Here is a 72,089-nt window from a genome sequence, read left to right on the forward strand (position 1 = left end):
AACTAAATCCTAATAATTATTAAAATTTAGCTAATCTGTGTCTTTTTTATGTAAATTTTCGTAATTAACAACATTAATATGTATTCTGAAGGCACACAGCAAAATCTCAAATATATTATTATTTCATGAAAAGTGGAGAAGGTAAATAGGGTGTTGCTTCAAAGTAACGAATGTTGTGGTAGTTTCACAATCAGAATTGGATTGGCTTGATGTTGTTGATAAGCCTAGAGGCAACAGCAATAGTGGGATAACAAATGAAATATTATAAAATTGAAACCTCATTGCAATCATGCATGGTTGTCACTTGTCATTGCAACATTGACGTGGTGGTGGCTGAGCTAATACAGCTCCTCGGGAACTGAAGGACCTACATTTATCTTAGTGGTATGAATGCATACACTTGATTACCCCTTCATCATCATTCATCACACCCCTCAACTCGTGAAAATAAAGTTACAAAATCCTAAATTGCTCCATATTTATTTATTTTAATTTCTCATTTTTCTTTATTAGATTCTTAGCTTTTAAATTTACAAACTGTGAGATAGATCAATTTTTGTTTCTAACCTGTAAAAGTATGAAATAATAAGGACTAACATATGCTCTTTGTAAATTTAGAAAATAATCTAGATCATTTATAAATTTTGGAACTAATTAAGGGATAAATAAAGACTAAAAACTGAATTGTTCACTCAACAAAAAAAAAAAAAGTCTGAAGACCAATTTGAAATTTTTCTACAAGAGTTATTCTCAATTTATAAATTTAAGTACCGAAAAATTCAACTGCATAAGCATAATTGATGATTGATTTTGGAATACGTGTAGCACATACTACATATGATTTAGGAAAAATATTTTAAATTAACACTATTTTTTCGAAAATTTTCGTAATCTAAGTAAATTTTTGAAAAACGACTTAGGTTTAGTTTGGGTTAACAGTTTAATTAAACTCTTTTTGGAAAAATAGCTTAAATAATAAATAATTATATTAAAAGTAGTTTATAAATAAGTTATTTTTTATTTAAATTTTTAATTTTAAAAGTGTTTATTTTATAAAAATGTGATAAAAAGTAGTAGTATTATAAGAGAAGTCATTTTTTAACTTCTGTATAAGATTTTAAATAGCTTCTTAAAAAGCTGCAATTTAATTTTAAAAATTATTCCAAACATTAATACTACTACTTTTCATAAATCAAAAATTCAAAAAAATTATTTTTAAAACTTTCTAAATAGACCCTTAATTATACTAGACATCTTATTAATTTTAAAGAGGTATAGAAAACTAATTTTTAATTAGTTAATATTAGTCAATTTTAATATTTATATTTGTAATTTAAAATTTATAATTTATAATTTAGGATATAAAATTTAAAATAAATAAAATAATTTTAAAAAAAATGACTGATATTAGTTAAAAAAAAGATAGTTAGTTAGCAATATTTATTGTTTTATTATTCAATTTTACTATCTAATGAATTATGATTGTATTTGTTTGAGAATAATTAATTAGGTTTAGTTATAGTAACATACATAGCAGTAATTTTCTTTTTCTTTTTCTTTTTTTTACCTTAACAGATGGGCCACGAGGGTGTACGTGAACAGTAATGATGCTTGTTATCATGGACGAAAGGTAACAGACTAACAGAGGACAAGTACAAAATAGTTGTAAAAATTAATCTTCATATTTTTGGTCAGGATTTGTGCTTGAAATTTTTTTTCCTCATCTTGGATTTGTGCTTGATTATAGTATCAACTGTGCATTCTCTTACAGGAAGTGGGTCTTCCAAGTCAGATTGCCAAGTTTTCCAAGGTAGAATTTTTTTCTCTTTTTTTTTTTGGTAAGAGAAATTTTTTATCTTCTAAGAAGTGCTTACCTTTTTTTTATGTGTTTTGTTTAATGAAGGAAAGATGTTATAACCCGAACATTATTTCGGTTTTCTGCCCATTTATTAGGCCCAAAACAAAATCTAGTTTGTTAATCTTATAAATTACAATTAAAAAAGAAAAATAAAGACTAAGAGTAATAAGTAATAACACAAGTAAATCTGAAAAAACTTGCGAGTAGATTTTAAGGGGAAAAACTATCCAGTTTATGAGAAAATTTTATTCATAAACTTATAAGTCTTCGAAATAAAAAAATATCAAATAAGTTTTTGAAAAAATTGAATACTGGATTTATGGGTTTTAAAAAATTACAATTAAAATACTTGATAACTCTTTTTTTTCCTTAGATAGCTATAAGTGCTTCACAAAATTTTTAAAAATCTAATTGTTTTACTTGAAAAAATAAATTAAAAAATAACTATCAATTAACCTAACAAAATATCCGATTGAGTACTTATAAACCAAATTGGGCCAAGGATATATGATTTTGTTTATTGTTGAAACAGACAATTAGAGCAATATCAGGAGAATCTAGTGATAGAAGCAGTGGATTCTTGAACATGATAGGAATTGGTTCTATCTCATGCAATAATCAGAGGGATCAAGGTCTAAATGTTGAAGTAATCAAAATCAAATGTCTCGAGGCAGCAGATGCTTGTAACATTAGTCTCACAAGTGCTGATGGTGAGTGGATTTGGTTGCTCATTTGGTTCCACTAGCCCTGAGCTTCCTACATTATGTTATATATGTGGGAGGTACATTTTTTCATAATTTTTTCATAGTTTTTGAGATCTCAATTGCACCAACTATGTCTCTAAGATTGGCAACAGTGCACCACGTTAGTCTCTAACCGCGTGATGATTCAGTTGATAGAAAAAGACTTAGAGACTAATATAATATACTTTTGCCATTCTTAGACACGTAAGTTGTACAATTGAGATATCGAAAAAAATTTTTGTGCACGTGGCTTTGGAGTTTAACCCCTTCATTTTCATTCTAAAATAATTGATGATTAATAAGCATTTTCAACTGGCACATGCTGTGATTAAGATGCTTCTCACGATGTTGTTTGGTTTTATTTGATCATCATTATCTTTAAACGAGTTTCTAATAAATAGTACACCCCATTATCATAAATGCGGTCTCAACTATAAAGAAATGTGGCTGAGGAGTTGCTTTGTTCACTATGTTTTGTTCTTTTAAATTCCCCCTTAATTTGTGATTAGTTTATGAATAAGATATTGATTGATGTACAAAATATTTTAAATTGCGGTGGCTTTCATAGGCACCAATAGCTGGATGGGGCCTCCAATTAAAATGTCGCTTCCAAGTTTCAGGTAAGTAAGCTTGAAATATATAGATTTCAGTTTGTCAGAGAAGTCAGAAGTCAGAAGCAATGATAATCACTTTTTGTTCTAAAATTGCAGTGGTGGTACAGAGTATAATCCCAACCTCCTTAAGTACTCTTGCCGGATTGAATGCAGGTTTTCTCTCAAACCTCAAAAGTTGATGAATATTTATTCACTTGTTTAGTATTTAACTTGCAAATGCTACAATTCTGAAATTTTATACAACTTAACATAGAGGTCGTTCACACATAAATTTCACTTGAATACCTTATGCATGCTCTTTAGAACTTCTTCTTTGACCCTATATTTCTAACTTCTAACTTCTAAGTGAATGCTCTATCAATCTTCTTCTTATTTGTCTAAATCACTTGAGATAAGATTCCATCATATTTTTCACAATGGGCACTACTCTAATCATTTCGATCATACTGAAATTATGTTCATATCCATTGTCACATAGCAATTCATTCTGTACAACATAGTTAGTCACTTAGTCTCATGAAACTGCACTAAAATTTATTCTTAAGTTTTAGAGTTAAGATCAATGATACTAGGAACAATTTAAACAAAATTACACTACCTGTAACTTTTTATAAGATGTAAAATTTATTGAATCACCATAACATGTAATGAAGATTATTTATATCAAATTTGATCGAAATTAGACATCAATAGACATGTAATTGAAGAGCCATTTGTTTATATATATATTTTGAATGAATACATTAGTCGATTTTCAAAGAAATAAAAGGTAGGAAATGATTTTGGATTGATATGAAATTTTTTAGCAATGATCTATAACATATATATGTTTTTCAATCCAACGATTGATTTCTTAAAAATTTTCTTTAAGAAAATGTTCTTTAGGTGTAATATTGACTTAAATGGACACCGATGTTATTTGATCCTAACTCTAAATTTAAGCATTTTATAAGTATTTAATTATATGACATTATATTAACAAAAATAGTTACTACTTTGTGAACTTGTTACTTAAACAATAATCTAAACAAACAAATCTTATTGGATATATGCAACATCTAATTAATTCATGAAAAATAAACTCATTAATTTATTTTCTCAAAACATAGCATTTAAATTACGTGTGTTCATTTGATATAGGGTGCAAGCAGTGCAGCCATTGAAGGTTTCAGGGGCAATCCCTTCAACTTCAACAAATGATGAGAGAGAACAACATAATAGTGACGTAGCTGAAAATCATGAGAGTTTCAGCACTTATGTGATGTTATCAAAACCCATTTTAGCACTTAAGTTTAATCAAATGAAGATGCATGTAGAAGCTCCTGTTGTGCTTTCCCAATTCTCAAGTTCCATAGAAACTACTGCCAGTTCTCTTCCATAATGACTTTCTTTTCTTTTCTTTTCTTTATTCCCTCAAGTTCAGGATTTGTATTAAGTGGAGAGAAGCCTATTAGAATCACCAATCACCAAGTCCTCTATCACTGTTGGGCACTGTTTTAACCATATACAATCACCCCGATGTAGGTGTTAGATTCAGAAAGAATACTTCAATTTGTATTCCAATTTTGTATGCAACTCGAAAACATGTATTTAGGTAAATAAAGTTGAATTTGTCGAAAAGTGTAACTCTTTGGTTATAAAGAGTCAAGATAATCAAGAATCAGGGTGATTAGTTATGACAATTGTAGAGAACTAGTCTTAGTTTAAGTGTGCTATATAAGTAGAGAAGTAAAATTCTATTTAGATTTTTTTAGTGACTTATTGTTTTTCTGAACTCAATTCAATGTTGCTATTTTTTAGTTTTCTATTTCCCTTTTTATCTTTTTACTTTTCTGCTATCAAAGCTACCGCTGCAAGAATTCTTTTATGGCATTACGAGCTTCAGGTGTTTGATTCATGGCTTCCCGAATGAAAATTCTGCCAATTCTAATTCCAACAACACTCCTCCCTCCTCTTTTGTTATCAACAATTTTTCCTTAAATTTCTTCAATACGGAACCCTTTTACCCAAACAATGACAAACTTAGTGATAATAATCACAAAACTTGGCAACAACAAGCTCTCTTTGCAATTTGAGAACAAGATCTTGAAGATCATCTCCATCCAACACGAATTTCTCTTCAATTTGATTCCACGGCAAATAAGCAAGTTGGGATTGAATCTCAACAATTCAAACAGTGGAGGCAGGATGACTATAATCTTGGCTCATGGACGCTCGCAGTGACCGATCCAGAAAATTTTATCAGTGGGAGTAAAATATATATAGTATAATAATAATTTTATAATTATACTATAGTATTATAAAATATGATTATTCCTCAAATTATTTAACTAACAAATTAAAACAATAAAATAATTTACAATAGTAAATAATTTAAAATTTCATTCTTCTGAGTTTCATATTTTGAAAAGATTGAATAATCTTTTTATTGTCAATACAATCAAACGTCTCTCTTTCTATATATGTCACTAAACAATCATTTAAAAATTCATCTCCCATACGGTTGCGAAGCCGACTCTTTATGATGTTCATAGCAGAAAAAGTTCTTTCAACTGATGCAGTTGCTACAGGCAAAACTAAAGCTAACTTCAAAAGAAGAAACACTAATGGATAAACAATATTTTTTCGAGTCTCGACCAATTTCTGAGAAAGAGCACCAATCCCATTTAAGTTTGAGAATTGATCATTAGAATGTACATCTAATATGAAATTCTCAAGTTGACTATCAAGTGCCAAAAGTTGAGTAGAAGAAAATTCTAATGGATAGAATTGAGCTAACTAGATCAACTTCTCCTTATCAAATGCAAGAAATGAGTGTCTTGGATTCAGACAAGCTATACAAAGAAGCAATTCAGTATTTACCTCTGTAAAACGATTATTGAGTTCTTGAAGTTATCTATCAACTACTTGATAGAATATCTCAACTTGAAAATGATGCAAATTTGAGATCTTTTGAACTTTGCGTCTTGATCTTCCTTGTGACACAAATATATCATCCATTTTTGGAACGGTAATGTTATGTTTGTCACAAAACAATGAGACTTCATCAAGTAAAAGAGACCAACCATCATCTCTTATAGTTTGCAACCGTTGCTTAGACACTTTAACCAATGCCATAGCATTTACAATGTCTTGATCATTCCTTTGTAACACTTGAGATAATTCATTAGTAACTCCCAAGATATTTTTCATCAAGTGCAAGTTGAAAATGAATTCAAAAGATTGAATGACATTCAATAAATGACATGCTTCAGCTCTTTGTTCTGAATTATTTCCATCTTCTTCAACATATTCAAGAACATTGATCAGGAAGGAAACAAAGAAATTAATCGAAGTATAGTTCCATAGTGTGAACCCCATCTAGTATCTCCAGCTATTTTCAAAGTTATTTCTTGATTCAAACCACGTCCACTAGAAATTTCTCCACTTTGTAATGCTTCAATTGTCTTAGTCATTTGACTATCACAAAGCATATCTCTTCGTTTACACGAAGCTCCAACAACATTGCACAAATTGGTTAACAAATTAAAAACCAAAGCAATTTCAACTTGTTTTTTTACAACCGTTACAAGAGCTAACTGAAGTTGGTGGGCAAAGCAATATACATAGAAAGCATAAGAATTTTCTTTCAATATCAAAGTTTTCAAACCATTAAATTCTCCTTATATATAACTTGCACCATCATATCCTTGGCCACGTACTCTTGATAAACTTAAATTATATGTTTCTAATAATGACTCCAATGCTAATTTTAGAGATAAAGCATTAGTATTAGAAACATGAATAAGACCAAGAAAATGCTCCCTAACTTGCCCTTCTTTATTCACATACCTTAAACAAACTGACATTTGCTCCTTAATAGAAATATCGCGAGCTTCATCAACCAAAACAACAAACAATTCATCCCCAAGATCATTTACAATAGCTTTTGTCGTTTCACTTGCAGCCGCTCTTACAATATCTTTTTGAATTGAGGGAGCTCTTAGTTTAAGATTCCCACGAGCATTTTTAAAAGCATGATCAATCTCTTCATTATGTTGTGTAAGAAAGTTTAGAAGTTCCAAAAAATTTCCTTGATTAACAGAATCATCTGTCTCATCATTACCACGAAAAGGCCAATCCTTGTCGCAAAAGAAATCTAATACAATCAATTGTGGTTGTCAAGTGAATTTGATAATTCTTTTTAGCCTGCTCAGATTATTTTTCAATAGCAGCACTAATGTGTTGTTTTGGCTTCATAAGTGCTTCACATTTTCTCCAAGCTTGATTATGAGCACTATTATGAATCCCAACATGAGTTTGTAATCTGTCCTTTTTTTTTTCCAATTTGAAAAGCCATTGGTTATAAAAGCATCGCCACTTTCATTCTCAAGTTTCATAAGATAATAACAAAGACAAAAAACAGCATCTTTTGATATACTATACTCTAACCAATTGCCATAATCATCAAACCAACTAGGATTAAATCTTCAAAAAGAAGAACCACAAGCAGTTTGCGAAAAATCATGAGTCCTTGGTTGACAAGGACCTTTTTGCAAATATGCACATCTAACTTTGTCTCTGTCATTCGGATAATAACCTGAAATCTTTGGTCATTGTTCTGGATCTGCTATGAGACTCTCTACTTCAAATTCTAAAAACCTCCTCTTGTTAGAAGAGGTCGATGAATTGTTTTGGGATCCAATCTCCAATGATGAAGTTCTTTTGAAATATTTCTCCATTACTAATAGAATAAAATTATAAACCTAAATTAATTAATTAATAAAATTAATTTACAATTCTTCTCAAATTGAGAAGTTCAGTATAAAAATATAAATAAAAAATTGATCCATTAACAACAGTAGCAAGCTAGCAACTAATAATATCCCAAATTTCTAATTCAAAATAATTAACAAAAAATTAATGAAACTAAAGTATCAATTACATCAGAACAAATTCAATCACAAATTCACAATTTCTAAACCAACTATATCAAATTATCATTTATCAAACAATGAAACAAATGAGCAAAAAAATGAATGAAGCAACTAAGTGAATTAAGTATATGAACTATGTGCTAACTATTGATTATTATTTAGTCACATAAAAATACAATACTCCAACAGAACTTGAATCTCAATTAACATAATGAATTTGGTTAGTTGCTCATAATTTCTTGTTTCAACTTAACAAGAAAACCAACAAAATTACACAAAACACAATACCACCTGACCTAAGACCTATTGATTCTTAACTATTGATTCTTATTCAATCACAAACCAATGAAACCATTCCTTTATTCTAAATCCCCATTCGGCCATTCCCCACCCCAAAAGCTTATTTATTTATAATATACATATGCTATAATTAATTGGTTACAAGATAGACTTGAGAATTTTTTGTTGTTTACCACTCTTGATAAGTTGATAGGTTGATTTGGGTTCTCAATCATGTACCAAGAGGCAAACTAAACTCCAAGAGGATGACCCAGTAGCGGTGTGGCACCAGCGGTAACAGAGAAGAGGATTGTAGAATAAAAAACCAGTCAACCAGAACTCCAAAAGTCCAGAAGAAATTGATGTTTGTTGAAGAAGAAGGCAGAACCGTAGAATCAGATGCCAAATTGCTGAGTGCCAAAGGAAGGAACGCAGAAGAGGAACGCAGCGGCAGATCCACACAAATCATAAGCAGTGACGAAAAAGAAAGTAGAACCTGAGAAGTGAGAACCATTAGACGCGGCGTGGCGACGATGCAAGGAGAAACTGACGGAGAACGGAGCCACGCAGGAGAATCACGGTGATACAAGGAGTCGCGGGGAGCAGAAACGTGAAGTGACAGGGAGCTAGTGACACTGCCACACAGCCCACACTGGCGGAGCCACGAAGCGGCAGAAACGCGGAGTAGCAGTCTGGCGGCAGTAATTCTGGGGATTGGAGTTTGGAGGGCAGAGGCTGGAGTAGTTAGGAATTTGGAGAGAAAGGGAGAAGAAGAAGAACAGTTTAGGGATTTGGGGCTTTGGGTTGGGGCTGGGGGCAAAAGTAATTATATAATGGGGGCAATCTTGACATTTCACTAAGAACTACTCTCTATTATTTGAAATTTGACTGGGGGCAGTTGCCCCCACTGGCTTATGCATAAATCCGTCCCTGGATGCTCGCCTCTATGGATTCTGGTTTCAAGAGTAAAATGGTTGGGTGCATCTTTGCTCATGAAATTTGGGGAACGATTGAAGAATATTTCGAGAAATCCATCAAGTATAGGGTCAAACAACTCAAAGCGCAAGTCAAATTGGTCAAGAAACATGATATGTCTGCTCAAGATTATATCCCAAAATTTAAAACCTTTCTAATTCTTTGGCAGCCTTAGGTTACCCTCTTTCGACAGAGGAACATGTAGAAGCTATTCTTGAGGGTTTAAATGAAGACTATCAAAGTCTTTGAATCACAATCAATGCAAAACCTGAAATGCATAGTCTGTGTGAAGTGTAAACTCTGGTATTGACTCATGATGACATAATGAATAAGTTCAGAAAGCCAGATAATGTTCTTATACAAGATAATTTTACTCAAAGTTCTTTTCCTTCTATGCCAAATACTATAAGAGGCAGTCTGATTAGAGGAAGGGGGAGAGGTGGAGGTCGACCTTTTAGAGGTGGCAAGTCTTTTTATCAACAACCAAGACCTCAATGCCAAGTTTGTGCCTGATTTGGACATATTGCTTGGCAATATTTTCATAGATTTGACCAACAGATTCCTCCGCCATCATAAATTCAAGACACTCGAATGAACAACTACAACTCTCTTTCATCGACTGCTTCCACTTCATCACAAGTGAATTCTATTGCATCCACTCCTCCTCCACCTACAAATACCTTTCATAACCCTGCTGCATTTCTTGTTGCACCATCTACTGTCTCTAACCTAGCTTGGTATCTAGATACAGGTGCATCTCATCATGTAACATCGTCTCAATCTAACTTGATTGCATCATCTGAATACACAAGGCCAGAACAACTGCAAATTGATAATGGAATAGGTATTTTTATATCTAATGTTGGACACTCTTTTTTGTATTCTTTATTTTCTAAAAGATGGTTCTCTCTACAAAAGTTAATTCATTATCCTAATATAACCACAAATCTGATCTCGGTATCTAAATTTGCTGAGGATAACTTTATTTATTTTGAATTTCATGTCTTTTATTGTCTTGTTAAATGCCAATCCACCCAGAAGGTTCTATTGCAAGGTTTTAGACAAGGAGGCTTATATCAGTTTTCTAACATTGTTGTCCCTTATCATTCACAAACAGATTCATGTCCTAAAGCTTTTTTTTATCTCTCTTCCTTCTTTTGATTTGTACATAAGAGATTAGGACACACTGCCACCAAGTATTATGTCACATTTATGGATGCATTCTCAAGATATACCTATACTTTCTTACTTTCTCACAAATCTCAAATTTTTATAGCTTTCATTCAATATAAAAAGTTTATAAAGAACTTAACTGATTGCAAATTAAAGGCTTTACAGTCAGATAATGGCGATGAGTACACTTCCAAAGTATTCTCTACCTATCTTGCACAAGAAGGTATTTAACATCGTTTTTCATGTCCACATATCCCCCAACAAAATGGAAGAGCTGAGAGGAAACATAGGAACTTGATAGAAATGAGTTTAGCCATGTTATCCATTGCTCAAATGCCAAAGATTTTTTGGAATGAAGTTGATATTACAGCTACTTATTTGATAAATAGGTTACCAATTCTTATTTTGTCACAAAAATAACTTTTTGAGGTCTTATTTAAACAGAAACCTGGTTATCAATCTCTCAAAGTCTTTGGCAGTGCATGTATTCCTCTTCTTACACTTTATAATAAGAATAAATTAGACTATAAATCACATAAGTGTGTGTTTCTTGGATATGTCCCTAATTACAAAGGTTATAAATGTCTATCAGCTAATGGATGAATATATATCACTAGAAATGTTAAATTTGATGAATCTCAGTTTTCTTATTCTGATATATATATATAATTTTATAACCAAAATGTGCTACATGTCACTTTCTCATTATAATTAGAATCAAATCTTTCCCTCCAAAATTAAGAAATTCTCCCATCCTTCTTACTAATTTTATAACCAAAATGTGCCACATGTCACTCTCTCATTATAATTAAAATTAAATCTTTCCCTCCAAAATTAAAGAATTCTTTCCCTCTCCTTACTAAATTTACAACCAAAATGTGCCACATGTCACTCCCTCATTGCAGTTAAAATCAAATCTTTCCCTCCAAAATTAAAGAGTTATCCCCCCTCCCTCTTCCTTTCTCTATTTCTCTCATTCCTTCAACCACTCTATCTATTTTATATATCATTATCAATATCAATGATTAATTACTAATTTAACAGTTAAAATGTGCAACATGACATTCTTTAATTGCATTAAAATTAAAATTAAAAAATTAAAATTAAAATATACCTATATTATGTATCATATATTACTATCTAATTTAATAATCAAATGTGTCACATGACACTCTCTTATTAAAATTGAAAGAAAATATTTTTCCAAAATTAATAAACTCCCTAAATTCTCTCATCTACCTCTTTCTATTTTTCTATTTCTCTCTACCATTTTTACTCTATATATAATTTATATTTTATATTAATAATTTGACAAATCAAAATATGTCATCCGATATTTTTTTACAATTAAAATAAATTTTTTCTTCTAAAATTAACAAACTTTTACTCTCACTCTCATTTTTCATCTTTATCTTTCTCTCTCTTTTCTCTCATTCTCTATTTTTTCAATCTTTCTGTTCTACAGAAAGCAAAATTAATTAACAAAATAATGTAATTCAAATAAAAAATATTATATATATATATATATATATATATATATATATATACTTTTTAGTTTTTTATTTAGTTTTAAATTTTTACCTTTTATCTATATTTTCATTTCTCTTCTTTCAAATATTTATTACATATAATTTGGAGAGAATACTAATGTTATAATTAAAAGTTAGAATCAAGATTCAATTGTTTTAAAGAAAATTAATTTTAAGTTAATTTTATAACTATTAGTATAATTTTTTTATGCTAATATCTAATTATATTTTTATATTCACAGAGAAAAAATATTATTTTTAAATAGCAAGTATAAAAATTAATTATTTCTATTTGTGCAACAGACTTAACACCTAATTAAATGTAAAAGTATACACGTTAAATTATTTTAAATTTTAGATAACAAATGTTTAAATTAATTATTAATAAAAAATTAGACTTTTTATATAAAAATAATAACTAAAAATCTTATTATTTGATTTTTTATTTGCAAATATCTTGGTCTTCTTAGACAGAGACTTTTGTCAATCTACGACTTTTTTCTGTAAAAGTAGTTTGATTTTATAAATCTTTTATGCCATGCATAATCTATACTGTCAGAAAAAATAGGCCATAATTTAAAAAAAAATTATCTTCCCGTAATATTATTACGAGTAAAAATACTAATTTCTCTCTAAATCTGATACTAACAAGCTTGACTTAACTAAGACAGATGCATATAGTTCTTTTTATTTTTCAAAGTACCATATTCCTACTATTGTTCCAAATGTAACTTCAGCCACTCATCAAAATTCATGCACCTTAAATGAACAAGACACTCTGATTAGTTCACACATAATTAAAGGTGTTCCTTCGGTCACAACTAATGACTATCCAAGCCATCAATTAGAGGATACTTCTGATCCTAGCCACAATCCTACTCCAACACAACACCAAGGCCTTATGCACTCCACTTTTGACATAGACATGGTTCTTCCCCCTATAGAATTTTTTAACACTCAACCCTCTACAACATCACACCATTCACAACACATTATTCATCACAATACTCATGCTATGATGACAAGGTCAAAAACAATTTCGTCTAAACCAAAAGTATTTTTTTCTTCTGTTTTGTCTAAAGCTAGTGATGAACAACCTCCTAAAATAGCTCATGTTTCTCTAAGTATTTTTTTTGGGAAGAGGCAATGATAGAAGAGTTTAAATCTCTACAAAGAACCAATACTTGGTCTTTAGTGCCTAAGCCAGAAAATGCAAAAGTTATAGGTTGCGAATGTGTTTTTACCATTAAAAGACATCCTAATGGATCTATTCACAAATATAAAGCTAGGTTAGTGGTTCAAGATTTTCACCAAGAAGAAGGTTTTGACTTTGAATAAATATTTAGTCCAGTAATTAGACCTACAACAATTAGGCTGATCTTAAACTTAGCTCTTTCTCGAAATTGGGTGATAAGACAATTTGATTTCAACAATGCCTTTTTGAATGGGGATTTACATCAAATAATCTACATGTCACAACCAATTGACTTTGAAGAGAAGTCTGATAGACATGTTTGTAAGTTGAACAAATCTCTCTAGGACTTTTCATTAAGCTAAGCGCTACTTTGTACTCTTTCGATTTCAATAATGCCAAGTCTGATAATTCTTTATTTATCAAGAAACATACCAATTCTATTATTTATATTCTTTGCTATGTGGATGACATAATTCACATTGTGTGGCTGACATGATTAAGAAATTGGACACTATTTTCTCACTAAAAGATTTAGCTTACTTAAGCTATTTTTTGGGGATTGAGATTCACAAAACTAAAAATAAAAAATTGCATCTCTCACAAACCAAATATATTATAGATTTATTGTTAAAATTGGGGATGGCTCAAGCTAGCTCTATGCCAACCCCTATGATTTCTTCGTTATAATTGTTGTCTGCAGGTTCAGAGAGTTTTGAAGATCCAAAACTTTATCGAACTATTATAGGATCTCTACAATATTTATGCGTCACAAGACTAGATATCTCTTTTGCTGTAGCAAAAATTAGTCAGTTTATGCACTCTTTTCTCTTGGCTCATTGGAAGGTAGCAAAGCGGGCATGGAGATATTTGAGAGGCACACAGTATCATGGTTTAGTCCTGCACAGAAGCTATGATATGAGATTATATGAATTTGCAGACTTTGAATTGGGCTGCAGATTTAGAAGATAGAAAGTCTGTGTCAGGGTATTATGTGTATTTGGGGGCTAACTTAATTTCTTGGATGTGCAAGAAACAAACAACTATAAGTCGTTCCTCTACAAAAGCAGAATTTAGGAGTGCAGTAGCTTGTGAATCTGAGGTACAATAGCTCAAGCATTTGTTAGAAAAACTGGATATCAAGCTTCAAACTGCTCCAGCTATATATTGTGATAACTTAAGCATTGTTTTGTTAATAGCAAATCCTGTGTTACATGACAAGACTAAATATTTCCAACTTGAAGTACAATTAATCAAAGACAAGATAAGTCAGAAACAGTTACATGTTATGCATATTCCAGGGACAGACCAGGTTGCTAATCTTCTTACTAAACCTTTGACAGCCTCCACATTTGAGAGGCTGAGGTTCAACCTGCGAGTTGTTCCAAGGCCAAGCTTGAATTTGGGGGAAGGGGTGTCGAGTAGTGTAACTCTTTGGTTATAAAAAGTTAAGATAATCAAGAATCAGGATTATTAGTTATGACAATTGTAGAGAACTAGTCTTGATTTAAGTGTGCTATATAAATAGAGACGAAGTAGAATTCTATTTAGGTTTTTTTAGTGATTCATTATTTTTCTGAACTCAATTCAATATGCTATTATTTAGTTTTCTATTTTTCTTTCTTCCTTTTACTTTTCTGCTATCAAGTTACTGTACAAGAATTCTTTTAGAATTAACTTATTTTAAGATTTAAAATTTTTATTTATTTAATTTTATAAAAATTTGCTTAATGTATGTGCTATTTGATTTGCAGCTGTTTGTGTGCGTGAAATAGGTTAAAATGCTAAATGTCAAATTTTAATTTAAGAATAATTAATTTTTTATTTTATCACTTTAATAACCTCCTCGATTTAAGAGTTTAATACAAAAAAATATTAGATCAAAAGCTAACAGTATCCCCAATTTCAGACATATCATTTCGACTGTTCGGACTTCTAACATCAAACCACTATAAGAAACATCGTTAAAATCGACGGCTAGGCCGTCGATAATATTAAAAATCGACGGTAAAATAGACGACGGAGGTGGTCGCTATTAGACTTGTCGATTTTTTAAAATTCTAGTAAAATCGACGGCTTGCCTATCCGTCGATAATAATTTAATAAAATCGACAATATTTCCGTCTATAATGAGTTTGAGAATTTTACTTCTTACTAAAATCGATAACGTTGCCCTCGATATTATTATACAAAATCGACGGCTTTTTTTGTCGATATTTGATTCAATAAAATCGACAATATTTTCGTCTATAATATGAGTTTGTAAATTTTACCTGCTTAATAAAATCGACAACATTGTCGTCGATATTATTATATAAAATCGACAACGTTTTTGTCGATATTTAATTCAATAAAATCAACATAATAGCCGTCGATTTAATTTTTTAGGTACCGACAAATTCTTCGTCTGTATTTTATTTTGTTTGTCTATTTTAAATTTTAAAAGCGACATTACAGCCGTCGATTTTAATAGCTATATCTTTTTAATTATTTTTTTATTTAAAAAATAATAAGCAAATAAACTTTTAAATATAAACTTTTAGATAACAAGGCAAAATACATCTATTTTTTCGTCTACTATGCCATGGAGTAAGTATTCTAGAGCAAGGTATCTGTGTCACCCATACCTAAGTTATTATGAGGTTACAAAAAATGATTAAATATAGATTATAGAGGATTAATTTATTTATTTCTTAATGTTACAAACCCAAATGTCCCTTCAAATCTTGTAACACTGTGGTGATTCCAATTCTCTGGTAGCCATTTTGCTAGCCCAAAATCACAAATCTGAAACAAAAACATAAAATTCAAATACATGGAAAGAGACAAGTTTCATAATTTCATAGCTAACAAAAACCAAGAATCTTCGAAAAAGAATATTTGTCTTTAGTGTCTTTTGAATCACAGAATCCAAAGTAAGATATAGCTGTATAGTGTATATACCTGAGGCTTAAAGTCATCAGTGAGTAAGATATTTGCAGCTTTTATATTTCTATGTATAATTCTTCTTTGACAACCTTCATGAAGATATAATATTCCCTCTGCTGTTCCTAATGCAATTCTCTGCCTAATAGACTACGGAAGCTTCTCCTTGGACCCTAATAACAATCACAAGAAATTAGAAACACATGAAAATTTTGAAAAGGTTAAACAATTAATCCTGCATTACCATAAAGAACTGAAGCTAGGCTTCCTTTTTCAGACAATTCAAGAACCAGATGCATTCCACCTTCCACACCATAACCAACCAATTTAGCAGTGTTGGTGTGGCTTACATGAGCCATGATTCCAAGTTCTGATAAGAAGTCACACCTATAGTTTCATCAGCTGTTCCTCTTGTTAGTCTTTTAACTGCTACTAACTGATGATTTGGCAAACGCCCTTTGTAAACCTCAGCATAACCACCCTTCCCAATCAAATTCTCTACACGAAAATAATGTACAATGCATTATTATAACAAAGTAAACTTGAACATAATACTAGTTTTAGATGTTTATGCATTTTGCACAGAACAATTATAATAGTGCAGACTGTAGTACAAAAAGCTAAAATCATAAAATTTTACAACCTTTGAAAAACTAAAGTCACATTGTCATAAGTAACAAAATGTAGCATGAAACTGAAAATTTAAAACCAAATATGTAATAACTAAATACTGACCCAAAAAGTAAATATTCTGAAAGCTAGATATTGAGCTAACAGCCCAACTCTTGAGATTCACTTCCAATTCATCCCCTGGTGTTTTTAAATTATTTGTAACTGCATCTATAGTGGGCCTTGGGAATTGCCCATTAATCAAGATCCCCTACAAAATTGAAAGAAAGAAATCAAGAACTGCAATGAGCTAAAACTTGTTCATATCAAAACACTATATTTGGACAAAATAGTAGAGCCTGTAAACTGAATTTTGTCATTAGGTTTTAGGACAAAATAGAAAACCTTGTGTTTCCTTAGGAATCAGAGTTATGAACTAGTTCACAATTTCCACATCAGCTATTTGTCAAAATTTCATCTAGCATAAATTCTCGTCATAACGAAATATACGATGAGTGATTTGTATAGGTAATATATTCTCAGCAAAGGAAAATATTTAAAATACCTGCAATTTAGATTCGAAATCCTCTGGTGACCAGTGCATCAAATTGCATTCATGATTCAGTTCAAGCTCTCCAGCCACAACCTGTAAGCAACGAGAAAGGTCATCAACATGTCAACATGCCAATCTAGAATCTACAATAATATGAGCAAAACATAGCACTCTAAATATAGCAAGCATCGTACCCCTCGAGTGCCAGCAGTCATTGCAAGAGCAATGAGAACACTAGCTTTCTTTAGAAAGCTTCATGAATCAGATCCTGATATGCAGTATATTGGGAGGCAATGGCTTGAGAACAAATTCCTGCAGTGTGAACCAAACTACCATGATTGTATAGTTAGTCATGTTCTCCAAGTGATCAATGCACAACAGCAAACAGTTCACAGCAGAGTCAACTACACATTTTCCAACCAAAGCAAAAGAGAATGAGATTGGGAAAGAAGCCAGAAGAAAAAATTACAATTGAAGTTTCGTTGCTTCATCCTGATTGGCAAAACAGAGGTCTATATTGCCAGACTCCAATAACTTCATAAGTGGTGGCTTAAATTTCCTCACCATCTTGTCAAAGAAAAGAAGTATTAGAAAACAGTTAGCTTCATTAATTTTTCCATGGAAGAGAATAATAAAAGCAGAAGAAAAACAAATTGTGGTGGTTAGTACCTCAAAATTGGCCAAATCCAAAGAAACAAAGAAGACCTTCCTGTTTGGCCAAAGAGATTGCTGCTTGAATAACTTCCAAATTGAGAATTGCATACCTCAAAACCAGCCACAAGTGCTACAAAGAAGAAATAAATGTGATTGCTTCTTTATAATACAGAGACATTTTAGGAAACCTATGTAGAGAATCAGTGAAAACTTACTCTTGAGAAACTTCGATGCATTTGGAAATGTCTTCAATAGCTGAGAAGTTTCAGAAATAAATATATGAAAAGGATTGATCACATTTAATAAAAAATCATGCTTTGTAAGAAGACACTGATGTAACAAATAATTTTAGTAGAAGAACCTCGGGTATCTTCTTTTCTTCTACAAAAGCAATTGAGATCTCTGCATGGCATATAATAAACTCCACTGCTCCAGCACCTGAGCATACACATACATATGAATGCTAATAAAAGTCAAACTTTGAAAAAAAAATTAAAATACTAATACAGAAGATATTCTTGGTATGAAAAGAACCTAGGAACAAAAGTTATAAACACTAAGGCTTCTGATATAGTATATCTATTATCAATGAGATTCTGTGTTCTTTAAACTTGGGACAATGAATTCAAACTTAAAAGAATCTTTTAAATGATTAGTCATGCTAAAGAAGTTAAGGACTCACCTAATGTATCATACAAAGGAACACAATAAAGTCCATGACCATTACAGGCCTGTAGTTATGTTGCGCTTAGTCAACAAGAAATATTGAGAGGATGACGAAACAAAATGTGAAAGCGAAGAAATGAAAATGAACCTCCATGCTTATTATCCACCCAGGGCAATTGGCACCATAGATACCGCATTTCACTCCCTGAAAATTGGCATCATATTGATTAATCTCAGACTGCAAGAGATGATTCTTCCCTAAGAAAAATAAAATAACTAAATGATCATTTCTAAGCTCTTCATGAAAAAGCGTTGCAAGACACTGAAGTTCTTTACAGATTTCTTCAGCATAAAATGAGGTTACATATAGTTGATCATTGAATCTAACTTAATAAAAAATTAGAGAACTAACACCGAAAATAGAGAAGAATCCTATAAATCCATGTCAGTCATGAAGAAAGAATACAAAATTGCAGGATAACACAGAAAAATAAACAAAAGTAGTGATAACACCCACAATACCTTTCTTCCTTCATCAATCTTTGAATTGAAGACCTATATCATTGAGAAAAGTAGTGAATCATCTACAAATGCTGAGCAAATTTTTTATTGATGAAAAAATCAATTGAAGAACGAAAGAGAGAGAGAGAGTAACTGATTTTGATTGAGCACGATCAATTGAAGGCAGCAGCAACAACGGCACAGAGAGACGAAGCGATTGATGAAATATGATGAATTGATTATGCTAACTAGGTTTCAGTGATGCGATTGTTATTAACAAATGCAAATTCAGAATTTCATTATGAAAATAGTAGATACAACAACTGCAAAAATAAGTATAATAATCAGAGAGACTGAGAGGAATTTACATGAACAGGATGGCGCGGTGGCGGGCTCGGCAGAGGAGGAGAAGAAGAAGAAGAAGCTCTGCTCTCCGATAGAGGACGGCGGGTTTTCTCAATCGTCGGAGAAGAAGAAGCTCTACTGATCTACTCTCTGCCTCTCTCCGTGACGGTGACTCCGTCTCTGGTCTCTACTCTCAAGCGTTGGAGAAGAAGAAGCAGCAGCAGCTTCACTCTGAACTTTGAGTCTCTGGAGGTTTGGGGTTAATATTTGGGAAATTGATTGAAACGAAGGACGCAGGTAATAAACGCGGCCATAATTTTTTGTTGATAAAAATCGACAGCAAGTTCGTCGATTTTAGTTAAATTAAAAATTAACATATTAACCGTCAATTTTATATAATAAATTTATAGCGTCCATCCTATTTTAAAAGAAGATCTCCATCGTTAAAATTTATCGACGACAAAAATTGTCGATATTATAATTATTAAAATAGACAACAGATCCGTCGATTTTAAAGAAAAATAATTATCACCCATTGTAAGATCCGGTTAATTAACGGCTAATTAACCCATAAATGAGAATTTATTCTAGAAAGCCAAAAATGTTATTTTTATGGCTTAATATGATAGAGGAAATTGAGACGAGAATTTCGATACCAATTTTATAGAAATCGGACCAAGATTGGACCGAACGGGCCAAACCGGGCCAACCGGACCCAAAGTGGGCCCTTGGCCCAACTAAACTAAACCAAAACCCTAGTTTTCAGCACTCTCTCTCCTCATTTGAGACACTAAACACGCTGAAATGGAGGCCATGGAGGGAAGAACACTCTCTCAAGTTCTATCTCTCACTTGATCTTCAAACCACCATAACTTTTGATCTAGAGCTCCGATTGCCGCTCCGTTTGCGGCCACGCGTTCACCGCGGAGAGCTCTACAAAACCCATACAATTAATCTTGAGGTAAGCCACGTTTTACTGTTCGAAATTCCAGCCCTTGATTTCGAGTTTTATGAGTAAAAATGTTGAGATTTTGGGTTCTTTGATGTTATAGGACCCAACTCTCTTGAAGGAGAAGGTTAATCTTGTCTCTTTGGACCTTGGGTGTGGTAAGATTCTCAACCCTAGTGTAATTTGTTGTTCTATGAGGTTTGGGCATTGAGATGTTGTGTATGGGTATGATGATTGTGGCTTAGGTTGTGTATATGTGAATATTGGAGCTTGATTGGTGATTTTGGAAAGCTTGGAAGAGGGTTTTGTGTGATAAAATCTGTTCTTGGAGGTGTTGATACCTTGAGAGCTTGTGGACAAGTGGTCTGGAAGTGCTCCGGTTGAGCTTGGGAAATTGGCTAAGGTATGGTTTCGGTTTCCCGTATCTAATATGTAATGTGGTAGGAAATACTTAGGCTAGAGGCCCTAAGATAGGCATTGAATTGATGATGTTGTGGAATGGTTGAGATATATGATGTGATCATATGTGTGATTATGAATATTGATGCCTTGATTGTGTGATATGTGAGAAAATGCATGTTGTGATATATGCTTGATGAATGATTGAGGTTGAATTGATGGGTGGTGCCATATTGTTGGTGAGTATGATGATTATGTATAATGATGGTTGATTGGAAATTGATATTGTTAGAAATTGGGATGAGAAGGATGTATGACATAATATTGTGTTTATCCTTTGGCCTTTTGATTGAGAAGTGTTAAAATGGTTGGAGGTAGTTTTGAGAATTTTGGTAAAATGTCAATGCGTGAGTTGAGGATGGCTTGTTGTTGAATTTGGTACACTTTGATTGATTTCAAAGAAAAGGGATGAAATTGGCATGTTTTAATTGATTTTGAAAAGAGTTGAAAGTAGCTTGTTTTGAAAATGACACTTTGTGGTTTTGAATGAAAATATGGTTTTTGGGCATACTTTGACGGGACATAACTTGGACTACGGATCTTTGATTTGTGCCAATTCTGTTTAGAAATGAAATTGGATCCGGGATGTCCATGCCGTTCGAAGAACGGGTGAAAAATGATTTAAAATGAGAGAGTTATGACCGTCGGAAGATTGGGGGTTGAATCTGTGAATTCTGCAGCTTTTAACTTAGAAAATTTTTAGCAGAATGACCCCTCGCGCATAGGCGCACTTGGCGCGTATGCGCCGTTCTTCGAGAAAGCATCATCCACGCGTGCGCGTGGAGTGCGCGTACGCGTGGCCCTGTTTTCATCCCAAAGTTGATTTTTGAGTTTTAAAAGCCAAACTTCATACTTCTAAGCCTCCAATCTCACCACTTATGTCTTAAATCATTATGATATGCCTAGCATAAGGAAAAAGGGCTAGTGAATGTGGTAACTTGCGAGTGAAGCAAGGGAAAAATGAATGATCCATGAGGATCAAAGATGATTATGTGAGATGTGGAGGATGGCGGTGGAAGTGCTTGTTATGCCATGGGCCGAATGGCCGTAATTGTTAATGAATTGGCTGGTTATGGATTTAACCGTGAGCCGGATGGCTGGATTATGCCGTGTGGCGGCGGAGCCATGTTTATGGCTAAGTATAAATGCATATATGTTGTTGAATGAATTGTGAATGTTGGCACTTCCACCATTGGAGATGAGGGTTTCCCTGGGTAGTAGCAATGGCTAGCCACCATGTGCTCCAGGTTGAGACTCGAAGCTCTGTTAACCCAATGTCGTAAGTGTGGCCGGGCACTGTGAAAGGCCCGGATGAGCTCGCCCCCATAAATATTCACCAGTGATGGTGATGGATAAATATTCACCAGTGAGGGTGATGGATATGGATCATGATTATGATCAAGTTTATGATGAGTATAACTCGAGTTGGGGATGCACGACAGAGGGACAGTCCAATGGCTAGCTACCAGGACTTGTCGGGTTGGCTCTATAACCGACAGATGATATCATCAGCCACTAGGGACAGGCATGCATCATAAGCATACTACATGAATTGTTTGAGATTGCCTATTTGACTGCATATTACTTGCTAATTGCCTAAATGCCTTATCTGTTCCTATTTGTAAAATCTCTTGTCTGATATAACTGTGTTTGCTATATTATACTCCTGCTGGTGGTTGGGAGGTCTGAAGGAATTGGAAAGGGAAGTATTAGTTAGACTGAAGAATCTTTAGTCAGTTGCCACTTACGGTTTAGCTTGTTTATAAGCTTTGATATTATCTGAAGGAAGTTCTAGGATTGCCTTCGGCTTTCCTCTATTATTATGTATTATATATGTGGAAGCTGTTACCGTGCTGGGGACCTCTGGTTCTCACCCATGCGGATTTTGTGGTTTTCAGATGCAGGACGCGAGGCTTCTCGTTGAGGCATGCTGGAGACTTCTGGATTAGCGAAGATCCTTTGTTCTCGGGACTCTGTTTTGGGTTATATATCTTGTTTAGATACTTTTATCTCCATTAAATAATACAAACTGTGATGACTCCTTCTAGAGGGGATTTTTGGAGAATAGGTTTTCTGTATTTGTGTCCCTTTGGGTTTCCTTTGGGGTTTCCTTATTTTATCATATGTATATATTGCTATGCTCGGACCGGTTCTCTTCGCAGCCGGGTTTTGAGTCTTGATATTCTTGTTTTTAACACTCTTTATATATATGATCTCGCGTTAGCTTATCCCGGTTCGTTACGTTGTCGATCGGAGTGTTGCCCGTTCGAGTTACGGTTTTTGTTTACCCCCTTTTTCTACAAAGGCTCCTAGTTATAATCAATTATTCATACTACTATACGTACTAAATTTTTGTTTTAGAGGTCGTAATACCTTGCCATCTCTGAATTATGACTTAAGCATAAGACTTTGTATGGTAGGGTGTTACATTATGGTATCAGAGCAGTTCGTTCCTGTAGAGCCTGAGGAATGGACTGACTATGCTTCTGTGCATTCTCTGTATGTGTGTTATGTGCTGTTAGTATATCTGCTTGATATAATTGGCATAAACGTTCATGAGCATGCATTTGGGACTTTGAAGCACTAGACTTCCAATATTGAGACTGATCAACTTAATATCGATTGTTTGGTGTGTATAGGGAGCAGATGGCACCTCGTGGACGCGGTAGAGGCCGTGGGAGAGGACATACGAATGCTCGTACGCCGGAGACTAATCCTAATGACCCGGTGAACTTTATGACTGCGTTGGAGAACATGGCTGCTGCTATGCAAGCCACTGCTAAGGCTCTTGGTCAACAGATGAACAACCATGGTAATGACGGAGGTGGAGTTCAGGGTCCGATGACACTGGCGAACTTTTTGAAGGTTAATCCCTCGAAGTTCAAGGGAACTACTAGCCCGACTGAGGCCGATACATGGTTTCAGGCTATGGAACGAGCACTACAAGTGCAGGTGGTGCCTGAAGGACAGCGTGTTGAGTTTGCTACCTATTTGCTCACTGGTGAAGCGTCGCATTGGTGGCAGGGTATCTGACGCCTCTTGCAGCAGGGTGATGACTATATCACCTGGGATGTCTTCCAAGAGGAGTTCTATAACAAGTACTTTTCGACTTCTGTTAGGACGGCCAAGGAGCTTGAATTGTTGCAGCTGAAGCAGGGTACTATGTCCGTATCTGAGTATACTGACAAGTTTGAGGAGCTGTTCAGATTCTCTCGTATGTGTCAAGGGACTCCGGTAGGATATGAGGAATGGAAGTGTGTTAAGTACGAAGGAGGACTCCGGAGTGATATTTTCGGTTCAGTGGGGCCAATGGAGATTAGGACTTTTTCCGAATTGGTGAACAAGTGTAGGGTTGCTGAAGAGTGCGTGAAGAGGGCAGCCGTTGAGAAAGGAAGTCACAAAGGATCATTCCCACAGAACCGAGGGAAGAGCTTTGCACCTAGAGGTCCACCCTTCAAGAGGGGAGGTTCTTTTAGGAGGCCCAACAACAACAACTCCCAAGGGAAAAGGTTTGGGAAGCAGCCTCAGAATGATCAAGCTTGTACTAGGTATGGAAGTCACCATCCGGGAGTACCATGCAAGGCCGGATGGGGTTTGTGCTACAATTGTGGAAAGGCGGGGCATAAAGCCGCAAGTTGTCCGGAGAAGCAAAAGCAAGGTGCTGGGAAAGCACAACAGACTGGTCGGGTGTTCACCACCTCAGCTGTGGGTGCAGAGGGATCCGAGACACTCATTCGAGGTAACTGTGAAATGGCTGGTCAAACTTTAAATGCTTTATTTGATTCGGGAGCATCGCATTCATTTATTGCATTTGAGAAAGCCCATGAGTTAGGATTGAAGATCGTAACCTTAGGTTATGACTTAAAAGTGTATAATGCTACCCATGAAGCCATGGTAACTAGACTAGGATGCCCGAAAGTTTCGTTTAGGTTCAAGCAGCGTGATTTTGTCCATAATTTAATCTGCTTACCGATGATCGGTCTTGATCTTATCTTGGGATTGGACTGGTTATCTGAGAACCATGTCCTGCTTGATTGTTCTACAAAGTCGGTGTACTTTATGCCGGAGGATACAGAAGGGCCGGTTGTGGTGAATAATTATTACTTGAATTCGATGATGGTGAACTGTTCTGGAATCGAATGTCAGGGTATCCTGTTGTTAACCGCGGGTGTTTCGGGTGATGATCAAAGGTTGGATCAGATTCCGGTAGTGTGTGAGTTTCCGGAAGTGTTTCCCGATGATATTGAGGAATTTCCACCTAACCGAGAGGTCGAGTTTGCTATTGAATTGGTGCCTGGGGCGGGACCAATCTCAAGTGCTCCTTATAGGATGTCACCGTTAGAGATGGCCGAGCTAAAGTCTCAGTTAGAGGAATTGTTGGGTAAGAACTTTATCCGACCAAGTGTTTCCCCGTGGGGTGCTCCAGTGTTACTGGTAAAGAAGAAAGATGGAAGTATGCGGCTCTGTGTGGATTACAGGCAGCTGAACAAGGTCACCATAAAGAATAAATACCCATTGCCGAGAATTGATGATCTCATGGACCAGTTACAAGGAGCTGAGGTTTTCTCTAAGATCGATTTGCGATCCGGTTATCACCAGATAAGGGTGAGGGGTGAGGATATCCCTAAGACCGCTTTCAGGACTCGTTATGGTCATTACGAGTATACTGTAATGTCCTTTGGGTTGACGAACGCTCCTGCAGTATTCATGGATTACATGAATAGAGTATTCCGTCCGTTTCTGGATAAATTCGTTGTTGTCTTCATTGACGATATACTAATTTACTCCAAGACTGAGGAAGAGCATGCGGAACACTTGCGGACCGTGTTGCAGATTTTAAAGGAGAAGAAACTCTATGCGAAACTGTCTAAGTGTGAATTCTGGAAGAGTGAGGTAAAGTTTTTGGGTCACGTGGTGAGTAAGAAGGGAATAGCCGTAGATCCAACCAAGGTAGAAGCTGTGATGGATTGGAAGCAACCAACCACAGTAACTGAGATAAGGAGTTTTCTGGGTTTAGCTGGCTATTACCGAAGGTTCATCAAAGGCTTTTCGCAATTAGCTTTGCCGTTGACAAAGTTAACTCGCAAAGACACTCCGTTTGTTTGGACTCCTGAGTGCGAGGAGAGCTTTCAGACATTGAAGAAAAAGTTGACCACTGCACCTGTGTTAGTGTTACCTGAGCCGAACGAGCCTTTTGAGGTGTACTGTGATGCATCGTTAAAGGGCCTAGGGTGCGTGCTGATGCAGCATCATAATGTGGTGGCGTATGCCTCACGACAGTTGAGACCTCACGAAGTTAGTTATCCTACGCACGATTTGGAACTCGCTGCGGTTGTGTTTGCCTTGAAGGTGTGGAGGCATTATCTCTATGGGGTTAAGTTCCAAGTCTTCTCCGATCACAAGAGCTTGAAATACCTCTTTGATCAGAAAGAGCTTAATATGAGGCAAAGGAGGTGGATGGAATTGTTGAAAGACTATGACTTTGAGTTAAATTACCATCCTGGAAAGGCGAATATAGTGGCGGATGCGTTAAGTCGAAAGTCGTTATATGCGTCTTGGATGATGCTTCAAGAGGAGAAGTTGCTCAAGGGATTCGAGAGTCTAAAAATTGGTGCTCGAGAAGTATCTGGAACCTTGTGTTTGAGCCGATTAGAAATCTCGAGTGACTTTAAGTCCGAACTCCTAAAGGCTCATGAAAATGATGAAGCGTTATGGAAGGTGTTACCGGCTATCGAGCAAGGAAAACAGTGGAGAGTGTCGGAAGAAAAAGATAGGTTATGGAGATTCAAGGGTAGGATCATTGTGCCGGATGTTGGCACTTTGAGGCAAGATATATTAAAGGAGGCACACAAAAGCGGATTCTCCATTCACCCGGGGAGTACTAAGATGTACCATGATTTAAAGGCGATGTTTTGGTGGCCGGGTATGAAGAATGATGTGGCGAAATATGTTTCAAAGTGCTTAACTTGTCAAAAGGTAAAGATTGAACATCAAAGACCTTCCGGGATGTTGCAACCCTTAGAGGTTCCGCAATGGAAGTGGGAAAGTATTGCAATGGACTTTGTGTCGGGATTGCCAAGGACTAGGACTGGTTTTGATGCTATCTGGGTGATCGTGGACCGACTGACGAAGTCAGCTCACTTTTTACCCGTTCGGATGACTTACACCCTTGAGGATCTAGCTCGGTTATACATAAAGGAGATTAAGCTTTTGGAACCCGATTAAGCTTGAGTACAGCTTACCATCCTCAAATAGATGGTCAATCCGAGAGGACGATCCAAACACTAGAGGATATGTTGAGAGCTTGTGTTTTGGACCAATCGGCGAGTTGGGATCGGTATATGCCGTTAGTAGAGTTTGCATACAATAATAGTTACCATGCGAGCATCGGAATGGCTCCGTATGAGGCTTTGTATGGGAGAAAATGTCAATCTCCACTATGTTGGTATGAAGCTGGAGAGAAAGGCTTGTTGGGGCCGGAAATGATAACTGAGACCACTGAACAAGTCAAGAAAATTCGAGATAGGATGCTTACGGCGCAGAGTCATCAAAAGAGTTACGCCGATCAAAGGCGGAAGCCCTTAGAATTTGAGGCAGGAGATCATGTTTTCCTGAAAGTTACTCCGACCACAGGAGTAGGTAGAGCGATTAAAGCAAAGAAGTTGAATCCTCGATACATTGGTCCATTTCAGATCTTGGAGAGGATTGGGCCGGTGGCGTATCGGGTGGCTCTACCACCCCATCTTTCAAACCTGCACGACGTATTTCACGTGTCGCAGCTTCGAAAGTACACTCCTGATGCTAGCCATGTGTTAGAACCCGAATCGGTTCAGTTAAGAGAAGATTTGACGCTTCCAGTGGCTCCAGTCAGAATTGATGATACTAGTATCAAACGGTTGCGTGGAAAAGAGGTTTCATTAGTCAAAGTGGCTTGGAGTCGAGGCGGTGTTGAGGAACACACTTGGGAACTTGAGTCGGAGATGTGAACGGATTATCCGCACTTATTCTCAGGTAATTGAATTTGAATTTGAATTTTGTGGGCAAAATTCCCAATTAGGTGGGTAGAATGTAAGATCCGGTTAATTAACGGCTAATTAACCCATAAATAAGAATTTATTCTAGAAAGCCAAAAATGTTATTTTTATGGCTTAATATGATAGAGGAAATTGAGACGAGAATTTCGATACCAATTTTATAGAAATCGGACCAAGATTGGACCGAACGGGCCAAACCGGGCCAACCGGACCCAAAGTGGGCCCTTGGCCCAACTAAACTAAACCAAAACCCTAGTTTTCAGCACTCTCTCTCCTCATTTGAGACACTAAACACGCTGAAATGGAGGCCATGGAGGGAAGAACACTCTCTCAAGTTCTATCTCTCACTTGATCTTCAAACCACCATAACTTTTGATCTAGAGCTCCGATTGCCGCTCCGTTTGCGGCCACGCGTTCACCGCGGAGAGCTCTACAAAACCCATACAATTAATCTTGAGGTAAGCCACGTTTTACTGTTCGAAATTCCAGCCCTTGATTTCGAGTTTTATGAGTAAAAATGTTGAGATTTTGGGTTCTTTGATGTTATAGGACCCAACTCTCTTGAAGGAGAAGGTTAATCTTGTCTCTTTGGACCTTGGGTGTGGTAAGATTCTCAACCCTAGTGTAATTTGTTGTTCTATGAGGTTTGGGCATTGAGATGTTGTGTATGGGTATGATGATTGTGGCTTAGGTTGTGTATATGTGAATATTGGAGCTTGATTGGTGATTTTGGAAAGCTTGGAAGAGGGTTTTGTGTGATAAAATCTGTTCTTGGAGGTGTTGATACCTTGAGAGCTTGTGGACAAGTGGTCTGGAAGTGCTCCGGTTGAGCTTGGGAAATTGGCTAAGGTATGGTTTCGGTTTCCCGTATCTAATATGTAATGTGGTAGGAAATACTTAGGCTAGAGGCCCTAAGATAGGCATTGAATTGATGATGTTGTGGAATGGTTGAGATATATGATGTGATCATATGTGTGATTATGAATATTGATGCCTTGATTGTGTGATATGTGAGAAAATGCATGTTGTGATATATGCTTGATGAATGATTGAGGTTGAATTGATGGGTGGTGCCATATTGTTGGTGAGTATGATGATTATGTATAATGATGGTTGATTGGAAATTGATATTGTTAGAAATTGGGATGAGAAGGATGTATGACATAATATTGTGTTTATCCTTTGGCCTTTTGATTGAGAAGTGTTAAAATGGTTGGAGGTAGTTTTGAGAATTTTGGTAAAATGTCAATGCGTGAGTTGAGGATGGCTTGTTGTTGAATTTGGTACACTTTGATTGATTTCAAAGAAAAGGGATGAAATTGGCATGTTTTAATTGATTTTGAAAAGAGTTGAAAGTGGCTTGTTTTGAAAATGGCACTTTGTGGTTTTGAATGAAAATATGGTTTTTGGGCATACTTTGACGGGACATAACTTGGACTACGGATCTTTGATTTGTGCCAATTCTGTTTAGAAATGAAATTGGATCCGGGATGTCCATGCCGTTCGAAGAACGGGTGAAAAATGATTTAAAATGAGAGAGTTATGACCGTCGGAAGATTGGGGGTTGAATCTGTGAATTCTGCAGCTTTTAACTTAGAAAATTTTTAGCAGAATGACCCCTCGCGCGTAGGCGCACTTGGCGCGTATGCGCCGTTCTTCGAGAAAGCATCATCCACGCGTGCGCGTGGAGTGCGCGTACGCGTGGCCCTGTTTTCATCCCAAAGTTGATTTTTGAGTTTTAAAAGCCAAACTTCATACTTCTAAGCCTCCAATCTCACCACTTATGTCTTAAATCATTATGATATGCCTAGCATAAGGAAAAAGGGCTAGTGAATGTGGTAACTTGCGAGTGAAGCAAGGGAAAAATGAATGATCCATGAGGATCAAAGATGATTATGTGAGATGTGGAGGATGGCGGTGGAAGTGCTTGTTATGCCATGGGCCGAATGGCCGTAATTGTTAATGAATTGGCTGGTTATGGATTTAACCGTGAGCCGGATGGCTGGATTATGCCGTGTGGCGGCGGAGCCATGTTTATGGCTAAGTATAAATGCATATATGTTGTTGAATGAATTGTGAATGTTGGCACTTCCACCATTGGAGATGAGGGTTTCCCTGGGTAGTAGCAATGGCTAGCCACCATGTGCTCCAGGTTGAGACTCGAAGCTCTGTTAACCCAATGTCGTAAGTGTGGCCGGACACTGTGAAAGGCCCGGATGAGCTCGCCCCCATAAATATTCACCAGTGATGGTGATGGATAAATATTCACCAGTGAGGGTGATGGATATGGATCATGATTATGATCAAGTTTATGATGAGTATAACTCGAGTTGGGGATGCACGACAGAGGGACAGTCCAATGGCTAGCTACCAGGACTTGTCGGGTTGGCTCTATAACCGACAGATGATATCATCAGCCACTAGGGACAGGCATGCATCATAAGCATACTACATGAATTGTTTGAGATTGCCTATTTGACTGCATATTACTTGCTAATTGCCTAAATGCCTTATCTGTTCCTATTTGTAAAATCTCTTGTCTGATATAACTGTGTTTGCTATATTATACTCCTGCTGGTGGTTGGGAGGTCTGAAGGAATTGGAAAGGGAAGTATTAGTTAGACTGAAGAATCTTTAGTCAGTTGCCACTTACGGTTTAGCTTGTTTATAACCTTTGATATTATCTGAAGGAAGTTCTAGGATTGCCTTCGGCTTTCCTCTATTATTATGTATTATATATGTGGAAGCTGTTACCGTGCTGGGGACCTCTGGTTCTCACCCATGCGGATTTTGTGGTTTTCAGATGCAGGACGCGAGGCTTCTCGTTGAGGCATGCTGGAGACTTCTGGATTAGCGAAGATCCTTTGTTCTCGGGACTCTGTTTTGGGTTATATATCTTGTTTAGATACTTTTATCTCCATTAAATAATACAAACTGTGATGACTCCTTCTAGAGGGGATTTTTGGAGAATAGGTTTTCTGTATTTGTGTCCCTTTGGGTTTCCTTTGGGGTTTCCTTATTTTATCATATGTATATATTGCTATGCTCGGACCGGTTCTCTTCGCAGCCGGGTTTTGAGTCTTGATATTCTTGTTTTTGACACTCTTTATATATATGATCTCGCGTTAGCTTATCCCGGTTCATTACGTTGTCGATCGGAGTGTTGCCTGTTCGAGTTACGGTTTTTGTTTACCCCCTTTTTCTACAAAGGCTCCTAGTTATAATCAATTATTCATACTACTATACGTACTAAATTTTTGTTTTAGAGGTCGTAATACCTTGCCATCTCTGAATTATGACTTAAGCATAAGACTTTGTATGGTAGGGTGTTACACCCATTCCTTTGTCGGCAATGTGGCTATAGGAGAAAGTTGTTGAAAGTTGCTAAAATAATAGACAGCATTGTCGTCGATTTTAATATTTTATTTTTAATAATTAATTTCTTTATTTTATTGACGTCAAGTCGTCGAAAAATATCGACGAAAAGTTTGGCCGTTGATTTTTGGCGTCGATAATTATATTATTTCTTGTAGTGAGATCGACACTGTTTCTGTCTATAATATGAGTTTGAGAATTTTACATTGTTACTAAAATTGACAACATTTTCGTCGATATTATTATATAAAATCGACGCCATTTATGTCGATTTTAATTTGAAAAAAAGCAACGCCTTTAGCGTCTATTTTATACATTAAATCCACACCATTCATTTTATTTAAGAAAGCAATCTGAACTGTTTAAATTTATCGACAGAAAGGTTGTCGATATTTTAAATATAAAAATAGACGCCATGTCCGTCGATTTTAAAATAAAAGTATTTTCGTCTTCCGGTTCGTCGACAATATGACGATAGTTAATAGGGATTTAATGCATCATAAAAAAATTGACGAACAGGCCGTCGATTTTATTATTTTATTTTTATTTATTTTTTAAAAAAATATCGACAGCAAGCCGTCGAAAAATATTAACGGGAGAGATAGCCGTCGATTTTTTGCGTCGATAAATACGCTTTTTCTTGTAGTGAACTCACATAAGTTTTTGAGTTGATGCCGCCATTACCTAATCATTACAATTTCGGAAGCACATGGCACCGCTGCCCGCACCCGTTGCTAAGCATCTTTAACATTAATATTGAGCTTGTACCTTTTTTTTTTTAATAAAAATATTCAACACATTAAGGCGAAGCATCGATAAAAAAGTACTAGACAGATAAAATAAATTAATTCCTAATCATTTTTGACAATGTCATCAATAACCCAAAAGATCAAATATCACTCTATTTTTTGTAACTTCTAATCGACCTATTGACTACTTCCACAACACCTGTTTTCCTCATCTTTTAAATCTGAATCATGCACTGCTTCATCCCTCATCAAACATATACCAACATGCTGCTTACCACTCCTATCCAAATTAGCGTGAATCTCATTAATTGCACTTTGTGAAATATTTCCTTTCGGTGTGCTGTTCAGACAATTGTACCTGTCTGGTGATAGGACAATTCATTTGCTACTAATAGAGAAAAAGAAAAATTAAGAATGACATTTTTTTGTTTTCTATGGTATTTTTAATTCGAAGGGCCAATAATTATTTTGTCGTGGACCTGAGCTCAATTAAAGGATTTAAATGAGTTGTTGCATGTATAAGATAGAATTTTTAAATCTTAGACACTTGTTTAAGTAGACGAGACATCAGCTGATCACCGAACTAACCAAATTAGTTATTAAAAATGATATTTTATTTAGTATATTCTATTGAAGTTATGATGTTTGTTTAAGTGTTTGATCAAACATCATATTTGAAAAGGATAAATATGTGAAAACAATAAAAAAAATAGTCATTCAATAATTATGAATTTTGAATGTGTATTTGACTTTTTTTAATGTAAAAATTTGTCGAAATTACAATTATGATGACAATTTTTAAAATGCCATGAGAAATTTAGGGTTATTAGGATATTAAGTTCCTTAAATTAAATTTATTGTAAAATTAAAATTTATAAACAAAGTTATTTTATATTGATATTAAATATTTTGTGTCACTAAAACTAACATTAGTTAAAATGATAATTTTTGAATTAATAATTTTTAAGAATACTTGTAATTTTAATTATAAAAGTATTGTTTAACGAATATAAATATTATCACCATAACTGCAATTATCTTATATTTACTCATATATCATCATCATAAGTACCCTAAAAACTAAAATCCTCTTATTATTTACTTCATATGTTTCTGTACGGTACTCTTTTTTTTATCGATTATTTGTTTAAATTTCCTAGACATATGGCTCTTAAAAATATGAGCCAAATTTGTTTGGACAGACGGACAATTTATTTATCTGAGTTAAACGGACATGTTCTTATATCTAAAATTAGATCCGTAAAAATGAAAAATTAGATGAGATAAATCCGATTAGTTCACAAACTATCAAATTAAATGGGCCAGTCCACAGCTAAATAGCTAAATAAGTAGTTTGTTTAATTTTTTTTCCCTTTGCATTTCAATACAAATTTAACACGATTCTGATTTTTCCTGTAAATCAACCTAAAGATTTGACCCACCACAAAAAGAAATTGTTTAAGATTTTTTTTTTTTGGGTGTATATATAAGTGATTTAATTTTTGTCATAAAGCTTTTCTTTTCTATCGAGAAAACTGTTTTTGTGAGACTAAAACATGTTATTTTAAATAAACTCTTTTGTTTTTCAAAAAACAAAAAATAAATAAATCAGCCTATATAATTCATCAAATTGATCGTAAATAATCTATATCTTAAAAATTAAGACCCATAAATACATAAGAATTAAACAGGCCAACTTGCCAATAAGCTATTATTCAAATATTAATTTTTAATGTGTAATCTTCTAATTGAGTTTTAAGTCATAAAAGTTTAGAGCAATAAGCAGTCGCGGATATATATTCAGCTTCAGCCGTAAATAGAGTGACAGTGGCTCACTACTTGCTTGACCACATGTTTAGTGAGCTTCCAAAGAAGCAACACATTTCGGAAGTGCTTCTTCTATCCACTCGATCTCCCGCATAATCTGCATCACAAAACTCCACTGCATAAAACTCATTAGATTTAGGATACCATAAGCCAAGGTCACATGTGCCTTTAATATATCAAATGATTCTTTTAACGGCCGAAAGATGGGATTCTTTTGGGTGAGATTGAAATCTAGAACACACCCACACTTTGAACAATATCAGGCTTAGAGGATGTAAGATACATAAGTGATCCTATCATTCCTCTATACCTTGTTTATCCACATCTTTGCTATTTTCATTCTTGTCAAGTTTAGTGTCTGAATGCATAGGGGTTCTCATTGGTTTGGAATTTTCTAAACTAAATTTCTTGATTAACTCTTTGGCATATTTTTCTTGGTGAATAAATATACCCCTAGGAGTTTGTTTGATTTGAAGACCAAGAAAGAAAGTTAATTCTCCCATTAAACTCATTTCAAACTCACTAGTCATTAGTTTTTCAAACTCTTCACACAAGGATTCATTGGCCAATCCAAACACAATGTCATCCACATAAACTTGAAAAAGTAAGATATCATCATTAGATAATTTTATAAACAAAGTAGTATTGGTGGTATCCCTTTGAAAATTATTTTCCTACAAGAAGGCACTAAACATTTCATACCAAGCTCTAAATGCTTGCTTAAGGCCATAAAGGGCCTTTGAAAGTTTAAAAACATTATTTGAAAAATCTTTGCTTTCAAAACCAGGGGGTTGAGCCACAAATACTTTCCTATCTATAAAGCTATTAAGAAAGGCACATTTGACATCTATTTGAAACATTTTAAATCCTTTGTGGGCAGCATAGGCAAGAAGCAACCTAATTGCTTCCATTCTTGCTACCGGAGCAAATGACTCATCAAAGTCAATGCCTTCCTCTTGATCGTAACCTTGAGCCACTAGTCTAACCTTGTTATGAATAACACTACCATCCTCACCCAATTTATTTTTGAAAATCCATTTTGTACCGGTTACCTTTTTACCATTTGAATTCGATACAAGGGTCCAAACCTCATTCTTTTCAAATTGTGATAGCTCTTCTTCCATGACTTTAACCCATGAGGGGTCTTCAAGAGCTTGCTTCACATTGAGGGGTTCTAATTGGGACAAGAAGGCAACGTTTCTTGCATCCGCTTGCTTCTTTCTTGAGGATCTTGTAGTTATGCCTTGTGAAGGATCACCAATGATGAATTCATGAGGGTAATCCTTAAAAAATTTCCATTCACGTGGCCTTTGAGGAATGGTTTTTCTTTGAGTAGTTTCAGTTGGCAACTCTGCTCTGGATTCTTTGGCTTGTTCAGGATACAAAACAGAAATGTCTCCTCCATTCTGAAGAGATATTTCTGGATAGATAGATTCAACAGTTAGGACAAATTTGGAATTTTCTTGATTGGCTTGATGGTTCACATCAGTTTCACTACCTGCATCATCATCTAAAAGAGCGTTGGGAATGGAGTTAGAATCACAAAAAGACACATGTATGGATTCCTCAATAGTTCTATGTTCTTTGAGGTAAACCCTAAATGCTTTGCTAGTGGTGGAGTATCCAACAAACATTCCTTCATAAGATTTTGGATCAAATTTTTCAAGATTTTCTTTATTATTAAGTACAAAACATTTGCATCCAAAAATATGGAAATACTTAAGATTAGGTGGGGTTCCTTTCCAAAACTCATATGGAGTTTTCTTTAAACCTTTTCTAATGATGGTCCTATTTAGAATATAAAAAGCTGTGTTTACAGCTTCAGCCCACAAAAACTTTAGAACATCATTTTCACAAAGCATTGCTCGAGTCATTTTTTGAAGGCTTCTATTCCTTCTTTCAACAAGCCCATTTTGTTGAGGTGTTCTTGGGCATGAAAAGTTATGTGCTATTCCAAATTCATCACAAAAATGTTCAAAATCTTGATTTTCAAACTCCTTTCTATGATCACTTCTTAAGTGGGCAATTTTTAAATCTTTTTCATTTTGGATATTTTTGCAAAGAGAAGAGAAAGCATAGAACGCATCAGTTTTGTGAGCTAAGAAAAGAACCCAACCAAATCTAAAGTAATCATCCACCACTACCAAACCATAATGTTTTCCTCCTAAACTTTGAGTTTTAGTAGGACCAAAAAGATCAATATGTAACATTTCCAATGGCCTTTTAGTAGAGATTCCATCTTTGGATTTAAAAGATGATCTTACTTCACTACAAAAAAAGGGTTTAAAATGACATTAATAATATGGCGGTTTTATAGATCCACCATAATATTCAGATACTATGGCGTATTATGTTATTGCCGTAATTAGTTTGCGTAAAATGGCGGTTTTTGATGATTTTGGCGGTTTAAAACCGCCATTATCTGGGTCCATGATTTAAAAAAACCCACGCACTCTATTTGATTCCAACCCTAATTGCGAAACTAATGCACTGTTTCTCTGTAAGGTAATGACATTACCACTGGGATCTACTCTGCGTGCGATCTGCTCCAGCAACAACTTTCTTCAGCAAGGATCTCCTCAGTGGCATTCTCCGACTAGAATCTCTTCGCCGTTCACCGCCATTGTTCATCTCCTCACCGCTGCTTTCAATGAGCTTCTACGATCTTGTTCTAGCTTCGATCTAAAGGTTAGCCATTGCCTCTCATCCCCTTGTTGCTCGTTTATCACCTCGCTGCCGCAACAACATTGTTGTTGCCTTTAGTGAGCTTCTACAATTTGGTTCCGCTTTTTCTTCACTTTTGTGTTGACGTCCTTGCTCTCACCGTCGAGAACTTCCTCGAGCGCCACCTTCAGACTCTCCTCTTCAAGGCCGGCATGGCCAAGTCAATCCACCATGCCAAGGTCCTGATCCGCCAGTGCCACATTAGGTCTTCCTTTCTTTTTTTACTTTTTTTCTAAAATTTATGGTTTTTAAATTCCTAATTTAATATCAATTGTTGTTTGCTTTTGCTTACTGTCAAATTAAAAATCTAATTTCCTTGATTTCTAGGCTTTTGATAAAATTTTATAACGTCAAATTAACCTCTCTGTATAATTGCTCTTAGATATATAATATCAATATTACTGAAGGTATAGGATCATCACAATTATATAGAGTGGTTTAGTTTAATCAAAGTAGATAAAAAAAATCACTCAAAAATCTAACCGGAATGCCTTATTAGCTTAAAAATATTATGAAAATATTATTAAATTTTGTGATTATAGAACATCTGATGTTCAATATAAAATTAGACGGATAATTCCTTCTGAGTATTTTTGTTTGCTGAAATAGGAGATCTTATGTTATGTTTTGATATTTGATTTGGTAATTGAAAGTTGAAACACTTGCCTGATTTGCTTTCTATATGCATGTATGTACTATAATATAATTGCAAGAATATAATTGGATCTTATGGAAAATCAATTCTACATAGCTTTTGGTGCACTTGTTCATGTTAATTTTTGGTATTTGGTCTTGCCTTGAATAACTGAGTTCACCAACATGTTCCATGTTACTGTAAGTGAACTAGATTCCTTGTCATCATAAGTAATTTGAGTTCATCTTAACATCTGTGTAAATTGCATGCTCAGAAAAATAAAAATAAAAAATTTAATTGTCATTGGTATACGTCCTTTTAGATGAAAATCTCTTGGAGCAATCCAGCAGGTTTTAAATTCCTTTCCCTTTTCATTATTTTACTAGAGAAGGTGAATGCAGCAATCAATGACATGGCATCCTAAGCTAAAGCAAATGCATCATAGTCTCGAAAAGGTAGGTTAACAATCAATTTTTTTTTTAGATGTAAATTGTAAAGTACATTCTTTAAATTCTTGATAATTTGTTCTATAATGTTCATGAAGTTGGCAGAAAATTTATGGGAGAAAGTCCTGGTGAGTGAAGCATCAATTTTCATCTTAATTTGATATTCTTTGTTTCATTTATGGTGACACTAACTGTGAGTATTCTTGTCTATCCGTCTCAAATTTGCTTTATTTCTTCCAAACAAAGAAAAGAAAAAGTGAATCCATGATTATTGATTTGTTTCCATTCTTATATTATAAATGTTCTGTTTTGCTATTCAACGATTCACTTCTGATAATGATTATGTCCTTTTTCTTTTATTTCATTTGATTTGATATAATTTGGTACTTCTAAAGTTGCTTGTAATTTTCAATTTTTTATTGATTCTTAATATGAAAGCTCATGCTTTATATCTTACTATGTGGTAGATTGTTTTATTGAAAGCATTAAATTTTTTTTGCTTTAAAATTCATTTTTATTTTACTAGCACATAACCTGCTCGATAAAATGCTTCAACTAAATTCTGTCCTTATCAATGCTTTTATTACAGAACTGGAACCTGATTCTCCGGTTATCCAGGTGATAACTATGGATTCGGATCCTCTAAAGTTTGAATTTTACTTTAGAGAGTAAAGTGTGATTTCTCACCATTAATTTCATAGGTGGGACAAATAATAAATATAAAAGAGAAACTATTCAAAGATACAAAATCACACTTTACTTTCTAAAGTGAATTCAAACTTTAGAGGATCCAAATCCGATAACTATGATCTTCTTAAGAGGTTATTTTGGTTATTTAAAAGTTTACTTTATGTTATCAACTAATATTTTTCCATTGCAGTGTGATTATGATCCTCTTCAATTGTCAACTATTTCATTAATGGAGTATAAATTTTGATTCCACTTACATATTATGGAGTTTAGCCTCTCATGAAAGTATTTTATCAGTTTAGCTTTAATTGATGACCAATGTTAATTTTGAAAAGAATGATACAATTTTATTTTATTTGGAAGAACCAGTATTTCTTATTTGATCTCTAATTTGTGGAGCATTGAAATGTACGTTTTAGATAGTATTTCTTGGGAGTTTAGAGAGTGAGGAGTAACCTTTATTTTTTCTTCAATCCTTCTGATATGGTGTTTAATTGGTATGTGATACATGCTGCAGTTGACTTGCCGCCATGGTTCTCTGTGCTGTCTATAGCATTGAACTCAAATGTGGACCTTATAAGTATATTCACTTTATACTTCTTTGTTGGTAGGAATGATGATTGTTAATTGAATTCATTTCATGTTATTCTATTTTGATGTCTTGTCTTATGATGCCTCATATTGTATTGGTTAAAGTTAAAATGAAATAGCGCTCTGATTATCGTAGCTCTCTAAGACATCATCTTATTGTGTGATCGGTGGGCTCGTGAATATTTTTTGCTTCTTTCATTTGTTCGTATGCACACTATTTCAGGATGTCTCAAGAATTGAAACAGCTCCACAGAGTATGTTGCCAATCATATGCTTTAGAGATGGAAGTCCTCCACTGCCAGATGCCTTATCAATGACGAATTTAGCAATCTCAGGTAGGCAACAAATTTGTTACACTTTTTCTTAAAACCATAGTTCTAAAATACAACTTCCATCTTAATTTCTCTCTACTCTGAACTTGTATACTTATTTTTAATAATTTTTAATAGTTCACTTTTTTTCGTTCCTTTTTTTTTCAGGGATAAATGGTCTTGATATAGGCTGTGTTTTCTAATGCAGAAAAATATCCCCATGACATTGACAAACAATCAGGTATTTTTGTAGCTCCATTTTACTTTATAGCAATATCTTTGATCATAGTCATAGATGCTTATGATGATATCAAATTTCAAATGCCGAGGGGTTTTGCTCCTAAAAGCTTAAGTTGTTAAGGCACATCATTGGTTTTAAATCAAGTTTCCTGCATGCTCCTCAAAATTGACTTTGTTTGGCTTGAGGAATGGATAATTTGACTTTCATAAAGAAGTGGAGTAGGAATACTTAGCCTCTGAATTACAGTTATATAGACACTTTAACTGTTAGATGAAGGCATAAGATTATTTTTATATCTATAACACCATTTTATTAGTGAATAAGGGTTAGTTTGTAGGATTATTTGGTGGCGAAGAGAATTGATGATGGTGAGCTCATCAAGAAATTCCATGTAATGACTGAGATATTGTATCTTATGCATTTGTTCTCCAACTTACTAAGGAATTTACCATTCTACTTGTTTATTTTCTTGACTCAGCTTCTGCTCTTGTGATCGAAACCATGGAGGCTTTGACTATAGCATTAAAATTGTAACTCAACAAGGTACTTGCTTACCAATTCCCAAATGTATTGATAGAATAATAGAATATATAGCCATAGGAAGATTATAAATAGGAGCAGATGAAGAATCTAAATTTGTCAATTAATTCAACTATCAGAGTGAATAACTACTACTATTTGCACTTTTTATTTTAAGCAGATGGAAAAATTAGATATATACGCAAGTCCAGATATTTTGATAATTTCATTAGACAAATTAATGACGGTAAAAACTACCTGGGGAAAAAAGAGGTAAATAAGCTTAGTTCATAAATAATTATATTACAATTTTATACACTTTTTATCAATATCATTAGAAAAAGAGGCAAGGCTAAATAAACAGGCGATGAATAATGATTAATGATCTGGCAGGTACTTCTTGGGGACATGGGAGTAGGGAAGACAAGTTTGGTTCTTAGATTTGTGAAAGGCCAATTTTCTGAGTACCAAGTTACTCTTAGTTATTGCATTTTCTTAATATATTATATGGCTATTAGTGTTGGGAATGGATTAACCTTATTCTATGTGGAAGGATGCAGGAATCAACAATTGGGGCAGCATTCTTCACTCAGGTTTTGTCTTTGAACGAAGCCACTATCAAATTTGATATATGGGACACAGCAGGGCAGGAACGTTACCATAGTTTAGCCCCTATGTACTATCGTAGTGCTGCTGCTGTCATTGTTGTCTATGACATTATAAGCATGGTACTAACTACTAACTCTATTAATCATCTCATCACTAATCACTTGTTTCAATATTCGCTTATATCATTCCATTGTTTATTACCCAAATGATCCTTAAATGAACCTCTTGAATTCATTTCTATATAAGTAAACTTTACAGTTGTTTCATATCTATATAATTTTTAAGTGTTTTTATATGTTAGAATAAAAATAGAACATTTTTGTAGAAAACTAGTCTTCACATTTAAAAGCTGAGGTTCATGGAAATTAGATGAAGCAAAAACATCCACATTGTTTTTAGGGGGGGGAAAAAAGTAAAGTCCATACATGAGAAGCAGTGCACGAAAAATAAAACAAACGTGATGATTGATTTGTAAGTGATGCATTGTGTAACCAGGAATCTTTTGCGCGAGCAAAGAAGTGGGTTCAAAAAATGCAACGACATGGTAAGTTTGTCTATATCTCATAAATAAGTAGCGAGTAACTAGGATTCTAACTCAATTTATTTGATAAACCATGTGATCAGCAAATCCGAGTTTGATAATGTTTTTGGTGGCTAACAAGGCTAATTTGGGAGCGGAGAGAAAGGTTACAAATGAGGTATTTCTTTTTGATATATATGCTTACATTACAGTGCAAATTTAATGAAAGAATTAGGTTTTGGGTGGTGAAACAGTGATGCTTGTTTCTTGTATATGCAGGAGGGTGAAGAATATGCGAAAGAAAATGAATTATCTTTTCTTGAAACTTCAGCAAAAACTGCACAGAATGTGAATGAGCTCTTCTATGAAATAGGTAGGCGGTGTTAATCTCTAACTTTACCATCAAATAAACCTGAATGAATGATCGAATGTGTGTGTTTCTTTCCTTTTCTTTTTGCAGAAAAGGGATTGGCAAAAGCAAACCCTTCACACCAAACCGGAATCAAGCTGCATATCATACCTCAAGAAACCAGAAGAAGAAGCTTGTTTTGCTGTGTTTAGTTAATGTTATTATCAATATAAGTTGAATCTGCATTTCATTTGTATTCCAGAAGCTTCTAACTTGGTATTTTCCTACTTTTAAGATGGATGAATAAAGAAACAAACCTGCAAAGTAACCCCAAACCGCATGCAATAATTTATTCATCACCTGATTATTCAGGCTTGCCTCTTTTTAAACCATATTAACCATATTTGCACTTATTAACCATTAAAATATGGTTTTTAGCTTTATTTTGCTAATGAAAAAAATTATTTGTTTAACACGGTAAAAACGACGGTTAAAACTACCTTTCTAAACTAAAAAAATGTCACTTTTACCCGGTCAAAATGGCGGCTTATAATTTTCATTTTAAACAACATGAAATGCCATTTTAACATGGTAAAAATGATGGTTTCAAATACCATTTTAACCAATAAAAATGCTACTATCAGGGTAAAAACGGCGGTTTAAAATGTCGTTTTAACCAACAAAAATGCCGTTTTAATCTGGTAAAAACGGCAGTTTCAAATGCCATTTTAACCAACCAAAAATGCCACTCTGTCAAGGTAAAAATGGCGGTTCATAAATGCCGTTTTAACTAACAAAAAATGTCGTTCTACCCTGGAAATAACGGTGGTTTGAACTGCCGTTTTAACAAAAAAATGTCATTTTATCTGGAAATAACGGCGGTTTGAACCGCCGTTTTAACCTAACTCAAAAACTGCCATTTTAACTAGGTAATTGTGGCGGTTTTTCAAAAACCGCCGTAATAACCAAATAGCGCTTAAAATTATGGCGGTTTTTCTTGAGCGCTATTCAAGGTAATAATGGCGGTTCAAACTGCCGTAATAACTCTAAAAAACCGCCGTAATTACCAAGTTTTTTTGTAGTGCTTGTTTGCCTAGTTGACAAGCATCACAAGTAATATCTTTATCTAATTTGATATTTGGAATTCTTCTAACTAAATTCTTTTTAACAAGCTTAGAAATTTGGTACATGATTGCATGTCCCAATTTCTTATGTCAAAGCCATTTTTCAGATTCAAGAGAGGTAAAACAAGTTACTTTTTGATCCTTTAAATCCTCTAGAGTTAATCTATACACATTATTGTACCTTTTTTCTTCAAATAAAATATCACCGGATTTTTCACAAATAACCAAGCAATCCAATTTTCTAAAAATAACCAAATATCCAAGATCATACAATTGGCTAATGCTTACTAGATTGTGATTCAGTCCATCAACAAGCAAAACATCGTTGATGAAAGAAGAGAAGTTCTTACCCACTTTTCCAATGGCCACTATTTTTCCCTTTCCATTGTCATATGCCTAGAGCATCCACTATCCATATACTACATGTTGTCTTTTCTCTTGGATGCTAGGCAAACCTACAAAAATCTTAAGTGACCTTAGGTATCCAAATCTTTTTGGATCCTTTTATGTTAAACCATCTTCTTTGCCCCAAGTCATTATAGTTACCAACAATCTTATAAATTTTATCACCAATCATTCTTTCACTTATGAAGCATTGAATGGGAAAGTGACCATTCCGATTGCATAATCTACAAAACTTTTTAGGTTGCTATTTGTTTAGATTGGTTGGGTTTTGAAATCTTATGTCATCTGAAGTGGAAGCCATATTATCAAAAGGAGATTTTTCAAAAACAATTTTTGAACTTTTATGAAAACCCAAACCAGCCTTGTCATAGAAAGGTTTTTGACTAGCTAAGAGTTGATTCAACTTTTCAGAACTTTGAGCAAAATTAGCTAGGTCTTCTTTTAGTCTTTTTACCTCTTTATGCAACCTTTCATTTTCCTCAAAATAATTTATATTTGCAATCACAAAATGATGGTATTCACAGCTCTTAATTTCAACCTTTAACTACTTATTTTCTTCAACAAGATCAATAGCAGTTTCAACTTCCCTTAATTTATCTTTGAAAAAATCATTTTCTGCTTTTAAAATGGTAACGTGAGATTCAAGTTCACAGTTTTCATTTAAGAAGCATTTGATTTTCTCATTGAGATGATCTATCATAAGATGAAGATCTTCAGTTGAGGGTTCAGGAAATATTACCTCATTGACTATGTCGGCTATGAGACAAGTTTGGAACTTGGTTTCTATTTCATCTTCTTCATTCGAATCATTCTTCAAGTCTTCCCATGATGCCATGAGTCTTTTCCTCTTTTATTTTTTCAGTTTGTCCTCCTTCTTCAGTTTTGGACAATCAGACTTGAAGTGTCCAGTTTCTTTACAGTTGTAGCAAATCACCTTGCTTAAATCCCTCTTTGGTTTCCGTGAACTGCCTCATTTGTTCCGTTCTTTAAACCCCGTAAATTAGCGACTAATTAGTCAATAAATTAATTTTAATAAAAGAAAATTAGAAATGAAAATTTAATAGTAAAATAGTATAGATCTAATTAAAACGAGAATTTTGACACCAATTTTAAAAGATTTGGCCAAAGATTGGGCCGAACGGACCGAACCGATCGAACCAGGCCCATAATGGGCCCAAGGCCCAACCCACTCAGCCCAAACATACTTAAGGAAGCTCTCCTTCCTTCCTCTTTCAGCATGCACGCTGGAAACAATTAGAAATAAGGGAAGAACACTCTCAATAACCAAACCCTCACTCAAATCTTTGATTCCACCTAACTTTTGATCCGGAGCTCTGATCGCCGCACCGTTTGCGGCCACGCGTCCGCAGAGACAAGCTCTACAAAGGCTAATACCTTTCAAGGTGAGGAAATCAAAATCCCAGCTCCTATTCTCTCTTCTTCAATTCGGGAATATTAAGGTTGTTGGATGTTAAGATTTTGGTTAAATTGATGATTATAGGATCAAATTGAGTTGAGGAATGAGTGGGCTTTGGTTCCATTGAGGCACATACAAGGTAAGGTTCATAAACCCTAGCCAATTTTGATTCTAGTATGTTAAATGTGAATTTTGAGTATGTATGGTGATATATGTGAAATTAGGTGTAAAAGTGTATATGTTGGAGGTTTGGTGGTGATTGAAACTAAGATTTTGGGTGGTTTCTAAAAGCTTGAGGGGCTGTGTTGTGACTTGGGTGGCTGCCTTGGACTAAATATATTGATCGGTCAAGGTATGGTTTAGGTTTCGCGCATTTAATATGTAATGCCCTGTGAAAATTTAGGCTAGATAACCATATGATAAGCTGGAATGTTTGTTTATGTTAATGATAGTGGCCTTGATGAAACTTGATAAATTGTGATGACTTATTATGGACAATTGTGTATTGTTGAATGTTTGATGTTGGGTTATTGAGAGTAGAAAGTGAATTAAATTGTGAAGGCTGATTGCTAAAGTTGAAGCGTGATGTGTATATATATATATATATATATAGTGAGCTAAGCGTATGTTGATTGGGATGCAGAAGTTTGACTTGATTAAGAAGGTTGAGGTAAGGGTTAGAATTACGAATAATGGACAATTGTTAGATGTAATTTCTGATTGAAGGTGATAAGTTAATAAGATTGTTGTTGTTGTTGAAATTCTGTTGATTGGTTGATTTATTATTGTTAAAAGAAGTGCAGAATTTTAATGCTTTAAAGTGAGCTTGTATGATATAAATCATGGTGATTTCTGATAGGTACATAGAACTGAGATTTTGGGATAGGGTTGGGATATAATTTAAGTAGTTAAAGTGATGAATAAGAGGAATGGTGGATTGGTATAAGTTGGAAACCCAGAGGACTAAATTTGGTTAGTGAAATTAAGAACTCTTGCTGCAGAAATTCCTAATCTGTTTGGATAGCAATTTAAAAAGAAAACTGGGAATAATCTGGACATGATTTTCGAATTAATATATTTTTCTAACAAATTTCTATAAGTCAAGATTATTCCAAAAATATTTCAGGAAATTTGGCCAAGTGGTTTGGAAGATATGATTTTTTGAAGTTTAGTAGTTGCTGCAGATTTTTCTGGTTTTCTGGTTCTGCAGTACCAACTTTCAGATGCTATAACTTTGGATTTAAACGAAATTTTGAGTTGCCTCCAAAAAGGATTTAAAGATTTATCAGTCTATTTTAAGTGAGAATAAGTTTGAGGTCCATATCTATTTTTTAGACTTAGATAAGTCATTTGGAAGATGGGTTGTTTGCTGGTAATTCTGAATTGATTCATAAAAATGGGGAACCTCTTCCAATTGATAGTTAATTACTCAAACGAAGTGATATGAACCTGAAACTTATGGGTTTTTAAACTTGAGAATGTTGACTGTAATCCCATCAAAATTTAGAGGCAACGGATTAGAATTAGAATTATTGTGAAATTTATAAAAATACTGATGTTGTCTATTTTTCTGGAATTTTGTAAATACAGTAGCAGAATTCTAAATTTTGTAAAAAATTCAATTCTAATCCAAGTTCAGCAAAACCTAACTTAAATTGAAGATTAGGATCTCTAGAGTTACCTTACCAAGAAAAATAGGTTGTGCATAAGTATTTATAGCACAACAAGGTTTTAGAATAAACAAGCTTAGGAAATGAAAAGAAATATAAGTTGCCCCTAGGAAGGGTTAAAGCTAAAGACAATGATATTGAGAGAAAAAGAGAAGAAAGAAGAATGAGGAACAAAGAAGGAAATAAAAGTTGAGAGTTGATGTTGATAATCAATCAAGAATAATAAAATGTATGAGCAATGAGTTAAGAAAAGTTGAGAATGATGAGATGAGATATGAATTGGTATTGAGAATGAAAATGATAAATTGTAAGAAATGATTGAATAACTTGAGCTTGGGGCGTTGTCTCCATGTCAGTCGGGATTTTTTTTCCCATGGTTATTATTGAGCTTGGGGTATTATGTTCCCCATGTCAGCTTGGGGTGTTGTCTCTTCTCCCAATGTCAGCTTGGGATTCGTCCCATGGATATTTTTGAGCTTGGGGGCGTTCTCTCCTCCCCATGTCAGCTTGGGGATTCTCCCCATGGTGTAGTTTGAGCTTGAGAACATGTCAGGATGGCTACGTAACCGACAGTTGATATCAACAGCCGTAGGACAGGCATGCATCATGTGCACATTGTTTGAATTGCTTGTTTTTGAACTATTTGGGAATGCCTACGTGATTATAACATGCTATTTGTTGTAATTGTTATCTGTATTACTTGTAAGTTACTTGTGCTTGTCTTGTGTGCTTATTTGTCTGTGTAAATTAATTGGTGATGGAGGAGCGGAGGAAGGGTGGACTGGTTTGGAGTTAATGTTAGGTTTAAAGTATGTAAGGTTAGGATTCTTTAGGTAACCTACCCCTTTTATGGCTTCTGCTTAGAGATTAACTTTTATAATTACATGACGGAGTTCTAGGATTGCCTCTGGCATTCCCAGGACCTTGTTTATTATATGCGTGGCACCTTTACCATGCTGAGAACCTCTGGTTCTCATTCCATACTGTGTTGCTATTTTCAAATGCAGGTCGAGAGGCTCCTCGCTAGGTGTATGGATCTTGAAGCAGAGTAGTTCCTGGGTTATTTTGGGTTTTATGATTGTATATATATGTATCTATGTACCTAGCTTGCTCTCCAAGAAACTTGTTTATTTTGTTCTTCATAGAGGTTACAGGAGAGTTAGGACTTTGTCTCTGTATTTTGAGTATTTTGGGATACTTGTATATATATGTAAATATTCTCCGGCCAGCCTTGGCTTCGCAGGCTGAGTCAGGAGCTAGTTTCACTGTATTCTTGGCTCTCTTTCCGTTCTTTTGCTTATTTATGTCTAATTGTCTATAACCTTTAGGTTTCTTAGCACGCAAGTAATCCTTTTTCCTGAGCGTTGCACTTTTTATTTTACGATTTTGATTTACCCGTTTTTCAAGGCTCCTAGTTAAGTATCTCTTTTTCTATATATATATATATATATATATATATATATATATATATATATTTCTATTTTTAGAGGTCGTAATACCTTACTATCTGAGTCTTATGACTTAAGCATAAGATTAAGTATGGTAGGGTGTTACACGTTCCTTCAGCTTCATCATTTTTCTGAATTTCTTAGCAAACAAAACAAAGTCATTGTCCGATAAATTATCGCTGGATTCATCATCCAGAGATTCAGTGACAGATTTGAGAGCAACTCCTTTTTTTGTATCTTTTTTCAAATAAGTGTTTTCAAAAGTAAGTAAGTTTCCTCTCAGATCAGCATAAGTCATTTCATCAATGGCACCACTTTCAGCTATCACTATAGCCTTGGTTTCCCACTCTTTAGTGAGACATCTCAAGATTTTTCTCACAAGCACAGATTCTGAATGTCTGATTCCCATAGCATCCAAGACAATGATGATAATGTTGAATCTTTCAAACATTTCATCAATTGTTTCTCCTTCCTTCATTGAAAATATTTCGTATTCTCTGTTCAGCATGTCTATTCTGGATCTTTTGATTTGGGTTGTGCCTTCATGAGTAACTTGAAGCTTGTCCCAGATATTCTTTTCTGTTGTGCATCTTGATACCTGACGGTATTTCTTGAAGCTGACCGCACAGTTTAGCAGGTTGACAGCCTTGGCGTTGAGCTCTATTTTTTTCTGTCATCTTCATTCCAATCGGCCTCAGCTTTGGGAACAACCACACCATCAGCTCCTGTTGTGGTTGAAAATTGTAGACCTTCCAGGATTATCTTCCAAAGTCTGTAATCTACAGACTGAACAAAAATCTTCATTCTTTCTTTCCAGTAGCTGTGGTTTTTCTCATTGAAGAATGGGGGTCTGTTGCTTGATTGCCCTTCTGTCAGAGTGTAGGCCACCAGATTAGAACCACTGTTGATCTCTATCAGGATCTTTTCTCCAAGCTGCAAAGCTTGATCTCTTTGAGACCAAGCTCTGATACCAATTGATGATAATTAGTGGCTAAGAGAAGGGAGGGTTGAATCTTAACCCCTTTTTGCTGAATTCCAGTATCTGATTTTTCAACTAAACTTTAGGAGATATTTCTGCTTTTGTCTTGTGTCGAGTTGAGAGACATTTTTGTTTTGTCTCCTGATTAATAGAAACAAAGAAAGGAGTAGAGAAGAAGAATTAACACCAGATATATCCTGGTTCAGCCACTAGGTGCAATGTGGCCTACAACCAGTCTCCATCACAACAATGATGGAATTTTACTATGTTATCACAACATTTCAAATACCAATTTCTTCCTAGGAACTACCCATTCCTATATGGGACAAATCCAGATTCTACACCCAATCTGAATTTGACTAGGACTCAAAACCTAGTTTTCAACCGCAAAGTGCTAACCCAACTCGCAAGGAAATCCCTACAGGATCATGAAACACAACAGATAGATGTACAAAGAAATCTGAGCATCTATGGCTTTTTCTCTAATATTGCTCACATCCTTTTACCTCTCACTGGCTTTTTCTTACAAACCTCACCATGTTTGCCTTTTACCATGAGTCTCAGACAGACAATATTAAGAAAAAGAAAACAAAATGAACAACATTGAAGGAGAAGAACTCAAGAAGCTTGGGTAGCTATGAGAACTCTGTGCTTTACACTTTCTCTCCTTGATCTCACCCTTTGGCCGTTCACCCTTAATATAGAAGGGGAAGCTTCCAAAGTTGAAACCCTAACCCAACAACTTCTTCTCCTACCAACGAGTAGCAACGGCTTCACCAGAGAGAGATGAGAGAACTGAGGCTGATGCATGCAAGCTTACCTCATCTTTCTAAACCTTTTTCATCAAGCTCCTTTAATCTGAACCCTTGATCTTGTCTTTGGCTCCAAGAAAGGATTCGGACCCTTGATGAGCTCCTGACCCAGGACAGCGTCTTGCCTTCCATTTTTGCTTCTTCCTACGTGTAGCACAGCGGCTATCTTTCTTCTTTGATGAACAAAAATGGAACTAAACTTTTTTAACTTAGATTTGCTTCTTCACCGAGGAAGATTATTTCTTTTTTTGGCATCAAAATCTTGAAGCCATCTTCCAAAATCTTTTCTTCTGAAGTAAAGATCCTCCTTAGCCTTTCTTTTTCATAGCCTTTTTGTTCTGATAGCTTCTTCTATCTTCTTCTCTGATGGATTGACATGACCAAAAAATAAGAGAGAGGAGAGAGAAGAGAGAAGCTTTCAATGCACAATAAACTTAATTTAATTTTGAGTTTCGGTTATCAAGGAGTGCATTTAACAAAATTAAATTTTCACTTTCAGTTACTAAGGCATGAACTAATTAATTGAGTTAAAATTTGAAATCCATTAGCCATGGGAGCAAGTAACCGAAGCATACTTGAAGACTTGAGTCAATTGCTTCTTTCTTAATTTATGATGAGCCTAGATGGTTTTGGGCCAGTTTAGTTTTTCTTCAACCACTTGAATTGAACATGTGATGAACTTATACTTGTTTGGAAACCAAAAACAAACTTCTATTTGCTAGCCCATTAGAAAATTAATTTTTTTTTTCTGCACACTAACAAACTCATTAACTAAACAATTAGAAGTAATTTAAAAGTATTGATAATTTTCTAAATTTATATATAATAATGTTTGATCATCATTTTAATTAGATACAAGTTTACCAAACTCAATAAAGTCTAGTTGATCCATTTGACAGGTCTATTGTCGTTCAATTTTTTTCTTTATTTTGTTTTCTTTTTTAGTAATTATTTATATAAAAAATACTATTTGTACACTGAAATTAATCATTAAAACTAATCATCATATATTTGTATATACAATTATACATATATATTATATTTTAATATATAATTTATATTAGTACCTGTAGTTGTTACATTGTGGGGCCGCAGTTGTTCAATGATTCATTCTTTCCCGCTTCTAGAATATAGTAGAAAAATTTTGATTACAAATATCGTGTTGAAAGTTGAATACCTGAATAGGTCCAAAAAAAAAAAAAGAAATGACATGTTGAATCATTGATGTCTTGACTCTTGATGACTACCCTCTTCTTTGTAGACTGTTGAGTAAACATGTTAAATAGAAAGGATCTAGGTGCTATTATTACTACATTTTTATTTTAACCGGAGAGTTTTAATTGTTTATTTATGTTATCTATTTTTTAATATGTGAAATAATGATAAATATGAGATTAATCAAGATGATAAATTATTTAATTTAATAAATAATAGTTTTGGATTAATATTTTAGAAATAAAATTTATTTTTAAAGAAAAGAGAACAAAATAACAAAGCACATTATAAAAAAATGGTTGGTAATAACCACTCCTTTATTTTTATTTTTAGACAATGAGTAGTGTTTTAAAATCTTAACTTTATGCATTTTATATCGAAAAATTTCACCACGTCGTTAAACCACTTTTGGGTGTGGCTTTAATTTAATTTGGAGTGTAATTTCTATGATGGCAACGAATATCTTTGAAACTGAATAAAAATAACTTTTCCTTTCTTATTATTTTTTTAGGTTATTTTTTTTAGATATGAAAAAAGATTGTGTGTAATTTATGGTAATGATTAATTGGTGTATTTTTTTATATGAATTGATTTTTTTAATTTTAAATAATAAATCAGACTCTCAAATTTAAAAAATAATAAAATTTGTAGAGAAATATGAAAATTGGATTTCTTAATTTTACAAACTGGAGGGTTTAATTTGTGTTAAAATAATTTTTTACTGAAAAATAAATTAAAGAGTCTAATTTACATTTTTTAAAAAGTTTTTAATACTAAAATGCAAATCTAATGGTTAGATTTGTATATTTAAAAGAAGTTAAAATAAAAAAATAAATTTGACCCTCAAATTTACATGTTCAAAAAAAATAAATAATAAAAGTCACAAAGATGACCTTTAAATATGTGTTTTTCACATGAAAAAAAAACACATTAATTCTCCATATTATTTAAAATAGTTAAGTACATTTTTTGTTTCTATGTCTTAGGTCAAAATTCAAATTATTCCCGACCTTTTTTTTTATTAATATCATCCTTAACGTTACAAAATGTTATAAAATCATCATTTTTCTAATTCTTGAACCAAATATCCTTCATCATCATCATCCTCCTCTTCACCTTCCTCACCTACACCATATCCACTGCCACCTACATTATCACAACTTCATCTGCTGTTGCCCCTAATTCAGGGAGGGAGGGAGGGAGGGAGGGAGGAAGGGAGAGAGAGAGAGGTTGCTGTTGCTGGGTCGCCACTACTGCTCGCGATGCCCTTTCTTGCTGGCGAAGCTTTTTTCTTCCTCTTCTTCTTTCTCGCCGGCAATATAGGTGGCAGTGGATGTGGTGGAAGTGGTGTGGGTGAGGAAGGCGAAAAGAGGAGGATGATGAAAGGTATTTTGGTCTAAGAATTAAAAAATGATGATTTTACAACGTTTTTGTAACGTTGAGGATGATATTAATAAAAAAAATAGTCGAAAACAATTTTAATTTTGATCCAAGATATTTTGAACGAAAAAAAAGTACTTAACCCTATTAGAAATCACCATTCTAAGCCCCGCGCAAAAAATAAAAAGCGATTTTTTGAAGCTTGAACATTATCAATCTTTTTCTTTGCTTTTAGGGGTGACAACACTACTAGAACTCGTGTGTACTCACTCTACCCTTATCCGTTTGCAATGGGTTTTTAATAGGGCGGATTTTTTGGACGAGACAGGAAAGAGTCAGATTTAGGTTAAACCCACCCCTACTCGCCTCGATATATATATATATATATATATATATATATATATATATATATATATATATATATATATATATATATATATATATATTAATAAAATAATTAATAATATTATATTATATTTAAATTTTTATATTAATTTATATTATATATATAATGATGGTAGTATAAATTTTAAAATTTAATTTTATTTATTGAAGTTTAATAATTATAAAAGCAGATAAAAACAAATACCTGCAAGAATAAGTTAAAATTTAACTTTTTACTATCCATAAATAAAAATGGAACAAATTCAATACAAATTCTTGTAAGATGAAATAGAATCCAATAGAACAAAAATCCTTCTCTATCCACCTCGTTACCATCCCTACTTGCTCCCTATTTTTAGCTCTACTTATAATAATAACTACCTTTTGGTCACATTGTGATAGATGGACAAATAATATATATTTATACAATTTTCTTTCTAGAATAACCGATGAATTTAGTAATGATACTGATTTAATCATTTAACTCATTTAAGACTAGGCAATCACCTAGTGCTCCAGCCTCCATGCCCACTAGTATTATTTAAGCCTTTCACCGCACTAATGTGGAATCAAAATCCAAAAAAAATAATATTATACATCCAAAATTTTTTATTAATTAAATTTAATTAAATTGATTTAATATAATAAAAATTAATTATAATTAATATTATTCTAATTTTTATTATTTAACTCCATTCGACTTGATTTATAAAAAAAATTTGAGTATGTAATATTATTCATCTAAATATAATTGAAAAGTTATAGAACACAACATTTTCATAAAAAACAGAAAATCTTTCCAAATGCAAATCTATCATTGAATAAATATCATTAATTTAAAAATTTATGAATGACCGGATTGAATGCAACTTTCTAAAACTTTATAGATGTGAGTAATACATAACATACGTATTCACAGGTAATATTCCCAGGTACTCGTTTCGATGGGTTTCTTTTGCCTTCCTTATAATGATACAAAGAAATCTAAACACCAAGTTGAAAAAAAAAAAGAAAAAAGAAAATTATTAAACAAAAAGACAAAATAAGTTAACATTTATGGTGCAATGGTTCCGTAGCATGCAGTAAAGCTTGACTGTTTGTCATCCAGGAAAAATAAATTTCTCGATTAGGTTCCTATCATTGTACAAAAATTTCTCTTCAAGTTGTATTTCTCTTCAAATGAGTTTTTTTTATTTAAATTAAATAAATATATTATTTATCGAAATCTGTAAAACACACGATATTTATGGCGAAAGCTAGTGCACTCCAGACAAAGTAGGGAGTGTAGCACTCTTTAAAAGTTAATCTACTATCAAAAGTAATCAAGTAAATTAAATTTATTTATTATTGTTATTATTTTTTCTTTTTGCATTGTCATGGGCTGAACAAACAAACTGGCACTAACAAAAAAAACTAAAAATACTCAGAAAAATTTGATCGAATTCCTCCATTACTCTGTTATTGTTGATGTGATGTCTTCAAGCATTTTCACTGTTTTGCTTGCTAACAGGTGCTTCCACTATTGTTCTGTCTAGTTACAGATGAACCCACCCATTCCACTTCTACCATAAATGGACATTCAAAACCCGAAAATTTACTGCCATAGAAAAGGAAGACGCTGTCTGTCGCCGCTGCTGGTTGGCAAACTCTAAACATAAAACTGATTCTGTAGAAGAACTCGGTCTCCATGAAGGCGTCATGATTCTCAGATGACGACGCAGTCACAGTACAAAATACATGAAAGTTACAACAAGTTAATTATCTTTTATTTCAAATTATCCTAAACGTGCACGTAATAGAATGAAAAATTAAAATACAATTATATTTAAACAATTATTTATATTATTTTTTATTAATTTATTCAAAAAATAATTAGATTTTAAAGCTAATTGGTATAAAATATTACAGATATAAAACTAAGAAAAATTTTTATTTGTATAAGAATGAGCCTAATAAATAATTATTCTATTTAATATATAATTAAGAGTATTTCTTTCTTTGTCAATGAGTTATAGTTCAAATGACATAGTCTCTATATTTACCTAAAAGTTGGTAAAAAAAATAGAATACTTTTTTTTTTTATTAACTTTTTTAAACATTAATTATTTATTTTACATACAATATAGAAATAAATGAATATAATATGTATTGAGTAGACGCAGTTACGTAAAATTTTTTTATTATCATAGTATTTGAACCAAAGAAAAGAAAGTATTATTTTAAGAAAAACTAATAACATATTTTTAACAATATTCTTAATATAAAATAATAAATTTTAAATATTTTTTTAAATAATATATATTAACTAAAATAATATAATTATCCCAAATAATATATTATAAATATAGTAAAATGACATATTTCAATAAAAAAATTGTTAATAAAAATTATATAAATTTTTGTTTCGCACAAAATAAAATTATTATATGTTTGTTTATTTTTTACGTTGCATATATGTTTTTTTTAATTAAATTAATATAATATAAAATCTTTTATCATTCTGTTCATATTTAATGTTTTAATTTTGTTTCTCACAAAATAAAATTATATATATATATATATATATATAACACAAAATTTTTTATTATTGTGTTTATATTTAATATTATAATTTTATTTCACATAAAACAAAATTTATTTAAATTTTGATATTATATACATAATATATATAATATAAAATTTTTTATCATTGTGTTTATATTTAATATTATAATTTTATTTCACACACAAAAAATTTTATTTAAATTTTAATATTATATACATAATATATATTTAATATTATTTTTTTTTAAGATTCTAATATATCTTTTTTTTTTAGATTTAGTACATGAATTTTCAACTTATTTTTTATGTATTATTATTTTAATTCTAAAGTCTAATAACTTTTTTTTTTATACAGACATGTTGTTTTTAATATTTATATACTATTTTTTTATTTCGAACTTCAGCCCAATATTTGAGATTTACAAAAAAAAACTAAAACTTGTAAAAAAATGATTAACCTTGTTAATAGGTTACCTTTTTAAATGTAGACCATTCAAATAAAATATAATAAATGAAGAGTTCAGATTTAATGAATTCACAAGGTGTGCAACACTCCATACTTAGCAAGGAGCGTTTAAGGAGGAGCCAATATTTATTGATGTACGTAGTTAGTCACATTTTGATATTGTGATTCGAATTTAACTAAAATCATATTTCAGCGATTGAGTATCGAAAATATATGATAGAACAAGATTTAAATGTATTCCGGATGCACCTAGAATATGGCATAAAAAAATCAAATACTTAATACCCGAGATACGTGCACATAAGAAATGGAGTCACAGTACAAAAATATGTGTGTAGTGAAAAATAAGATCATAGTACTTGGCATACTTACGAAGAGTATCCGGATCTATCCCAAATGAAATGTATGAATCCCTGTTCTTAGCCAAGTCATTTTTAAACCAAAAACCTACATTCTATCCTTTGGTTGTGGTGGCGGTTTGTTGCAGAACAAATCCTTAACCTACTGTCATGTGGGGTGACTACAAAAAAAACATTGAGCACCATCGAATTTAGCGTCAGAAGTTAACTGCCAGTTTTCCATCGAATTTACTGTCGAATTTGGCTATAAATTCATAACCCTAACATATTATCGTCGGAATTGAGGTTCCGACGATAATATTTTGAGGAAAAAAAAAAGAAATTATGGCTATCGTCGGATTTACCAGCAGGTAAATCCGACGGTAACCTTGTTTAGTGAAACGTTGCAGTTTTCGGCACACGGAACGTTACCGTCAGATTTTTTCGACGGTAAACGTGCCCTAAATGAAAGCGCGAACCCTCGTCTCCCTCATTTCAAATTTCTCCTTCTCTCTCTTCATCACCACCCCTCTCTCATCACCGCCTCCACCTCCGTTCTCTGCCCCTTCCCGTCGCTGCCGCTGCCGCTGCCGCTCCACTGATCTCGGCGAGCCAGAACCTCCCCCGCCGGCCGCGCTCAACGCTCCACATATATTTGGGGAAGCAAAATCTCCACTGCGAGCCACGTCTCCGCAACCGCGACATCCACCGCTCTCTCCATCGAGGCGCACTCTGGCGAGTCACCTCAACTGCCGCAACCTCCACCTCCACCGTTGCTCCACTCTTCTTGCTTTGAGGTTGATTTTAGGATTTTGTCAATTTTACTATTAATCTTCTCTATTTTAAATTCATTATGATTTAATTAGATTTTAATTTTTCATTAGTAATTCGATTTAGTTAAACTATTTGCTGTTAGGTCAATTTAGAGTAAAATTAAATTTTTTTATTAGGATTTCTCTTGGTTCATAGGTAATTAAGCATGCCATTGTGATTCTTGGGTTTGTAATTTAAATTTGTTTAGGGTTCATTGACTGATCTTCTGCTGAACACTGTAATATACTGTTGAATTTTGTGAGATCCATCATTTTGTAATTTTGAATATTAGTTTTACCATTTAATTAAATTTTTAACACCGCTATTTAATCAACACCATACAATTTAATCACACATGGGTTGCATTTTTTACCCAAATTCCACTAGTATTTTAATGGTTTATTCTCATTTTTCTTACATATGCTTTATACCACTTTATACCACTCCATATGTCAAAGATATACCTTATTTGGTTTATAGAAATAGTTTATTGTTCATTTGTTGTTTTGAATTTTTGTTAATTGGTATGCTATTTGCAAACATGACGACCGATAAAGGTGTTTTGATCAGGCTGTTGGTCGTGGTCGGGATAGAGGGAGGGTTTCTTTCAGTACCTCAGGGACTTCTGGATCCTCTCCTTCTACTCTGACTACCCCGGTGACGTCACAGGTTGCGGGTTTAGCGGACCAGCCATTCATCATGATCCCTAACCCTAACTACGTGCCTCCGTCTACGGCGCCGCCACCGCCTCCTACCGCTTAGCAGCCTGCTGCCACGGCGATGCCACCTCCAGCGATGGAAGCCGCGGCCCCGGAGTCCTCTCACAGAAGTGAGGCAGCTGATGTCCCTCCATCACCTCCCATCGTACGGTTGACCATTTGGCCTGATGGCAGCATTGGATAAGTATCACTTTGAGTCTTATATATTTTTTTATTATGTTATTGCTAAAAGTGCTTGAAAATTGATTCTAGTTTAGTGGATTTAGGTTTATTTGGTTGCATGTTTAGTGTTTCCTGTTTACTAGTTATGGTTATTACTGAAAGTTCTTGAAAATTGATTCCTGTTTAGTTGATATAGGTTTATTTGGTTGCCTGGTTATGGTTTCCTGTTTACTGATTATGGTTATTACTGAAAGTTCCTGAAAATTGATTCCTATTTAGTGGATTTAGGTTTATTTGGTTGCCTGATTATGGTTTCTTATTTACTAATTATGGTTATTGCTGAAAGTTTATATAAATTGATTCCTCTTTAGTGGATTTAGCTTTATTTAGTTGTTTGGTTATGGAATTCCTGTTTACTTATTATGATTATAGCTAAAAGTTCCTGAAAATTGATTCATATTTAGTGGATTTAGGTTTATTTGGTTGCCTAGTTATAGAATTGCCATATTGTTACATTTGTGGGTTGTTGTTAGTTTTGCGCCAAACAACAACGCCTATACTCAGGAGATGATCAATGTCATCAAGCCGATGTATAGCCATCCCTGACCTAGCTACAAGGAGATCCCCACTGAGATCAGGAAGCGATCGTTTCAGAAATGGGCGGTAATAACTTCTTTTTTAGTTTCAAACCTTGTTAACTAGTTTATATCTTCTATCTTACTTAACTAATTTTAAAGTTTCTTTGTTACATCTGCACTTTAGATGGGATGCTGAGCACGATCTTATCATCAGGAAGATATTCGACCATAGAATGGTTCGGCGGCTCCAATAGATGCTGGATGATGTTCGTCACGGGCACGACCACCTGACGACCTGGCTCTGACCGGATATAAAGAAGGTTGTGTTAGTTCATTGGGAGACCAATAAGGGGTTCAGGCATCGATGTCTCACCAACAGAGCTAACAGGGTATCGGCCAGGTCATCCAAATATATTGGCGGCTTAGCGACCTTCATGAAGACTAAGGATAGGCTGGTACGTAGTGACTTTAATTTTGTTAATAACCTAGTTATATTCTTAGGCATATCATTACTAGGCATACTAATCATATTGTTTCAATACAACATGTGTAGTCGAAGTCGTTAGATCGCGAAGAGACATTAGTGGAGACGTTTAAGTACACTCACACGCTAAAGGAGAACAAAGAGAGATTTGCTGATTATCGGTCTCAGGACCATTATATGAGTAAACATACATCTAATTATCTTCTTCTATAAAATTATTAGAGATTAGTTGTATATCTATTGTACTAGTCATAATAACCTGTGTTGATTACCCAGGAGTCCTACACACAGAGACTAGAGGCTGAAACTCAACAGTCTCAGCAAAGTGGAGAGGACACCGCCAATGGCTCTGCAACTTCAGTCGTCGATCCCGATGCAGTTTGGCGCGAGACTGCCTCAGTACCGTATAAGAACTGCGTATACGGGCTGGGGTCATTCTTCGCCACCAGCATCTGCACCTCCACGTTGAGGTTTTCGTCAGGCTCTATCACCAGTTGAGCCATCGAGCTCGAGAACGGCATGGATTAGAGGCTGTAAGTGTAGGAGCTCCAACGTAGCCTTCACCAGCAGGCTCAGGAGTAGCTGAACGATTATCGGGAGAGGTACCAGGAGATCCTAACCCATGTGACGTCTATGGATGAGCTCAGACTAGAGTGAAGGGAGTCACTGCAGCGGCTTTAGCGTATGGAGGCTCAGATAAAGGTGTACTAGGACCAGATGCGCATTGCTGATCGACCCTGCTGGTGGCAACGCCACTACTGGTGGCAGCGGTCCTACTGGTAACACACGGATATCACCGATTTCTGTGCCGCCGACTCAGGGGCACGGGACCGACGACAACGATGATGACGAGGACTACCTGGATCTGTAGTTATTTCTGTTTCATTTTATTGTTTCATTATATTTATTTGATGTACTTAACTTTTAAATTATTTGAACATTTTATTATTTATTTTAAATAATAGGTTTTCATTATTTATGAATTGAACATTAATTGTGTGAAAAATAAATTTAAATTAAAATTGACCATTTATTTTAAATTTAAAAAAATTGACATTACAGTCGGATTTACCGTAGGAATAATCCGACGGTAATAGTGTGTGAAACAACATTTTTTGGCGTCAACAATACCGTCAAAAAAATTCACCGGTAACCAATTGATTTTTTGTGGTGGTAATCCGTCACAGAATTCGACGGTAATTACCATCGGATGAAAAAATTCTGACGGTAAACATTTATTGGCGAGATTTATACCGTCTGATTGTTTCCGAAGGTAATTAATTTACCGTCGAATTTTTTCATTTTTTTTACAGTAAATCTGATGGTACTCAATGTTTTTCTTGTTGTGGGTATCCATGGTACTACTAGAAGTCTCTAGTAAAATCCCCGATTGGCTCACCATCAATGTGCAAACTAAGATGGTAAGTAACATCTTAGAGCGTAATGGTGACTTCACCCCACGGAAGGTGAAAACTGTGGATCTTAAGCCTCCACCACTCCACAAATGCAGAGAGCATGACATTGTCAAATATAAAATTTGTTAGCTCTACTGTAACACTCTATCATCTAGGCTTTAACTCATGCTGTAAAACAAAGGATAACAAAGTGTCACGACAGTTCTAAAGCTCGTACAATAATATGTATGGAAAAAAGTAATAATACTAGAAGCCTGATGAAGAAACGTGAAGCGTTACACACAATAACTAAAGAGTAAAGATGAGAAAAGGTTCATAGATACAAGATAAACAAGAGTATACACACACACACATACACACACACACACACACACACACACACCCCAAAGAAAACTAGACACAGCCTGCGGAGTTTAGGCCGGCTAGCTTAAACAGAATACAACAGAGTTTTTGAAATAAAATAGCACCATCCTGTCTCTCAAAGTAAGCCTCTAAGACAACAAGTATCAAATACAAAAGTAAGAGAATGCTACACCAAAATAGATAAAAGATAAGGATAAAAGTGATCCTCCGTTCTGTCACCATCCCACAAACTCACCGAGGTGCGTTGCGACCTGCATTTGGAAAATAACAACAACATATGATATGAGAATTGGAGGTTCTCAATATGGTAACAGTGCCCAATAGATAAAATATAAGGTTCCGGGACGCCAAAGGCAATCCTAGAACTTCCTGCATGCATAAGATTCAAACTTAAAGTAACTTAAACCATAAAAAGGTTATCTATCTTGAGGGATTTCTAACTAACATAAACACCGTTGTCCAACAACCTTCACCAGCCTAACCTCCATGCGATGCCATCACCACCGCCTACCGAACCTCCTCAATCCAAGCAGAAAACACAGATAAATGCAATATAGTAAAACACAGGTAATATACATTTACAGCAAGTAATTTAGGAAGCAAGTAAGCTTGTTATACATTTAGGCATTGAATGCAAGAAAACAAAGCAAGCAAACACATAGAAGATGCACATCATGAATGCCTGTTCTATTGGCTGTGATAGCACTTGTCGGTTCAACTGCCAACCCGACACATCCCCTTGGGATGTCGCCTTTCAGTCACGAATAATTGGTACCCCATGGATATAGTTCCTGGCCCACTATCCAGGAATATAGTGCCCAACCCACTCTTGCGACTCAAAAGGATGTGAGCGGGATCATCAGGCTCAGACCTCACATCTCAACGTAAGCGGGATTAACCACCATCCTTACGCCGGCGCCGTAACCTCGACAAGCAAGATTAATCACCATCCTTGCTAAGCGCATAGCGACTCATCAATCTCAAAATATCAGTAGTATACGATCAATCTCAGTGATCACTGATCATATAGTACAAGTCCATTAATACTTATCTCATCAACCATAATAATTCGTTTGTCTCAATACATCAACATCTCAACACTCCACCAATCCACTCAAGTCATTCCATCCATAGTTCATCCTAAGCCTAGGTCACCGTCTTTAACTCATAACAGAAAATACCTATTTAAATTTACTTATTGTATTCTCCCTTATTTCAAAGCCTAAATACAAGCTAGGAGATCTTAAACATGTGTTACGGAAGTTTACAAGCTTGCTGGGAAGGTAAAATAGTTAAAAATAGAGTTTTTATTAAAAAACAGGACTTGTGCGTACGCATGGTAGTGTGCGTAAGCACGCAATAGAATGTCTTTTCCAGCCTATGCGTACGCACAACTTGTAATTTTCTCAGGGTTGTTATAACACCCGCTCTGTTCCGTGCATGCGCACGGAATGTGTGCGTGGGCATACACCAGAGTTCCAGAAATTCTACAACATCACAGAATTCAGATTTTTTATCCTAACTTCCAACGTCTATAACTTTCTCTACAAAATTCTAATTTCACTCATCCTTATACCGTTTTAAAGATCTCTTGATTATCTTTAATTTAAACTAAAGTTCACTTGAATCTAAACTTCGAGGGCCAAATTATAACCCACTGAAATTGGTTCAAAACATGGTTTTACCAAATTTTACAAATTTTCAAGTTTTCCAAACTCACAAGTCTCATTTCATTCTAGCCATACCCAATTCCAATTCTATACATTCATACACATTACCATTTACACTTCAATCATTGCCCAACCATACAACAACCAACCAATTTGTTTCAAATCACTAACTCTTACCATAATTTCCACTCAAAATCACCATCCTCATCATTATTAACCCAAACATAATTTACATCACATTTGCACCATTCTAAACCATCATAATCATTAATCATCAATTTATCACTATCAATTCTCATCATTTCTCCTCAACATCAATAACCATCATCAACATCATCATAAATCATCAATTTTCAACAACATCATAAATCATCAATCATTAACAATCATCAATAATCATCATCATCAATTGAATCCTATCTTAAGGTACACTAGCCTATATTTCACCAAACATTACATATTGACTAAAGAAAACTGAAACCATACTTTGACTGATTTTTAACACGCACAAAACACTAAAACTTGATTCCAAACAAGCTTCAACCTCCAATGCCAATCCAAATGCCAACACCAATTTCAATAATCACCAAATTCAAGCTATACACATTTAATTTGCCATAAATTAATCCTAGGGTTCACCAAATTACTAATCCATAAGAATTTTTGAAGTGACTTACCTTATTCGACGGTATTAGGGGCAAAAATCAACAATAGCCCAATCTTAGATACCACATAATCAACCAAAAATACAAAATCTACTCAATACTCAAATCTAAATTTTGAAATTTGTTGGGATTGAAGAAAAGAATATGAATTTTGAGTTCTTACCAGCAATACTTACCTAGAAATGACAGGCTCGGCGATAGTTTTGCGTGACCGCAAACGGCACGCGAATCGAAGCAGTGAAGCTCAAGTTATAGGCAATTAAAGAGAATAGTGAATAGTGTTCTCTTCTCCCTTTTCACTCTCAATCTCAGCTGCAACTCTCACTCGTTGTTATGAATGTGGCTAAAATGGCCACTTACAAGCTCATATATATATGTTGGACTTGGGTCCGGTCCAATTGCTTAGCGTTTTGGTTTTTTTGGCCCAATTTTGGGCCAAAACCTTTAAAATTAGCGCCCGATTTTCAATTTTAAATGTTTTTCTAAGTTTTTCTACATCTTTCATCACTCTTACACAGTACGCCGGCTAATTTACCAGTACGCATTTTTACACAATTTTTTGCAGAAAATTATATTTTTCTACTCGAAAAAATTCACTAAATCTAAATCACCTTTAAATTTCCAAATTAAGATTTTTAAATTTTCAAACATATTTTAAGCAATCAAATTATTATTTTATTTTAATTAAATAATTAACAATCTCTAGTTCTTGTATCTACTGCATGTCCAAATCTAACTTTCCTAATGTATGGCAATAAGATGTCAGGCAGGAGATGAACAAGGTCTCAGTTAGAAATAACAACCAAGACCTTTGCAAAAGTAGTAACATTTAGTCTTGTAAATTAATCTTATCTAACTCATAGATATCTCTAATATTTATTGTAATTAAATATTCTAAACTTAGTACATAAATAATTTTATTAATAAAATATTCCATTTTATGAATAACATATTCATATAACTACATTAATATTAAGAGTTAATACTCAAATTCGTCCCTGAAAGATATCTCGATCTCCATATTAGTCCCCGAATGATAAAGTTAATTAAAAGAGTCCTTGAAAGATACACGACTAAAAGAGGTTCGTCCTTCCGTCAATTCGCTTGATGACATGGCTAACGTCTGCTCACGTGGGACGTTAACTGCCACGCTGGCAGAGAAGAAAAACGACGCTGTTTTGAGTGACTGTCCTGATAGACATGATTCGGCGTCGTTTTGTAGGCAGAGTGGATTCAAAACGTTGTAGACTCTTACCCCATTCCATAACAAGTATCTCCATGTTTGGCTCCAAAATGTTTCGTCTCCCTTAAGCCATGCCTTAACCCCTTCACCTTGCATTCGAATGTCGCCATCCACGTTTCTTATTGTTGGTTGACGATCAAAGCAGAGTAGGTGTTGTTACTGAGAACAGAGGTCGTCGGTTGTGTTAGCAACATTGATTGTGGAAGAAGCAATCGTGACGGTTAGAGATAAGCATTAAAGTTTTTTCATTTTTTTGAGTCAGTTTGTAGCCTGATGACTTAGTGGTGGCATTCTGTATGTCTTTGTCTGATTACGGGTAGGGGTTTGAGGAGGCTAAGGGTTTGTGTGACTATTGTTGAAGTGTCAGAATGCATTGCTTTGACTGCCGTTGTGATGATATTGAGTTATGGGCCTTTCATTTTAATGAGGGTTACTTTTCCTTGTTGCATGTTTGTTTTGGGGTTAGGGTTTGTTATGTTATGATTGAGAATAGCCAGTGGCAATCTGTGTGGGCTAAGGATGTTTTCTTTTTTCTGATTGTAGATGGAAGGTCCTCCGATGACCTTTGTGTTTCACCATGGTGGATTGTTTAAGAAGAATGCAGAAGAAGATATGGTATATGAACCCGATAATACAGAGGTGTTGATGGGGGTTGAAGGAGACACGCTTGACGTCTTCTTTGTAAGGGGTTATTATAGGGAGTTGGGTTACATTGAAGCTGGAAACTGTTGGTGGAAAGATCCTGGAGTTCCCCTTTCATCAGGGTTGAGAAGCTTAGTCATAGACGCAGACTTGGTTGCCATGTGCAAGGATTGCAGGAGAAACCACAATCTAATCAATATCTACCTGGAGAATTGTATTTCTCAGCCTTGTATAGTAGACAACATTGAGGAGGATTTAGTGAATGTGGAAGCAGAAAGGTTGAAACAGAGGAAGTATTTGGAAGCTAAGAAGTGCAGTTCCCAACCTGTCAAGAAATCCACAACAATGGATCCTGAGTCCAACAGAACAACCTCATAGCCCAAGTCACAGCCCAACAAACCAACAATGAAGCCCAAATCTGAGCCCAACCAACCAAAGGTGAAACCCATGTCTCAACCCAATAAACTAGCCCATCAGCCCAAGAAGACAACATCTCAACCCAAAAAGACAACACCTCATCCCATGAAGCCTGTTCCTCAGGCCAAGAAGACCAGTTATCAGGCCAAATCAGTCTCACCTCAATCAAATTCATCATCAGAGGCAGCCAATAACTCACAAGGGGCAAAGGATAAACAAAGTAGCAGTGGCTGCAGAGTCACAAGATCTGGAAGACAAGTGAAGGAAGCTCCCCTCCAGGAAGATGACACTGACTCTCATGACTTTTATGAGAGTACTGAATATGAACTGTATAGGTCTCTAAAAGTTGTAGGAGACAACCTCTATAGCAGTGACAGTGACAGTGACAGTAACTCTGGTAACAGAAAAAGAAGTGGAGAAAGGGACAGCAGGTTTGAAGTCAGAGAGAAGCACAAGCCCCCTAAGAAAAGATTAGCTGATAAAAAAATAGACACTGATGATTCCAACTATGAAGGTTCTGAAGATGAACAAAGCTCTGAGTCTGGTATGTTAATTTCATTAGGGTTACTTGTTTTTTGAACTATTTTGCAAATGTTAGGGTAGCTTATGTTTTGAAATTTTTGTTAGCAGATTTAGATGATAGTGATGGTGCCTCAGATGCTGACTCCTGGCATCCAGAGAATTCTGATAAGGTGTTGGAATCTGATGAAGAATCACCAGCTGTATACCCTCAGTTCAATGAGAAAACAAAGTTTGGAGAGTTGAAATTTGATGTTAGTATGGTATTTAAGTCCAAGTCTGAATTCATGCAAGCAACTAGGGATTATACAATCCAGTGGGGTAGAAATATTTTGTTTTCAAAAAATGACAAGATTAGAGTTAGGGCTGTATGTAAGTCTGAAGATTGTCCATGGGTAGTATACTGTGCATGTAATAAACAAGATGGATCTTGGCAAATTAAGACATTGGTAGATAGTCACACTTGTCTAAGAGGGAGGAAAAACAGAGCTGCAACCCAAACCTGGACCCTGAGTAAACTAGTACCTAAGCTTAGAAAATACCCTACCATGAAGCATCGAGAGGTTTATGACTGGTTTATTAGAAAGTGCAACGTCTATCTGAATAGCACATGCATTACAAGAGCTTTGAAAGCCGCTAGAAAAATAGTGGAGGGTGATGAGATAGCTCAATATGGGTTGGTTTGGGACTATGCCAATGAGTTGCTGACTAGTAACCCCGGCTCCACAATTCAAGTATCTGTTATCCCCATGCCTGAGAGTCCTCCCATGTTTGATCATTTCTATGTTTGTCTTGATGCCTGCAAGAGGGGGTTCAAGGCAGGTTGCAGACCCTTAATTGGTCTTGATGGAGCGTTTCTGAAGACACTACATGGGGTCAAATTTTAACAGCTTGTGGACAGGATGCTAACAATCATATATTTGTGATTGCTTATGCCACAGTCAGTGTTGAAAATAAAGACAATTGGAAGTGGTTCCTTGAGTTACTGCACAACGACCTGGGAGACTACAGGGAGAACAAATGGTGCTTCATTTCAGACATGCAGAAGGTGAGAATGTTATTGACTTACGGAATAGTCTATCTGGATTCTCTGCTGTCCCAGATTTTCTTATCGTAGCCTTCAACCCACAGAAACATGATTCCTCATGGGTTTTCCTCCTGATTCGCATTGAGGCGCTGGAACCATTACTGCCGTTCAAGAAGAACGACACACCACCACCACGGCCTCCATTTCTTGCCTCCATCGTCGCCCCAAACCAGCAATTTCAACACTAACCCAGGCACATGGCCCTCTGATTGCTGAAGGCGACGTATTTATCGTCGAATTTAGGATTATGTTTCAAACAATTAGGGACTGATTTGAACTGTTTTTCCAAACTTACCTTGTCAGCAATAGGTTTGGACATGTTGGCCTCTTCCACGTTGGAAGCTAATGACACACGTCACCAGACGTTAGCCAGGTCACCAAGGGAGTTGACGGAAGGACAAACGTGATTAATTTGGGTAACTTTCGGGGACTCTTTTGATTAACTTTATCTTTCGGGGACTAATATGGAGATTGAGGTATGTTTCAAGGACGAATTTGATATTTAACTCTTAATATTAATTAGACCTAAGTATTAAATAAAAAAAAACTTTATGTAAGTTTTAAAAAATTAATTTTTCATGTTCAACTATTGTAACATAACTAACGGTGTTCTAGATACTTTAAATCCAACGATACTAATTAATTAAAGAGAAAAAAAATTAAACCTAACATGTCAATATTTAATAAGTACTTTAACTATTTATATTTAATTATCTTAACCTGTTGAACAAAATTATATAAATATTTTAATAAAATTTCTAACTAATTAACTCAAAATACCTAACAAATTAACTAACTTAATAAAGTTTAAATATGTAAATTAATTAATTACTCAAAAAAAAAGACAAAAACTAACTTTGAAATCTAATATTCTGGCTATGTGCAACATCGCATTTAATCAATTGATATCTCCATCACACATATTATTGGAAATCATCTATACTTCAAGTATTAGAATTAAAGGTGTTAAAAAGTTAATAAAGTTTAAAGAATTTCACAAATAAATGAATTGTTGGGAATAATACACCATTCCCCTTGAGAAAATATCTTTCACAGAGAAATAAAATAGACACAATCACAACACAAGAATTTAACGTAGAAAACCCCAATTACTGGAGAAAAAAAAACCATGGCCGTTGTCAAATGACAACCAAAGAATATCACTATGTGAAAATTGTTACAACACATAGACTTCTTTCTCTCTAACACCGGCACCCCAGTACACCCACACTCTCAAAGCAAATATTTAACTACACCTCACAACACTCTCTAATCAAAGAGTATAGAGGAAAAGAAAAGTCAGATACAAGCTTTAAGTGTTTTCGACTAGTGCAAAAAATATGGAGAACTTAGCCTCATATTTATAGCCTAGGTCACCCACTCCATTTGCTATCCTAAGCAATGTGGGACTAATTCAACCAAATTCTAACAATCTCCACCTTGATTGAAATAGTCACACATCTTCAGCTTCCATAGTCAACACCGACAATTTTTTACTGCCATTGTCTATATCGACAATCATAGTTCAGAGAACTATCATACTCCACCATGAAAGTATACTCACTTGGAATTAGACCACTCCAAGCATTTCGCCTTGGTACAGATCAAAACCTTGCTGAAAATTCATGGTGCAACTTCCAAATTGGCTTTTCCTGGAAGTTCTTCTGCCATCGACATAACTCCGCCACACACCTTGCATCTCAACACCAACCAATGCCCGTGTGCAATTGTGGACTCGATTGCCACAACTTATCCTTATCCATGGCAGTGCGACAATACTATGAGGATACTTCTTATCTTCTAGAGAACATCATCTTCTCTCATAGAGAGAGCAATATTGCAAGTATCAGATTGAGAGTCTTTTTCTGAAACCACATTACCTGGACAATTTCTCTTTACATGCCCAGGCTTTCCACATTTCCAGCATGTACACTCCTTCCATGATTTTCTTTTCCATAATTATCACTTCTAGCTACAAGTGCCAAATCTGATGAAGTGCTACCCTCATTTTTCATTCTTCTTTCTTCAGCAATGAGCTTACTGGCAACTTCTTCAAAATTCAGAGTTTCCTTCCTATACATTAAAACAGGTTTGATATACTCATAGGAAGAGGAAATAGACAATATGAGCCTCAGTGCCTTATCTTCATCATCAATTTTCACTCCAATTGCCTCTAATTCAGAGACAATACCATTGATAGCACTAAGATGGTCGGAAATTTTCACATTGTGATCCATGCGTAGATTATGGAACTGCTCCTTCAATAACAACCGATTTGAGATGCCCTTTGCCTGATACAACCCTTCGAGTTTATCCCAAAGTTCCTTGGCTGTTTTCATTCCTTGCACATTTACAAGAACATTCTTAGCCAAACACAGGCAAATAGCACTTGCAGCTCTCAAATCTAGTTCCTCTCATTCTTCATCCTTCATACCAGAGATCTTCTCCTTCAACGCCTTGTGTAAACCTGATTGTATCAACACATCCTTGACTTGTATTTGCCACAAGCCAAAATTGATTCTTCCATCAAATTTCTCTATTTCAAGCTTCACAGCACTTGAATATCCTGACATTGTTGCAACCGTATACTGGAATAGTATAACTCAACTGTAGACCGTGCACTAGGAAGGGTCCCCAGGAAAGAGAGGTGGGTCACAATGGACACACTTAAATACCAAGTCTTTCCTTAGCCAGAACCTTTCCAAACTGCACTCTCACAGTGTCACACTGCCTTCCAGCAACAACAACAGCAACCAAAGATCAACCTCAAGCCACAGGACAAAATTCTTTTATGATGTGGAAGGTCAGACTAGGTTGCAACCACAGAGCATACTAAGAATAAATCCCACCGAACCGAAGCTCTGATACCACATGTTGGGAATAATACACCTTCCCCCTTGAGAAAATACCTTTCACAGAGAAATAAAATAGACACAATCACAACACAAGAATTTAACGTGGAAAATCCCAATTACTGGAGAAAAAAAAAACCACGGTCGTTGTCAAATGACAACCAAAGAATATCACTATGTGAAAATTGTTACAACACATAGAATTCTTTCTCTCTAACACTGGTACCCCAGTACACCCACACTCTCAAAGCAAATATTTAACTATACCTCACAACACTCTCTAATCAAAGAGTATAGAGAAAAAGAAAAGTCAGATACAAGCTTTAAGTGTTTTCGACTGGTGCAAAAAATATGGAGAACTTAGCCTCATATTTATAGCCTAGGCCAGCCACTCTATTTTCTATCCTAAGCAATGTGGGACTAATTCAACCAAATTCTAACATGAATATCACAACTACAACCATTATATATATAGGCGTTTCAGTATATCTCAGAAATGTAATCTTGTTTTCCACTATGCACATATCTCAAGTACTTATTCTATTTCTTATACACACGTATCTCAAATACTGAATACTCTTTTTTATTTTTATATCATATCTCAAGTGCATCAGAGATATCACTACAAAAAAAAAAGGCCTATGGCCACGGTAAAAAACCGTGACCATAGCTAGTAAAAAGGGTGACCATAGATCTATGGTCACGGTTTTGGACCTATGGTCACGGTTTTTTACCGTGGCCTATTCTCTCGTGGTCATAGGTCTATGGTCACGGTTTTTTGAGCTATGGTCACGGTTTTTATGGTCACGGTTTCAATTTTCAAAATCTGACACTTTAGGCCACGTTTTTTTACCGTGACCATAGGTTAATCTATGGTCACGGTAAAAAACCGTGACCATAGCCTCTATGGTCACCCCTCCTTAAAACCGTGACCATAGATAAGGCTATGGTCACGGTTTTTACGGTGGCCATAGCCTCTATGGTCACCCTTCATTAAAACTGTGACCATAGCCCTATCTATGGTCACGGTTTTCACTGTGGCCATAGCCTCTATGGTCACCACTCCTTAAAACCGTGACCATAGCCCTATCTATGGTCACGGTTTTTCACCGTGGCCATAGCCTCTATGGTCACCCCTCCTTAAAACCGTGACCATAGCCCTATTTATGGTCACGATTTTTCACCGTGGCCATAGCCTCTATGGTCACCCCTCCTTAAAACCGTGACCATAACCTACTTTATTTTATGAGATTTATTTTTTTAAAGCATAATAATCACATCCCAAATTTATGATAATCACAAAATAAATCTAAAAATGAGAAACTCAAAAAATCTAAATCATAAAATTTATATTATAAACTGAATATGTTTTTAGTCCAAACAACACAAATAAAAATACAGTGTAATTTATTCATTACATGTAAAATACATAACACATCAAATATATATATATATGAGACCCATTTCATCTCATATTACTATGGAAAATGTTTTCTTCATATCATCCCCACTGTGTTCAGCACTTTGCTTAGCACATCGCTCAGCTAGCCTCAAAACTAAATTTGGCATCCCCACTGTGTTCAGCATATCCAATGCTTTCCTATGAGCACTCTGCAGAATCATTTAGTGTTAGCATTGCTAGAAACAAAATCTAAAGCAACATTTTAAATTTAGCTTTTCACCAAAGAAGGGATAGAAGTTACACTTGTTCAGAACCAACTTATTAGTCACAAATGAAATTTTGAAGAAAATGAACTATTTCTTCAAAGAGTGCTATGTAAACAACAGTTTTGACAACTATATATAACTATACAAAAAGTAAATGAGATGTCTGTTTCAAACTTGTTATGCTGTTCCATTAAACATCTTTCAAAAACTAGTTGCTTTCGTGAAAGTTCAAAAAATATACTAATACATATAATCTAACATTCATAACAGATAATAAAAAAAGGAGATTATAGCTAAATATAAACAATAGTTTTAATCTAAGTGTTTGTTGATCCTATCTTTCATATCTTTCTAGCCATGGATCAGGTATATCATCATCGTATTAAATGTATGAAAGGAAGGCAAGGGAAGAATGAAAATACCTTCAAGAGTTCCCTTTGCCCATGTATTGATGAAAGGGTGGTTTCTCCAAGTGCAGTAGAATTCTGCAGCTCAAGCTTTGAGTTTCGAACCGATTGCATAGCTTGTGCCGCCTCGTCAAAGATCCTCAAAACATGGCTGGAATCCCCATTCTGCCACATCAAATTAATTGATAAAAGGTTAGAAAAAATTATAACTTACAAGTCTATACAAAAATTTAACAATCAAAGATGATAATTTTAAAAAGAAAGCTCAGCTCAAAGGTTCAAGTGTTTCTAGTAACATTTGAGTGAAAACCATTTATCAGAAAAAGCATTTCAGCAAGTTATTGCCCTATAAATAAGTGTTTAATTTCAGATGATAATGCATTGTGCAACATCATAGTGGATTACTGTACCATATAAAAAGAGAGGGCATTCAATTGTCTTGTCCTGTTCAGTATGATAACCCTTGTAAATGATTTTTGCTCTACCAAAACCTGTCAAATTAAAATGAAGTATCACGAGACAAACTAACATTTTGCAAGGCAGTTTTCCTAGGATAATTAATATGAGTAGCTACAAGGCACTTGTCTCTAACATGCACTCTCTCTGCTTTAAGTTGTAAATTTAATTTAATTTCTTTCTAATTT

The 72,089-nt window shown here is 34.7% G+C and overlaps 3 protein-coding genes and 1 long non-coding RNA gene across 38 annotated transcripts in view; 3 read left to right on the forward strand and 1 right to left on the reverse strand.

Moving 5' to 3' along the window:
• LOC112770759 (protein NEOXANTHIN-DEFICIENT 1) overlaps positions 1-4,835 on the forward strand; it is a 7,251-nt gene extending 2,416 nt beyond the window's left edge. For both annotated transcript variants that reach the window (XM_025815156.3, XM_025815155.2), the window contains exons 6-11: positions 1,576-1,630; positions 1,772-1,810; positions 2,391-2,568; positions 3,170-3,221; positions 3,312-3,368; positions 4,356-4,835. In XM_025815156.3, the coding sequence (XP_025670941.1) occupies positions 1,576-1,630; positions 1,772-1,810; positions 2,391-2,568; positions 3,170-3,221; positions 3,312-3,368; positions 4,356-4,596 (622 nt within the window). In that variant the 3' untranslated portion in view covers positions 4,597-4,835. The remainder of the gene's footprint in view (positions 1-1,575; positions 1,631-1,771; positions 1,811-2,390; positions 2,569-3,169; positions 3,222-3,311; positions 3,369-4,355) is intronic.
• A 10,967-nt stretch (positions 4,836-15,802) lies between these two features.
• LOC112771472 (receptor-like cytosolic serine/threonine-protein kinase RBK2) lies at positions 15,803-17,933 on the reverse strand. The gene is given in 8 exon segments (XM_072224569.1): positions 15,803-15,891; positions 15,987-16,066; positions 16,223-16,377; positions 16,449-16,590; positions 16,593-16,702; positions 16,940-17,084; positions 17,379-17,459; positions 17,561-17,933. Coding segments are annotated over 8 exon segments (807 nt in total). The 5' UTR covers positions 17,582-17,933; the 3' UTR covers positions 15,803-15,818.
• An 18,458-nt stretch (positions 17,934-36,391) lies between these two features.
• Positions 36,392-41,894, forward strand: LOC112770854 (ras-related protein RHN1). Of its 34 annotated transcripts, none has more exons than XM_072225190.1 (16): positions 36,392-36,854; positions 37,670-37,738; positions 37,828-37,857; positions 38,319-38,347; positions 38,937-39,026; positions 39,234-39,345; positions 39,490-39,562; positions 39,900-39,953; positions 40,041-40,105; positions 40,263-40,354; positions 40,475-40,545; positions 40,635-40,809; positions 41,186-41,234; positions 41,315-41,388; positions 41,490-41,583; positions 41,671-41,894. In XM_072225190.1, the coding sequence occupies exons 8-16, from the start codon at positions 39,925-39,927 to the stop codon at positions 41,769-41,771; spliced, it is 750 nt and encodes a 249-aa protein (XP_072081291.1). In that variant the 5' UTR covers positions 36,392-36,854; positions 37,670-37,738; positions 37,828-37,857; positions 38,319-38,347; positions 38,937-39,026; positions 39,234-39,345; positions 39,490-39,562; positions 39,900-39,924; the 3' UTR covers positions 41,772-41,894. The 34 variants fall into 34 exon arrangements, with proteins under 34 accessions (XP_072081291.1, XP_072081294.1, XP_072081299.1 ...); XM_072225193.1 differs by having other exon boundaries at positions 38,937-38,999; XM_072225198.1 differs by having other exon boundaries at positions 37,675-37,738.
• Positions 41,895-44,321: 2,427 nt separating this feature from the next.
• LOC112769138 (uncharacterized) lies at positions 44,322-47,445 on the forward strand. Its single transcript, XR_003186379.2, has 4 exons — positions 44,322-44,491; positions 44,590-44,644; positions 44,730-44,857; positions 47,183-47,445. It is a non-coding gene; the product is annotated as an uncharacterized lncRNA (long non-coding RNA).
• The last annotated feature ends 24,644 nt before the right edge of the window (positions 47,446-72,089 follow it).

The sequence above is a fragment of the Arachis hypogaea genome, chromosome 18 (assembly GCF_003086295.3).
Source record: "Arachis hypogaea cultivar Tifrunner chromosome 18, arahy.Tifrunner.gnm2.J5K5, whole genome shotgun sequence".
NCBI classification, from domain to species: Eukaryota; Viridiplantae; Streptophyta; class Magnoliopsida; order Fabales; family Fabaceae; genus Arachis; species Arachis hypogaea.

Coding starts and splice junctions, on each gene's coding strand:
- LOC112770854 (XM_072225192.1), top strand. CDS start 39,925: ATGATGGTGAGCTCATCAAGAAATTCCAT. Junction 40,106..40,262: donor TAAAATTGTAACTCAACAAG/GTACTTGCTTAC, acceptor TATTTTAAGCAG/ATGGAAAAATTAGATATATA. Junction 40,355..40,474: donor ACTACCTGGGGAAAAAAGAG/GTAAATAAGCTT, acceptor ATGATCTGGCAG/GTACTTCTTGGGGACATGGG.